Source organism: Panthera uncia, assembly GCF_023721935.1.
Source record: "Panthera uncia isolate 11264 chromosome A1 unlocalized genomic scaffold, Puncia_PCG_1.0 HiC_scaffold_16, whole genome shotgun sequence".
Classification (NCBI taxonomy): Eukaryota; Metazoa; Chordata; class Mammalia; order Carnivora; family Felidae; genus Panthera; species Panthera uncia.
Window position 1 is genome coordinate 21,419,262 of NW_026057576.1, and position 72,089 is coordinate 21,491,350.

A 72,089-nucleotide genomic window follows, 5' to 3' on the forward strand; every position below is an offset into this window, starting at 1 on the left:
TCCCCAGGCGCCTTCTGCAGGGGTGGGGGTGGGGGTCACGCCAGCCAGAGGGATCAACGCTTCAGCATTGAGGCGGAAGTTTCCTCTGTCCGCCCTGCCCGAGTCCTCCCTCCTGACCCACTGCTCTCTCCCTGTCCAGTGCCACCTCTGCATTTAGCCCCTTCCTCTTCCCTCCCCTCTTCTCCATGCATTGCAATAGAACACCTTCATGTGCTGGGGCCATGCTGGGCTCTCTTGCATGTAATTCAGATCCAATCTACAAAGTAAATAGCATTTGTACTCACTTTCCCAGATGAGAAATAATAAGATACAAAAGAATTAAGTGGCTTACCCAGGTTCCCATAGCTAGTTACTGCTCAAATCAGAGAGCGACCCTGTGGCTGCCTGGCTTTCCATCTCATCATTGATGAATTTTTAAAGTAGCTTCTTCATTTGAAGCTGTCTGTGTTGGCTGTCTTTCTCACGTGCCACTTTTGCTACATCTCACCACACACACCCCTACAATGTGCCCTCTGGATGCGTCTTCAAATAAACTACAAATTCACCGGGTACCTGTGATGTACCGGGAGCTGCTCTAGTCTGCAGGGAGAGGGCAGTGAGCGGGCCTTATCTCAGGCACTTTCACTCTCTTCCTTTCTGCACCGACAGTTGGGCCTGTTGAGGTTTTTTTTGCTTCTTCTGTCTTTAGCCCAGAAACACTTTTATATTGGGCACAAAATTTTGCTTTGTGCTTTGTCTTTGGCAAACCCCTCCCAACTTTTCTTCTTGCAAGGTCACTGTCATGCAATTTCCCATTTTGTTTCCAGCCTTGAAGATGTTAGCTGGCCCTGAGCCACTCTTCTCTTCCTCACCCATGCCCTCCATACCATTTCAGGGTAGATGTCTTTTCTGGAACCTCTCATGTACTCATGGCAGCCTCCCCCCCCCCCCCCCGCCCCACCACTGTCTGCTGAAAGCTGGCATGGCTATAGAAGCTGCAGGGTTGATGGCACCTTGGGGTCCACTGAGACACCAGTACCCATGAGGTCAAGGGCAGGACAAAGATCCCTGAGGGCCGGGCCTGAGAAAGGAAGAGCCAAGTTGGGAAGCAGTGCTCATTCAAGTCATTCATTCAAAATCTGTATTGAGTCACTTCTTTGTTTCAGGGACTGATCTTGGCATGAGCTGTAGAAATGAATGAAACTAATGAACCTACCCCAGTGGAGTTTGCAATACACCGGGAAAGACAAGCCACAAACAGATAAATATATACAATAATGTCAGACGGTAATAAATATTACAAAGAGGAATAAAGTAGGATCTAGGGATAGACCTGATGGAAGAGAGGAGTGGGGGCCGTTTCAGATAGTATGATCAGAGAAGAACTTTCTGGGAGGGGCAGCATTTAAGTAAAGTAATAAATGAAGTAAGAGAATGGGCCAAGTGAATACCTGAGGGAGACATTTCCAGGCTGAGGAAACGGCTGTTGCAAAGGCCCTGAGGTAGGAAGCATGCTTGTTGGTTTTGAGCAGAAGCAGGAAGCCAGCATTGCTGGAGGGAGTAAGAGAGAAGGGGATAAGGGGTGAGTGGGGAGAGCCAGAGCTTCAATCATGAGGGAGCGTATAGGCCATGATAAGCTGTTGGGATTTGAACCCAGGACTTCTGATTCCAGCTATAGCGCCCTTTATGTTGCACCACACTGCCTCTTGAAGGGTTTTCCTAAGAGATAGTCTAGTTTTAAAGGTCAGCAAAAGTGATGGTTTGGACTCTGTTGCCATTTACTTTCCTTCGGTTTACTCACAAGCCAGCTAACAATCAGAGGCAAGGTCATGTACAAGATCAAGAATACAAAGGTCAAATCTTCCTAACACCTCTCTTATTTTCCTCAGAGGTGTACCCTAAGTTCTGAGTTCATATAGCCTGTGAGGAGAGAAGAATCTGCCATGAGGAGGAGGCCAGAAGCATTGGGCCGAGGAGGGTCATGTTGTCTCAGGTGCATTGTATTCTTCTATGAACCCAACTGTGTCACCCCCAAAATTTATGTTGAGGCCCTAACGCCCAATGTGACTATATTTGGAGATGGGGCCTTTAGGAAGGTAATTAAGGTGATAAGGGTAGGGTCCTAATCTGATAGGACTGGTGCCTTATAAGAAGAGGCACCAAAGAGAGTTCTCTGTCTCTGTTTCTGTCTCTTTGTCTCTCTCTTTGTGCACACAGAGAAAAGGCCATGTGAGGGCACAGTGAGATGGTAGCTCTCTCTACAAGTCTGGAAGGGACCTCATTAGTAACCAACCCTGATGGCACCTTGATCTTGGACTTGTAGCCTCCAAAACTGTAAGAAAATAAATATCTTTGTTTTAAGCCGCACAGTCTGTGGTATTGTGTTATGGCAGTCTGAGCAGACTAATATACACTCTAATGAGTTCCTTCTGTTTTCTGTTCTTTATTGCATCACTGGGCCTCTAGCAGGCCTGACCAGGGCCTATGTCACCATCAAATTGGAGAGGAGCATTGCCTCTGACTTCTGGGAAGCACAGTTTTGCTTACAGAAGGGCCAGGAAGGGATAATTCAGAATCCAAGATGTCTTAACTTGTTTATGACTCTATTTCTTCATCTGTAAAATGGAGATCATCATATCATTGCTCCAGGGGAAGTCTTAGGTATAAAGTTCAATGTAATAAATAGTTGCTGACATTCGTTATGCATAAGGTGTTGTACTGGCAAGGATATAAGGGCTGTTGTACTGGCAAGGATATAAGGGCACATGTGTATGACCCTTATGGGAAATTTTTCTTCATAATAATGTACATGTATAAATCAGTTGTGAAAGCATTTTGGGAGTGTCACATTTTTATTATTATTTTTTAATTTAATGCTTATTTATTTTTGAGAGAGAGAGAGAGAGAGAAAGACAGAGCATGAGCAGGGGAGGGGCAGAGAGAAAGGGAGACACAGAATCCAAAGCAGGCTCCAGGCACTGAGCCATCAGCACAGAGCCCAATGTGGGGCTCGAACCCACGTGACATCATCACCTGAGCTGAAATCGAAGGCTTAAACCAACTGAGCCACCCAGTGTCACATTTTTACGTAAGGAGGGGTTTTTTCTTATCATGTTAATAATCTTGTTACTTGTTTAATGTAAGTGCACTGATTTTTGTAATCATTATAATCTTCTAAGTATTATCTCTTAAGGTATTAAAATATTTATAAGATTAATGTATTTGTGAATTTAATTAAACATTTAGAAGTAGTGGATTAGGTTTGCAATATTTAAATATTTAGAAAAAAATTACTTTATTAAATGTATATATTTTGATTTATTATATACCTAGTCTAAGAATATTTGGAGGGTCATTGACTATTTAATGTTCAAAGAATTGCTAATTATTTAATAAATGTATACATAAGATTACAGCATTATGCACCCCTCCAAGGTAACAAAAAAATGGAGGGAAGTAGGGGCTGTTAAGAATGCAGAGCAGGGTGATGTAGAAAGACTCGGGAGCTGCTGCCAGATGTTTGAGAGATACAAAGAGAAGGAGAAAGATTGAAGGTGGGGATGGGGTGGGATGGGTTTCTGTATGCTAAGAAAACAAATCCTCTTGGGCATTTTCTTGAAGGGATGTATTAAAGATTCTAATTGCTTAATTACTCCTTAGTTGCCAGGCTGTGTTTCTTTGAATGTACCTCCATGCTATAACTGGACCACACAACTACCTGACTTCACACAGGTTACAGGAGCAAACGTGCAAGGTAAATGCACAGAATTATTAAAACGAAGCAGTTTTCTCTGCAGTATCATTCAAATAGAGCCAAAGCCTTCCCTCCTGGGAAGTCCAAACAGCCTATGCTTAAACTTTCTGCAAAGTGACTTGTCCAAGTTGGCTTACAGATGAAGGATGGTGTGTTTTCGGTGAAAGCATCTTGGAGAGGTCTACTCTGTACCCAGTACTTTGCTAGTTGCTTTTACATATGTTGTCTTATGTAATTTTCACAACACTATGAGATAGATCTTAATAGTTTCAGGTTTACTGATTAGAAAATTGAAATTTTGAGAGATTGCTTCCCTTGCCTGGGAACTCCAGAGCCAGAGTTCACACAGGACTCCCAGACTGTGAACCCACAGCCTCCCTGTTGCACTGAACTGCTTCCCAGGACCTTAGTCTTGAGTCTTGTATGTTACCCATAGTCCAGTCCTCACCGATCTGTGATTTTCTCTTTCTTGTAGCCTTGCGGCAAAATGAAAACAAACCAACACAAAATAAAACCCCTAACTTTTAGTTTAAGCTTGTGAATTTCAACCATCCCTAAAACACAGGTGGTCAGGACTGAGCTCAACCAGATTTGGGATATTCTTGATTTCTAGTACACATTTTTGATGGTCTAACATTTAACTTTTGAGATTGTGGCTTTGTTCCCATATTTCTGGATATAACGAAATTTATTTATGTAAAAAGCTTTTTATAGATGTCTGCATTTGAGAGGTTAAGGAGACCCAGAGTTGCTTTGAGTCATGATGAATTTGCCTTCCATGACATCACTTCTTAAGCAGAGGATTAAAGTCCTTTGTTCCAACAGCCCCTGGGGGTGTCACCTTGGAGCAGTTCCCAGATGCTTGCTTCTCCCTCATCTCAAGGGTGAATTCTGACTTCTGGCAGAAGTGCTACGTTATGCTCAGCATAATCACTGCAATCTTTTAATTTTTTAAATGTTTATTTATTTTTGAAAGGGAGAGAGAAAAAGAGAGAGAGTGCTTGCGCGCGAGCGAGTTGGGGAGGGGCATGGAGAGAGGGAGACACAGAATCTGAAGCAGACTCCAGGCTCTGAGCTGGCAGCACAGAGCCCATCGTGGGCTTGAACCCATGGACAACGAGATCATGACCTGAGCTGAAGTGGGGCCCTCAACCTACTGAGCCACCCAGGTGCCCCACTGCATTCTTATAAGTAGGAATAGGAGTATACCATTTTCAGAACACTCAAAATAACAAAATCCAAACGTGAAGAACAAATTAGGGACCAACTCATAATTAATTAAAACTAAATAATTAATAAAAACTCAATTGAGACAAAATATCTAGTAGCACATGATAGTTTGCATTTCTGTAGAGTTTTATAGATTCCAAAAGGATTGGCATATGTTTTCATATTTTTTTTTGTCCTCATGACTACTTTGCAAGATGGGGCAAGTATGTCAATTCTCATGTTACCGAGAAGAAAAACCAGGGCAAAGACAGCCAAGTCCTTTGCCCAAGGTCACATAGCTGGAAAGTGTTAAGAGCTGAGGCTAGGTCTCAGCTCATTTGACTCAGTGTTAAAACACTCTTTCCTTTATAAGCGTGCTTTTTCAGATTTATATTTTCCCTTGCAATAGAACTCAGATACTCAGAGCTATTTTGACATGTATTCAAATTTGAAATGGAGAACAGTTTGTAAAAAATGACCTGACTTTTTCCAAAGAGGGTAGTGGGAGGTCTGAAATATTCTGAAAAGAGTCTCTGAAGATATATACCATCAAGAAGCACTAGCAAATCTTTTAAAAAACACAGATAATCAGGTCTGACTACAAATATATTCAATAAAAATTTCCAGGTCTGGGTTTGTTTGTTTGTTTGCTTGTTTGTTTTAAAAGCTAAAGAGTTGATTCAGCCCTAATTAAAAAGCACAAACTCAAATGTGGCCCACACGAGGCAATCTGAGGACTGGTGAAAAGGGTCATCAATTTTCAAAGTGAATGGCTCCTGTGCTCAAAGACTTACGCCATTTCCTTGCAGGCAAACCTAATAAAATTAATTTGTACTTATCTCCTCAAGCAGAGAAGAATATAGAATGAATCAAGTACAGTTGAAGATAATCAAGAGTAAATTCCGTTTGGCTGCAGGACATTGTTCTATATTTATACTGAAGATCTACTCTTCATGTTCCTTCTAGAGTAATGTTCCTCAGATACGAATGACTCCAGTCATTATGTAGTCTTCCTCAGAAGTCTCCCATGACTTCCCAGTGCCTCTTGAATCATGTTCACAATCCTCCATGATCCCACCCAACCTGCTTCCCCAGCCTTTATGGACTACCATTGCCTACCAGTCCACATCAGAGTGTCACAATTTTCAAAAAGCACTAGATTTGTTTGGGTCTTTAAGTCCCTCAACTGCAATACCCTTCCCTTCTTCCTTCCTCATTGTCTGTCTGCTAAACTCTGCTCTTTCTTAAGCTCTGGACCATTTTCCATAAAACCGTCATTTGAACTAGAATTCTTTATACTCTGTGTTCTGTTGGTGGTTCATCTGTCTGTTCCTTGTTTGTAACATCCATCAGTTTCTGACTTATGTCTTCGTGTTATGTGGCATAAAAAAAAAATCAAGTAGTAAATTTAATTTAATGTAGTCCCAGGGTTGGAATTCATCCAAGAACCTGGCAGAAATAAACATAAAACCTCTCTGGAGGAGAACCAACATAAGCTTCAAAATATTCCCACTGATAAAGTTCCAAAGAACAGGGGCCCGGAGTCAAAAATCACAAAACATACCAAATCACCATGGATGAGAGGCAGCAAAGATGATATAAATCATAGTAATATTTCAGAATACAAAAGATAGGAGATCTCAAGACCAACCAGGAAAAAGTCAACTCACTTATGAAGCAGTATCACACTCCAGTTTAGTGTATAGTACACAAGAAAATAAGGTATAAGTGGCAAGTGTAGTAGCTAAGAGCATGAGCTCTGAAAACACATTGACTGGTGGTTCTATCATTTGTAAGTACATTTTGGCAAGTGACTTTACCTCTCTGTGACTTAACTTTTTTTTTTTTTTTTTCAACGTTTATTTTATTTTTGGGACAGAGAGAGACAGAGCATGAATGGGGGAGGGACAGAGAGAGAGGGAGACACAGAATCGGAAACAGGGTCCAGGCTCCGAGCCATCAGCCCAGAGCCCGACGCGGGGCTCGAACTCACGGACCGTGAGATCGTGACCTGGCTGAAGTCGGACGCTTAACCGACTGCGCCACCCAGGCGCCCCTTAACTTTTTCATCTGTAAAATATGATTAATAACATTTTCAGTTTCTTGTATTTCATGAAAAAATGCACACATATTTCCTAGAAGAGTATCTAGCATTAATAAATTTTTTTAAGTTTATTTATTTTGATAGTACAAGTGGGAGAGGGGCAGAGAGAGAGAGAGGGAGAGAGAGAATCTCAAGCAGGCTCTGTCCTATTAGTGCAGAGCCTGATTCGGGGCTCAAACTCACGAACTGTGAGATCATGACCTGAGCCAAAACCAAGAGTCAGACACTTAAATGACTGAGCCACCCTGGTGCCCCTGCTAACTGTTATTAAAGGAATTGGACAGCTGACTTCTCATTAGAAACAACAAAAAGCAGAGGATAGTCAACCTAGCTATCAGCCAAGAACTCCTGATTTACCCATATATTTATCTACATCTTTACTATTCCTTCTTGCATTTCAGAGTGTCCATCTGTTATCATTTTTCTTTTGCCAAAAGTAAAATCTTTAGGTTTCCTTTTGTGAGGGCTTATTGCTTGTTAACTCCTTAAGGGTAAATAATATATGAAAACCACAGTGAAATATGAACACCACAGTGGAAGTCACTTGAAACTCACCAGGTTTCAACAGGTTAAAAGTCTCACTATCTCAAATGCTTCCAAGGAGGTAGATGTATGGAGGTTCTCATACACTGCTGTCAGGGGGTTGAACTAGTAAAGCCAATTTGGAAGAGAGTTGGGTATTACGTAGAATGGTTGATCATGAACACATTCCTAAGTATATTATCAGACAAGCTTTGACATGTGTGTACTGAAAGGCACAATGAGAATATCTGTAGAAGCGTTGTTCCAAATAGCCAAAATCTGACATTAATCTAACTCTTCATTAACAGAAGTATGGATAATTAAATGTTACATTCATATGAGCAGCAGTATCATGACTGAAGTTCAAAAAGATAAAGCTAAATGGAAAAAAAATAGTTACTAGATTATTCCATTTATAAAAAGTACAAAAACATGCAAAACTAAATACAGTTGACCCTTAAACAGTGTTGAGTATTGGGGGTGCTAACCTCTTACACTGCTGAAAATCTATGTATAATTTTTGACTCCCTCAGAACTTTACCAATAGCCTACTGTTGACCAGAAGTCTTACTGATAAAATTAAACAGTTGATTAATACATATTTTGTATGTTACATGTATTACATACTATATTCTCACAATAAAGTAAGGCAGAAAAAAGAAAATCTTATTAAGAAAATTGTAAGGAAGAGAAAATACATTTACGGTACTATACTGTAGATAGAAAAAAAATCTACATATAAGTGGACCCACGGGATTCAAACCTGTGTTGTTCAAGAGTTGACTATAATATTTTGCTTGGAGATATATTTATATGGTAAAAAGAGTTACTAACACAAAATTCAGAATAATGGTTACCTTCAACATCAGGGGTACATAAATATGTGTGGTGGTACTAATAAGATTCTATTTCTTAGGCTGATTAGGGAGTAAGAACAGAGGCAACAGTTTTACTCTTTAATTCAGACATTTTTATTTGTATGAAAGTCTTGTGAATAAAGAAAGTGTCATGCTTAGTTTTAAGAAAATTAATTTACATCAAACTCTAAGCATCCATCGCACAAGGCTAATAGGAAATTCAGTCTTGGCCATTATAAGAGTTATCCATTTTGAGAGTTATACAAGAGTTTGTTTTTCCCTAACTTGAGGGTTATGCAAAGGTCCTGATGTTCTACATGAGCCAACACATCAGGGAGGCCCTTCTGGTCCACTGACCCAGGCTGTAGCTTCCATTTATGTCACACGGGCCCTGCTATGTCCACTCTGCACTTGGAATGCAGGAATCTTTGGGGACAAGAGCAGGGGAGCAGGGAGGGGCCAGGGATCCCTGGGCTTATAATTTAGCCTCCTCAGGGGGTGCCTGGGTGACTCAATTGGTTATGCATCCAACTCTTGATTTTTGCTCAGGTCATGATCTCATCATTTGTGGGTTCAAGCCCCGTGTCAGATTCTGCACTATCTGCTTGGGATCCTCAATCTCTCTCTCTCTCTCTCTCTCTCTCTCTCTCTCTCTCTCTGCCCCTCCCCTTCTCCACTCATGCTCTCACTCTCTTTCAAAATTAAATAACCTTAAAAAAATAGCTTCCTCAGAACATCATACAGCTAACCCTGCTAAGACATTTCCAACTTCCATGTAAACTAGTCTCCATTCTAAGCTGTGTATCTTTGAACTCTGGATTCTTATGTCAGTGCCATACTCTTTATTTACTAGAGCTTTAAAATACACACTAATTTTTTTAGAACAAGTTCTATTTCATTATAATTCTCCTTGTGGCTTTTATTAGCACTAAATAGCTGCCTCTATGTACTTGGAGACAAAATGTTTCAGAGGAAGGATCTGTATCACCATATTCCCTGAATTACCCCCTCCCCACCTCACCCCCATTCTCCCTGGACAGGGCCTCTATTTTCAAGCTCTTTTCCAGGAATAAAAATGAATTCTCTATAGAAAGCTCCCCCCCCCCACCTGTTTTTGGCCAGTTTGACATAATCTCTGCTTCAGAATAAATTGTAAGTCATCCTAATTAAATTTAAAACATAGAATTGGTCATTTAAAATAGTTATGAAATATAATGGCATTTGTTCTTAGGTCTTTACTGAAATAGCATGATGTCCACTAAAGTTGACACAACAAAAATCCTTTCTCCCAGTTGAACAATTTATGCACTTGCTTGAGGGGATATCTAATCTCTCAAACAAAAAAAGAACTATATCTAAAACCTCAGGACCTTCTTGGCTTTAGCTTTGGTAAATAAAGACTTCCATTTTGTTTTCTTCCTGGAGGACAACATTCTTTACCAGATGAGATGTTTCATCCTGACTAGAGAAAGGAAAAGTCTTGGAAAAAGAAAAAGTCATTAAGCATGCTCTCTGTCTCTGTCTCTGTCTCTGTCTCTCTGTCTCTCTCTCTCTCATGCACACACATGCACACTCACCAGAGATTTAAAGACACAAAGAACTCACAACCCCTCCATGACCGTTCATCCCAAGGACCTTGGGTGCTCTCAGTTATCACAGCTTTATCTGGGCTAGCTTAACCTTGGAGAGTTGTTGAGATTTCTAATCACCCTTCAAAAATCCCTGTGACTTTACAACATAAAGTCCTATTTTAGCTTTGATCCTTCTTCCACCAGCACATCATTCCCTCACCCTCCTCAGCTGCTGGGGCTGCTGCCTAGGTGCTGGCCACGCTGAGCTTGGTTGGCTGTCTGGCTGGCAGTTCTTTTCCACTTCACTTGCAATGTAGAATATGTGGCCTCTGCAAATTCCATTTCAGTTTTCTCCCAGCTGAGGTTTCAGTGGGTTTAACCCTACTGCAGGTGTAGACTCTGATCATCCTCTTTCCATCAGAGCAATCCCTTCTTTGGTCTAGTAAACTAGAGCTAGTGTGTAATCTGAGTAGGTCTGATCAAAGGGAAGCCCTATAACTTTATTAAATGCTTTGAGCAGGAGATACCCTGTTTCTTCTCCTGGAAATAATAAGTAAGGAAACGTAGCCTCAGGCTGTTTGCAATCAGCTTATTCCCATGAGGGGATTCAGCCATGGGACCAAGCCGATAACTGGAGAATAAGGCTCACAGAAGCCCCAGGTGAATAGGTCTGAAGTTTAACTTTTCTTTGGATATTACAGTTATATGAGACAGTGACTGTTTAACTCACTTGGAGTTGGGTTTTCTGTTACATGTGACTAAAAAATATCCTGATGTACCTCTGACCCCAGGAAGTGACTCCATTCATCCCAAGAGGGGTCTCCCCTCCCGTGGCAGGGCTGGACAGGCCTCCCTCAGGGGCCCAAATCCAAGTCTAACCATTTCCTGCTTTCCTTTCTTTCCTTCTTTTTTAAATAAAGTTTATTTATGCATTTATTTAGAGAGAGAAAGAGAGAGTGCAAGCGGGGTAGGGGCAGAGAGAGACAGACAGACAGAATCCCAAGCAGACTCCTTGCTGACAGTGCAGAGACAGACATGGGACTCAAACTCACCAAATGTGAGATCATGACCTGAGCCAAGATCAAGAGATGGACACTTAACCAACTGAACCATCCAGGCACCCCGCCTGCTTTCCTTTCATCTGTCAGTGTTCATTTAGTGCCCATTTCTGGTGGCCTTTCTTTTCTGTCTTGTTTCTTTTTTAATATATATTTTTCAATTTTTTTAATGTTTATTTTTGAGAGAGAGAGAGAGCTCAAGCAGGGAAGGGGCAAAGACAGAGGGGGAGAGAGAGAATTCCAAGGAGGCTCCATGCTGTCAGCACAGAGCCAGATGTGGGGCTCGAACCCATGAATCTTGAGATCATGACCTGAGCCAAAGTCATTGCTCAACTGACTGAATTACCCAGGTGCCCCTGTCTTTTTTTTTTTTTAAACAAACAAACCAACAAACCAACAAAACCCGAAGAATTAATTTAAGTTTTTAAATTTAATTTTAACTTAATTTTTATTTCAGCAATACATATTTACAAGTTAGATGATTAGTTCTTAAAAGGGAAAGAGAAATCGCCACCCTTTTTCCCACTCCAAACTCCCCAGAGGCCAACCTTGTCCGTTCTTTTCATTGTTTCTTCTGGGCTGTAGCCCCTATTGCTAAATAACATTTTTATACAGCTTTTATCATTCTTTAGCTTTAGTTATTGTGCATTTTCTGTGATTGAAGATGGGGACCTAGATTTCTTATACCCCTCCCCCACATACATATCCTCTCCTCTCATTTCCCAAAAAAAGTTATATCACAGCATTTTGTTATTTACATTATATTGTGTAAACTTTAGTCACAGCTGAGCCATGTAGTGTACTATGATTATATTTCCTTTCTTAAACAACAGTTTCTTTTTGCTAGCATTCAATGATCACAGTGTCTTTTCCCTTGCTTACTTTTCTATGTACTTTCACTAGTTCATCCCAACTTCTTCAAGAAAAATATAAATCTCTCCAAATTGATTGTTCAAATCAGTTAGTTTCTTGTTTTTCTGCTACCACCAACATCCTGTGTTGTTCACCTTTCCCCTGTACTGGATTCCTTGTGTCCTAGATGTCATGTTTTCCTCTATCTTGGCTTAATCACTTATTTTGGAGGAGCACATCCTCACAGTAGGTTTCTGATAAAAAGTACATGGGTAATAAAAGTGTTGAGACCTTTCATATTGAAAATGTCTCTATCCTGATTTGTTTGTTGGTAGTTTTTATGTTTGGACCTTTCCCCCCTGCCCATGTGTAGTGGTCATTGACTATTCATAATTAATAATGAGGCTCTAACAGGTTGACTAGATGCTCTCTGAATAGATTAGTTGCAGTGTGGGCCTCCCTGTCAGTAGGTAATAAGGCAGATGCTGGCTTTTATGTTGGGGAATTCTCAACAGTCTGTATCTGTTAGTCTTTTTCTTGCATTTCCCCATAGGTGAATTCTCGTCTATTGTTTTGACAGGATATTCTGTCAGCATCCAGACAGAGGAGTAAGGGAAGGGTTCTGGGACTCTTGTTTACAATGAAAACATTCACTTCTTCCCTGACTTTAGAGCACTACCTCTCTCCCACACTCTACTCTGCCTGGATTCAACAACTCTAAAGAGGAAATCTCATGACAGTGAGGAGGGGTAGGTGCCTGGTGGGGGGAGGGAACTCTTATTCAGATTTTCAACCAATTTGCCTGAAGATTTGTAGGAAGAGCGGTAAAGTAAGCACCTGGCCAACCCTTCTGCATGGAGATTTTTTAAACTCTTACAAGCTGTGTGAACTTGAACAAGTTTCTTAATTTCTCTGAGCTTCCATTTCTTCATTCATAGAGTGAATGGCTTTAGTGTGAGGGTTAAATGGGGTTCCTGAATGTCAAATGCCTGGCACAAGTCTGCCCAGCGTGGAGAGGGCATTCAACTGTTGGTGGTACAATGTTCAGGGAGGTAGTAGTTGGTAGTCTCCCTAGCTTTTTTCAGTGGACAGAAAGGATCCCTTCCCACTATCCAGTTCTTTTCTATACTCCCTCAAAAGGAAAGCCACCCTACGCATGTTCTGCCAAGATATTAATAGAATTTCAGGGGTACAGCCACCTTTACAACTTACCCTCTACCCCACTCTCTCTTTCAGTGCCCAACCAAACCCTTAAAGCGACCTCCTCCTTTCTGGCTCCCATCCAAATGGATTAATGAGCAGGACTGAGAACTGCAGTGCAGTCCAAACCCAAATCCTAAGAGTAATATTGATCCCCTCTATTCTGCTATTTCACACATAATCCCTCCACCCCCTAGGGTAATGCCCCAGTTCCTCCTCCTAGTCTTCTTATCCTTTCTAACCCCCTGGAGAGAGAGACAAAGAGAACCTTCTTGCCTTCAGTGTGCTAGAGCCTCTCTCCCAGTGCAAAATAAAATTTGTCTTTCTCCCTACTTCTAACCAGCTCTTTCTTGCCCTAGTCCTTCTCTCCCTTTTTCTCTCACCGTTCTTTTTTGGGACCCTGACTGCCTTGTTAAAGGGCAGCCTTCTTCACAAAGTCTTTTCACTGATTCCTTAGGATACTTTTCTTATCTGCTCTGGAATCTCCTTTAGCTCTGGAACCTGGCTATATCTTAGGGGACTGAAGATGGAAGAGGAGCTGGAGAAGCTGGGGAAGTTGAAGTTGTCTTAAAGTTAATTTAGATTGGCTGGTAGAACAGAGATCTGGTACAGAATCTGAAGAAAATAAGCACCCAGTGTGCTCAGCATTTTTTCCCAGTCTAACATTTTAGGTTGCAAGACTAGTAGAGATTTTGCCTGCTACATTCTCATTTAGACTCAACCACTGAAAACACACCTAATAAAATGTTTGAAGTAGGACTTATTAACAGAAGTCATGGTCAATTTAAATGTTAGGAATTGATCTTTGTTGGAAATAATGTAAATACATGGTCATGTGACTGGGACTATGTGTGAATGAAGGTGGACACAAGTATACAAGAACAGGCCTCATTTAATAACCCCTTAAACTTGTGTTTCCTCTTTCAACCACATGCAGACAGGAATGCTGTACTTTGTCTTCCAGGGGTGATCTTTTCTGAGTGCAGACCTTAGTCTGTCCTTAAAATTTTCCCCAGCAAAATAATAGAGCAAAGGATTGAGGCAGCTATTGGTTGCTGCCAAGGTCAGTGTGATGACCACAGCTTTATGAAGATTGTCTTCGCATGTATCCACTTTCCACACGACCAGGTGGAGGGTTCTCAGTATGTGATAAGGCAGGAAACACAGAAGGAAGATGATCAAGGCAATGATGATGGTGATAAGTGCTTTCTTGTGAGAAACCCGCAGCCCAGATTCTGGGACCTTTACCTTTAACAGGACTCGAATGATTAGCAGATAACAGATGCTGAGCAAGCAGAATGGTAGCATGAAGCCTATCACCAAGGCAATGTAGTTCATCGTCTTCAGTTTAACAATTTTATTCATATTCAACTCTAAGCATAATGTGGTATTGCCATTCTGCTCAGAGCCATTGTTCAGAAGCACTACTGAGGAAGCCATGATAAGGACCCATATGACCACACACAGAATCCAGGCACTCCTGATACTAGCCACATGGAGGAGCCGGAAGGGATGAACAGTTGCCAGAAAACGCACAATGCTCAGCACAGTCAGGAAATAAATGCTGCTGTACATGTTGACATACATAGAATAAGACATAATCCTGCAGCTCAGGTCCCCAAATATCCAATTGGAGCCTCTGATGTAATAGTCAACTCTGAAGGGCAGTGTACTTGTGAACAAAAAATCTGAAATGGCCAGGTTTAGCATGAAAACATTCACAGACGTGGACTTCTTATAAGGCTGCAGGAAAACATATATGGAAAATCCATTTCCCAAGGTTCCCCAGACAAATATTATCAGGTACACGATGGGGTAAAATCCCCTTTTGAAGTTTTCGATTGAACAGTCCGTGTTGTTGTCATTACTGCTGAAGATGCCATTGGGTTCCATTTATGATGTGGAGATGTATAGAGGCAAGGGCATAAGTTTTCTCTCCACGCTGGATTAAAAAAAAAAAAAAACAAAACACAGACACAAAAAGTTACTTCCTGCTCACTACTTACATCTTTCCAGGTTTTAATGAAACAGGGAGAAATACTAGCTTTTCTTTGAAACTTGAGTCAAAAATATCAGCAAAGTTTTTACCATATGCTCCATTATATTTCATGATACATTTCTAGAATACAAAATAAACATTCATTTACTTTGTTGAAACAGAAGCCTCAAACTTGGGAGACCTTTGGTCCAGTGCTTATGTTCATACTGCAGTCCAAATCTACCAGACAGCAGATGTTACAACAAAATGTATGGAAGACAAAAGGAAGTGGCACAACATTTTCAAGTGCTGAAAGAGAAGTCTACCAACATTCTACTATGTTGAATAACAGTGGCAAGAGTGGACATCCCTATCTTGTTCCTGACTTTAGGGGGAAGGCTCTCAGTTTTTCCCCATTGATGATGTTGGCATGGGGCCTTTCATATATGGCTTTTATGATCTCGAGGTATGATCCTTCTATCCCTACTTTCTTAAGGGTTTTTATTGAGAAAGGATGCTGTATTTTGTCAAATGCTTTCTTTGCATCTATTGAGAGGATCATGTGGTTCTTGTCCTTTCTTTTATTGATGTGATGAATCACATTGATTGTTTTGTGGATACTGAACCAGCCCTGCATCCCAGGTATAAATCCCACTTGGTCATGGTGAATAATTTTTTTAATGTATTATTGGATCTGGTTGGCCAATATGTTGAGGAAGAAAAGTCTACAATTCAGAGTTCTATAGCCAGCAAAAATATCCTTCAAATATAAAGGAGAAGTCAAGGCATTCTCAAATGATGGAAAACTAAGAGAATTTGTTGGCAGCAGACCTACCCTAAAAGAATGACTAAAAGAAGTTCTCATATCAGAAAGGAATCAGTAAAAGAAGGAACCTAGGAACATCAGAAAGTAAGAACATGATAAGCAAAAATATGGGTAAGTACAATAGGATTTTCTTCTCTTTTTTGATTCTAAGTTATGTTTGATGATTGAAACATTGTCTGGTGTGATGAGCTTTAATGTAGGGGAATTTTTAAAGATAATTATAACTATATTATAAATGGGGAAAGGTAAAAGGATACAAAGGAGGTAAGATTTCCACACTTCACTTGAGTTGGTAACATGATGATGCCAATAGACTGTGGTAAGTGATGTATGTGTAATGTAACACCTAGAGCAGCCATTAAAAAGCTATACAAAGAGATAAGCTCAAAACACTAGAGATAAATCAAACCAGAATACTTAAGAGTGTTCAAATAGCCAACAAGAAGATAAGAAAAAGAAAATAGATAATACAAATAGAAAAATAAAATAAAATGGCACACTTATCCCTAAAAAATAAATAATTACAATAAATATAAATAGTGTAAATATACCAATTAAAATATAGATTGACAGACCGATATATCTATATCTGTCTATATATATATATATATATATATGTAAATTATATGCTGTATATAAGAAATTCACAGTATTGACATGTTGAAAGTAAAAGGGCGAAAAACATATATGTCATGCAAACATTAATGAAAGGAAATCAGGAGTGGCTCTTAAGACCAGATAAAGTAAACTTTAGAACAGAGAAAATTATGCAAGGGACAATATATAATGATAAAAGAGTTTATCTACCAAAAAGACACATCAATTCTAAATGTGTATACACCTAACAACAGTTACAAACTATGTGAAGCAAAAACCGATAGAACTGAAAGGAGAAATTGACAAGTTCATAGGTATAGTTGGTAATTTCAATACCCTCTCTCAGTAAGTGATAGAGCAGCTAGACAAAAATCCACAAGAATACAGAAAAACTCAAATATAACATCAACCAACAGGAACCAATTGACATTTATAAAAAAATCCATTCAACCAAAGCAGAATACACATTCTTTTCAAGTGCCCACAAAACATATACCCAAATAAACCACATCCTGGGCCATAAAAAGAAAACCTCAACAGATTAAAAAAAAATTTGAAACCGTACAGAGTGTGCTCTATAACTACAATGGAATCAAACTAGATATCAACAGCAGCAAGATAATAGGAAAATCTCCAAATGCTTGGGCACTAAACAACACTCTTCTAAATATTCCATGGGTCAAAGAGGAAGTCTCAAGGGAAACCAAATGATATATTGAACTCAATAAAAATGAAAATGTATCATATCAAAATTTGTGGGGTATATCAAAAGCATTGCTAAGAGAGAACTGTAAAACACTAAATGCATACATTACAAAATAGTTTTAAATCAATCATCTAAGCTCCAATCTCAAGAAACTAAAAATTTTTTAAATGAGATAAACCCAAATCAAGAAAAAGGGGGCAAGTAATAAAGGTAAAAGCAGAAATCAAGGAAATTGAAAACAAAACAAAACAAAAATCAAGGAGAATCGATGAAAGAAAGAACTGGTTATTTGGAAAGATCAATACAATTGACAAACCTCTAGCAAGACAGACAAAAGTAAAAATAGAGCAGACACAAATTACCATTATCAAGAATGTGAAACAGGGAACATCGTGATAGATACATCAAAAATATAATAAAGGAATACCATGATTACCTCTACAAGAATAAATTTGATAACCTAAAGGAAATGGATTAATTTCTTTAAAAAAAAAAACTACCCCAACTCACCAAATACAAAATGATAAGTTTAACTACTGAGAAAATTAAATTCTTAATTTAAAGCTGTAAAAGGAATCTCCAAGTCCAGGTGGTATCCCTGGAGACTTCTACCCAAATCTACCATATTTAAATAAGAATTAACACCAATTCCATGCAATCTCTTCCAGAAGACAGAAGAGGAGGATACATATCCCAGTTTATTTTACAAAGCTAGTATTACCTTGATATCAAAACCAGACACAGTATAAAACAAAAGACTACAGACCAATATTCCTTATGAACATAGACACAAAATCTCTTAGCAAAATATTAGCAAGTAAATTTTAGCAATATTACAAGAAGAATTATATATCATGACCAAGTATGGTTTATTTCATGCATTCAAGCCTGGTTCAATATTTAGAAAACAGTCAATGTAATTCATGTTAAGAGGCTAAATGACAAAAATCATGTGATCATATCAATGAATGCAGAAAAAGCATATGAACAAAATCCAATACCAACTCTTGATCAAAACTCTTAGAAACAGAGGCATACAGGGGAACTTCCTCAACTTGATAATTATCAACAAAAAACCCCCGCTCATAGCTAACATAGTTAAGGGTGAAAGACTGCATGCCTTCTGCTTAAAACTGGGACCAATGCAAGGATGTCTACTCTTACTACTCTTATTTAACATAATGCTGTAAATTCTAGCCAGTGAAATAAGGCAAGAAAGGAAATCAACATCTTACTGATCAGAAAGGAAGAAAGAAAACACTCCCCATTTGCAGATGACCTGACTGTTTACACAGAAAATCCCAAGGAATCTACACCAAAAAGTCATAGAAGTAACAAGTAAATTCAACCAAGTCACAGGACACAACACATAAAAATCAATTGTATTTTTATATACTAGCAATGAACATATGAACACATTGGAATAAGAAATACAGTACCATTTGCAATCATTCAAAAATAAAATGAAATACTTAAGTGTAAATCTAACAAGACATTCCAGAATTTATATGTTGAAAACTACAAGATGCTGATGAAAGAAATCGAAGTTCGAAGTAAATGGAGACACACACCATGTTCATGGATTGGAAGGCTCAACAGAATAAAGATGTCAATCTTTCCCAAATTGGTTTATAGGATTAATGAAATTCGTAATAAAATTCAGGCAATACTTTTTTTGTTGTTGAAATAGATAAGATTATTCTAAAATTTATGTGGAAAGGGAAAGGAATTGGAAGTGCTCAAGACTGTGTGATATTGAAGGGATAGACACATAAATTAGTGGAACAAAACAGAGTACCTAAAAAAAGAGTTACACAAATATGCTTAACTAATTTTTGACAAAGGGCAAAAGAGATTCAACAGAAGAAAGATGGTATTTTTGTAGTGCTGGAGCAAGTGGACATCCATAGGCAAAAGAATGAACCATGACTTAAACCTCGTACCTTATACAAAAATTAACAAAAATGGATCATAGACCAAATTAGTCAAATGTGAAACTATAACTTTTTTAGGAAAAAAGGCATATGATAAGATCTTTGGGATTTAAGGCTAGACAGAGAGTTCTTGGACATAACATCAAAAACATGATCCATGAAAAGAAAAATTGATAAATTGGAATTCATCAAGATGGAAAACTTTTGCACTGCAAAAAGTTCTGTTAAGAGGATGAAAAGATAAGCTACAGACTAAGAGACAATATTTGCAAAACACAGATTCAACAAAGGACCAGTGTCTACAGTATATAAAGAACTCTCAAAACTCAACAGTAAAAACCAAACCAACAAAACAAAACAAACAATCCGATTAGAAAATAGGCAAAAGACATGAAGAGATATTTCAGGTGTGTAGATGACATATAGGTACATAAAAGTTTGTCTAATAGCATTAGCCATTAAGGAGATGCCAACTATAACTACCATGGGATAGAACTACACATCTATTAGAATGGCTAAAAAAAAAAAAAATAGTGATAACCCCAAGACATTCTAGTTACCAATCAGACTTGTAAATGTAGTAAATTGTGATAATTGTTTCCTAAACTTCTAATACCCATTGTATAGTCTGTCTATTGTCCTGAGTGTTGTTTGCCTCTCAGAGGAAAAGTTTCTAAGGAAAAGACAAGGAAAGACCCCACTAGTCCATCTTCCAGCTGCCCCAGGGACTGAGTGTTCAGAAGGACTGGCATTCTTTGCACAAATTTTGTCCTTTGGATCAACTTGGTGTAAGGTCATCATTTCAAAAATTGGAATGACTTCCTCTGTCATATCTTTGTGACCCTGAGATCTGCTTTGTTGTTTATTCAGCCCTAACTTGAGACAGGTGACCTTTGCCCAAATTTCAGAGGCAGAAGTGCAGACAAGCACCATCCTTACACCACCGCAGGTCTCCTGGGGCCCACTCAACTTCAAACTGCACATCTCCCAGGGCCAAGAGGTTTCCTTCAGCTTTTCCTCCCTGTAAAGCACTCGTGCAACTGGCACAGTATCACCAGGGACAATTCAGAATTGTAATGGCCGCTTTGGGGAAGTTTTGACATAAACAAGATCGTTTACTTGAGAGCCACTCTAGAAACAAAGAGTTTCCTTCAAGAGGAAGTTGTCTAAAAGAAAGATTCTTTTATTTAATGTTGGTGATACCCCTTCCTTTACTTCCTTCTGTTGGGGACTAATAAATGGTGGGGTTTTTTTGTTTTTTGGTTTTTGTTCTTTTTAAATAAGTCATTGACAAAATTGGCGAGGATGTAAGCCAATTTTGATGTCACTCCTTTTCATGTATATATTTTGAAATATGTTGTTTGTTTGTTTTTTTAGATTTTATTTTTAAGTAATCTCTATACCCAATGTGGGGCTTGAACTCACAACCCTGAAGTCAAGAGTTGCATGCTCCTCCGACTGAGACAGCCAGGCACCCCCCAAAAATTGTTTTTCTATATACAACCTTTCTTCTCAGAGGGAACATAATTGTCTTTTTTTAGTGTTAATGTCATATTCATCTAAAGGAGTTTCCTCTTCCTTTTTGTTTTTCATTTCCTCTTTCTCATTTTCCTTCTCTTAAGAAATAATGATTACTTGATTAAGAGTCCTTCACTCTTTATGTGTACATTTGAGGAATGTATAGTCCAGATAAATAGGTGAAATGTATGAAATGTAAAAAAAGACAAAGTTATTAAGATGTATTTCATTTGTGGACCCTAAAAGTATATTTACATAATAGCTTTGTTATTACACTTGTGAGAAAAGAAAGGGCATTACTTCTAAGTTAAAAGAAGATAACATTTTTAGCATGATTCAGAGTCTTTAAAAATTAGTTTAATATATAAAAACTAGTGTCAGCACAATATTTTGGTTTGTACAAGGCCAGGATTAAATTTCTTTTGATTAAACTGAATTTCCTGCATTGTTTATGAATTAAGCAATATTCCACTACTTCCATAACTTGTTTAAAATTCAAAATTATACATATAAAATTGTATTTAACTAAAATGACCGATAACAATGAATGCCTTTTTAAAGGTTTAATTTTATGACATTCTAACTTTGGGACAAAGCATAAGAATTTAATATTTTAACTAAAATTATAATTTCCTAAAATTATGATTATAATTTATAATTATAATTATAAATCCTTAACTAACTTTAGGACCTCAGACAAATAATTAATAAATAATCTTTAGATGCCTAAACAGTTTCTAAATAAGAAACAGATACAAAACAGTGATCATTACATGTAATTTTTTCCTTCGTTTTTACAAGGGCAGTAGATGAACAAAATTTGTAAATGCCTTTGAATTATACTTTTTAATTATATTATACTTTAAAATTATTTAAATTGCATGACATAAATGCTAGTAGATAGAAAAATATCTGAATTATTCTTTATTTTCTCTCCTCTAAATTTTCTTATGCTTGATGAAAAAGAAGGTTGTTTATTTTGGTTAAAGATGATAATTAATATAAATAGTTAATACAGAGAAATACAAATATGCATAGAAGATATGATTTTCTGTTTGTTTATTAAGAAAACTAAAATAGTTTATTCAGAGGGTAAATTTAATTTGATACACCCTTTGTTTTATTTAATAGATTTAATTTTAAAGCTATAGTTCAATACTTTAAATTCATTACTATTTGTGTATTTATACATTTGTGAATGCCTAAATGCATACATATGAGGGCATATTAATAAATCCTTTATTATAGACTGTTTTAGGAATAATGTACAAAAAAGTAATATTAGAATTAGTCTTTTTAATATAAAATAATTAGGTTATTTTATACTCATTAATAAAGATTTTTGTAAATAAAATATTCTGTTAAATTTCAGTGCTTCTGATATAATTTTAAATCATTTTTAAAAAGATTCCTTGCTTTCAAAATAAAGTTTCTAATAATTATTGTTGAGTATTTTTATAATGTTGCCTATAGTTATTTCTTGACTCTGAGTTATATCTTCTCTTGTCAAACCGTTATTCCTGATTCTTTCCCAAATCCAGGCCCCCAATTTAGGATAAAGCTATTAATATGCCATTTGTGCCTAAACCATCTTTGGGTTTTACTACAATGGCCAAGGGGTAACACAAGATTTGTTCTTTCATCCTATGAAAGAAAGAAAAAATGAGAATAATTAGATTTCTAAAAATCCTTTGAATTTTGATTAATATAAAGCTATTATAAGAGTGTATTTATTAACCAAACTTAGTAATAAAAAAGCTCATAAATTACCATAAAAAAGGTTGAAGTCCCTAAGTTAATTACACTTAGGTAAAATATGCTAATATAAATATCTTTGAGGGATTGCATACTTTTTAAGTTAAAAGAAGCATGCTTATGTTTAAATACCAAGATTTCTATAGCTGAGTATAAAAAGATTTTTTCCAGGGTTCTAAGCTCACAAACACTTTTTCCTTTTTTGGCATGACAAATCTCAATAAGCACTAGACTTTCTGAGTCAATCACATGGGAATCATCAGAGACCAACTGTTGATTTCAGACTTTCATTAGATCTCATTAAGCCATCTTGTTTAAGACTGATAGCAACTCCAGCAGGCTTATAGAGGCCTTACATCCACTTAGTCAACTTAGTTCTATGGTCTCCACTAACCTTTTAACAGTCTCCCTGTCGGTGGTGTCTGGCTGACTCAGTCAGAAGAATATGTGACTCTTGATCTCTGGGTCATGAGTTCAAGCCCCACATTAGGTGTAGAGATTACTTAAAAGAAATAGTTTTCCTGTTATACAGACTCTCCTTTTGATAGAAATAACCTGGGACTTTTCAGTCAATCACATAACTTCCTATATAATTTTGCTGGTTTCCCTTAAAACATCATCATCTGTTGCTTTAACACTAAACTAGCTACCCTCCTTTCCTCATCTATTAAAAAAAAGCCCATGATTGGTTACCTCAGTAATGGAGTTATCCATACTTTGCATGGACCTTTTAGATTCTCCCTTGGATATCCCTGATTTAATTTTGTTTGTTGGTTGGTTCCTACTTTGGAAGAAAAACTAAAATTTCCAAGCAGGCTATGCTTGAATTTACCCTTGAAATAGGAGTTTTACCTTGAAATAAAATCAATTCAGATGACTAAATTAATTGCCTTTACTCAGACTTGCTGACAAAAGGATAAAAGAACCAATATTTATACTTATACATGGAATATGATTTTGGATCCATCCATGAATTCAAAATAGTTTAGAAATAGAGATTTCCTGACACTACAAGACTCCCTATAAAGTAGACAATGAATCAAAGAACCTTGAGATGTCTTGCTATTACCCAAAGAGAAAGCCATAATAAAAGTAGAGTTTAGCAAGCCCATTTCATGATTTACCTACAATGGCAGAGATAAACTGGCAATGATATTGAACCAACACTGGCAGGGAATTTGAAGGCTATTGCTAAGGACATTCTAATGCGTGCCCTACCTGCCTGCCATCAGCACAATTCTAGCAAGTCTGTAAAGGTAGAACATGGACAACAACAGCCCCAAGGCTCCTTTGAACATCCCCAGAAGATCTGTGAATGTGTTCTGGTTATTGTTTATTCTCAGAGTGTGTTAAGGCTTTTCTTTGCTAGAGAGCTCTGGCTGTATGGTAGAAAAAAAATTGCTTAGTTTGGGAATCCCAACCTGTCTCTTCAGTAAGAGACACACATTTCACTGACATAGTCATCAAAGAACTGTAAAGCTTTACCTTTTACTTAGAAACGATACTCCTTATCCACGGACAACAGGGAAAGTAACAACTAATGGAATTCTAAAATCCTCAAACTTCTAATGGTTGAAGTATTTCCATTGGCCTTGACTGCAGGCAATGAGATCAGTCCCCTCTAGAACCAACAAAGTATCTCCTCCTGAGTATATAACAAGCTGCCTTGCGCATTTGGGAATTACTTCCAATCTTTGATCCTATCCTATTGCCATCTAACATGATGACTATAGGAAAGCTGCATTTCCAAAGTATTCTCCAAAGCAGTCTCTGTCTGATCAGAAACCTAGATATTTGGTCTTCTGGAAAAGACCTCAGAGAAAAACTTCTCTTGATCCCAGATGGAAAATACCCTATTGCTATCTTTAATAACTGACATTGTATTAACATTCCAATATTTTAATTTTTGGACTCATGTCTCCCAACTAAAAAGACATTCAGAACTCCCCCCACCCAACTACTGGAAGTCCATTCCTTTGAAAGACCTCAAACTGAAGATTTTTAGAAATTCTCCAGAAGTTGTTGATTTACAGAAGTGGGAAACTTCTGCCCAAAGCAGTGAAACAAATATTGACTGCAGAAGCAGATGGCTTTCACACAAGACAGAACAAATTTTCTAATTCTTTAGCACCCTCTTCTTTCCCTTTACTAGTCATCTTGTTCATCATTGTACTTTTACCATATTAACTAATATAATCTCCCTTATCTTCATCCTGTGACCTATTATAGTCTTTACCACTTAAGAGAAAACAAAATTCTCTGGGTTGTTTTTTCTTAGACCATAGCCACTGTTCTGAATTTAACTGATTACTGGCAAAATTTAACAACTAAAAACTAGCAAACGGGTGGCTGGGTGGCTCAGTCCATTAGGCTTCTGACTCTTGGTGTTGGCTCAGGTCATGATCTCACAGTTCGTGAGATGGAGTCCCACGTCAGTGTCTGTGTTGACAATGGAGAACCTGCTTGGGATTCTCTCTCTCTCTCACTCTCACTCTCTCTCTCTCTCTCTCTCTCCCTCTCCCTCTCCCTCTCTCTCTGTCTCTCCTTGGCTAATGCGAGCTCTTGTGATGTGCACTTTCTCTTTCTCAAAATAAATAAATAAACTTAAAAAATAAAAAAACCAAGCAAACAAAAAACAAAAAACAAACAAAAAAAAAAACACTTCAAGAGGTAAATTTTCTTCTATATATCCCTTCTGATATTTAAATTTCCCTTGCATAATTAACCAATTTCAGGCTTATTAAATTGTACATTGGCCCCATATCAACAAAATACTTCTGCTGAATTCCTTACAACCCTATCAGCAAAAGCTGACACTTTGGGAGTAAGAACAAAGATTTGGTCTAACTTGGATAGAAATTGCTACTTTATTTTCTTTCACAACCTTCCAGCTTGCTGTGCAGGACCTGTTTGACTCCACTGAAGGAGAATCTGTCTGCCTCAAGTGACTTTCCACCACAGATTCTCAAATAAAGAAAAAGGCTCATTCCTGTTTTGATAAATGATTCTTAAATTCCCAGTACCACCAGGTTACTTCTTATGTGGACATCAGGCTTACACCCACCTGCCATATGTACCCACTGCCCTATGTATTCAAGATCATCGTTAGAGAACATCAGATGTTTAAAACTACCACCCCTCCAGGAATCATGTTTCCCTAAAAAGAATACACAGAGACATCTGAAAGAGGCAGGCACAGGCTTACGAGAGAACTGTCAGGAAAGATTACTAAGTCCCCGGCATGCATACTGTGCAAGCAACAACTACCAGAGTTGGAACAATCTAACTGGAAAGAATTACTCATAACTTATCTCTGACCTTGGCAAAAATCTTAAAGGGTCCAACTTCTTCTCTGGAAGCTGACAAAAACTCTCTCCTTGATCAAACTCTAGCCAGACTCCTCTGAGCCCTCTTCCTGACTGGGCTTCTACCTCGGTCTGTAAGGACTTGAATAAAGGTCTAACAGTTTTTTTTTTAACAGCTCAGGGTCATATCTCTAGGATGACCATAACCTTCCCTTATTATAGAGCCTGAAAAAACTCAAGGATGTCAAAAGAATTTACTATTTGTTCCAGCCAACCTGAAGATAGGTCTCCTGGCCCCCAGGCTCTGTGGGAGGGTAGAATCCTAAACTTCATAAGTGTCAGTTAGCAAATCCAGATGCAGTTTCCACTATTTGCAATTTTTTACTTCCCTGACTCTGCTGAGCTCCTGTTTACCGCCGCCCCCCCCCCATTCCTTCATTCTTCCTTAAAAACATCCAGTCATCTCTGTAAAAATTTAAGTTGAGTTCAGTTCATGTTGGAGTCTTTTCTCTACTGCAACAGTATAAAATCTGTCCTTATTTTAGTGTCTGGCTTTGCTTTATCTTTGACAAATCCTAGGTTTAAATGTAAATTCATGAGGCAGAGTTGTCACAGATAATAACATAGTCCTTAATTTCTTCTTAACTAGCCAAAGAGAAATTTATGCTAGAATAAACAAACACTTATTACTGCACCTGTAAATATTACATAACAACCTATGACTGGAGGTGTGTGTGGAGAGAAGCTTCCTGGAAGTCTAGAAAAGAACAGCTGGATTTGGGTAGGGGGGACATGTTTTCACTGTCTGAGTATGATGGTATGGGTTTCTGTTTTTCAGTCTTTTATAAGAACTAATAACCATTTTTGTTCCTACAAAGTCTGCTTCCTTGAATCTTACTCCCAAATTATCTGATGCAAGCATAAATCCTATTATAATTCCTAACATCTTCTTTCTGAGATTCCCCAGTTTCCCTTTATGTGCATTCTCCTTTAACACAACCAGTCAATAAACCCAACCTTGTTCAACTGTAGGTGTGTTCCCAATTGCCTTTGACTAGAAGACACTGACTCTGAGAATCCATATAATGATCTAAAGGTATGGCAAAATATTAGTTAAATTAACATATCCAAAGAGATGGTTTGTAAATATATTTCTGAAGCAACAAAGATGTTTTTCAATTCTCCTTCAGACACTTACATGAAAGTGTAACTCAGAAATCACATAAATGATTTCAAAAAACGAAAACCTTTTTTCTTTAATTCAGCACTTCCCAAAGTATCTTCCACAGAATATGAATTCCATGAGATGTTCTGTAAAAGACAAGGCTTCTATGTTTAAATCAGTTAGAGAAACACTGCAAGCTCTAGTATTCCTCTTTTGGAGATTCATAATGGAATTAAAGGCTCTATGGGGCTCTGAAGAAAGAAAGGAAAGAAAGAAAGAAAGAAAGAAAGAAAGAAAGAAAGAAAGAAAGGGAGAGAGAGAAAGGAAGGAAGGAAGGAAGGAAGGAAGGAAGGAAGGAAGGAGGGAAGAAAGAAGGAGCGAGGGAGGAAGGGAGGAATGACCTTTTTACAAGAACAAGTTATTTGGCTTAGGGCCCCTCTTAATCCAGTAGGACCTCATCTTAACTAATTACATCTACAAAGATTCTATTTCCAAATAAGGTCACATTCACAGGTACCTGGGGTTAGTACTTGGATATATTTTGGGGGGGGGCATAACATAATTCAACTCACAACAAGGATATATAACATCAATTTCATGGGGTTGTTGTAAACATTAAATTAGAGAGAGAGAGAGCGAGAGAGAGAAAGAGAAAGAGAGAGCTTCATAGAGTAGTTGGCACTGGGTAAGTGCTCCCCAGCTGCTTTACTGTCATGAATGAATGTAGGAATGACCTAGCTTCAACATCTGTCATCCCACTGACCATGAGGATGAGTTGATGACCTCAGTTCTCAAATTCATTTGAAGTGTAAAAAGTAGATTCCTGTTGGTATTTGCAAGAAAGGCATTCTGTACAGAAATACTGATAACCTTTATTCTGTTTACGATGAAAATCTCTTGATTCCACTTCACTCCTTTGCTTTCAGTCTATTCCTACCAGGGAACCTTCTAATAACCCATCTGCTTCATCAGTCCTCTCTGAAAGGATGGACTTTGAATGGTGAACTGGAAGATTACAATAAAGGGAAAGTATAGCCCCCCCATTATAAATGTCCAAACCAGAATAACCAGAATTCTGGGTTAAAAATGAATTCCCTGTGAGTTTGGCTTGTGTGAATTGATTTCTTGACAAGATGAGATTTCTTATACGCAGAGCTGAGGGCCACATCTTATTTCTGAGAGATGGTAGGGGCTTAGTTATGATTACACGGATAATGGCTCTCTGCTTTTGATCCATCTCAACAGCAAGTCTGAGGTTTCCAGCTCGGGTTATAGGGAGAATGGTGAGGCCATCAGCTAGGATGAGGAGCACACACTCTAGAGTTCAGGAGACAGGTCAAGGATGTACATATGGTTCAGAAAGATCATCCCTCAGAGGCTAGAAGTCTGTAAGCCTGACTTGGGAAAGGGAATACAGTAAAATGAGGAACTGGAGATAGTGTCTTAATTCAATGTTATAGAGAATTAAAGTATCTACTGGTTTGCAAGGCCAGGACAGAAGGATCGAACTTTGAATCAGGAAATGCTAGAGGTAGTACAGTCAACACAAATCAAGTCCATGAAGCAAGCATGAAGTTCGATTAGATGTCACAATTATGTCAGCTCTGGATGGGTGCAGCACTAGAACCAGGGTCAACAAACAGAGCCTTAGGGGACAAAGATACAAGACATGGTAAATAAGACTGATGTATGACCAGCTAGAGGAATTCCTATGGAAGGCTTCCATTACAAATGACATTTTTTTTTGGAAAGGATGGAATTCTACCCATATGACCGTACAGAACCTACTTTAGTCTTAAACACCCTGACTTTGGAGCCCAGATTCTGAGAGAATCTTAGGGAAATCTCATATCTAACAGACCAGGGAAGGATCTCAAAAAGGAAAAATGGACTTGAAAGCAATCAAGTCCTTAAACTTTTTGACCATGAAGACTACCACTTCTCCCATCTCAAGACTAACATGGCTTGTGAATTGCAATGAGAAGGGCAGCCTGGGAAGGTTAGGAAGCAGCCTGCACTCTTCCCTGACTAGGGTGTGGCAAGCCTTCAGGGACACTGTCAGCTATGGATGCTGAGAAAAGTCCCATCTCATAGGTAGAGCATGGAAGCCAGCAGGTACAACCACAGACAAGAGGTCTCAATAGATAGTAATAAATGTTCCATCAGGGACTTGAGATGTTTGGGGGGACCAAAACCAGACTCTAGCAACAGGGATTCCTTGAGCAACTGGGAAGCAAGGCAGAATTCATGGGGAAGTCCATCTGTAAGCTGCAAGACCCTTTACAGCCAAGCCACAGTGCAAGGAGAGGGTTTGGGGCCTGAGAGGAGGCCTGACCAGTGCAGGCAGGCCCTGAATCCTGGAGGCCCTGAGTCCTTGAGAGCCTTGGGTCCCAGAAGCCCTGGATTTTGGAGGCTTTGAGTCCTGGAGGCCCTAAGTCTGGAGGCCTTGCGTCATGGAGATCTTGGGTCTTAGAGAGCCCAAGGGCTGTACAAAGCCTTGGACACAGAGACTCAGGCCAGAGATGCCGAGGCAGGGGTCCATTTTCCCTAATGAGGTGGAGACAAAATTTCAGGACAGGAAAGATGCCCAACTTCAGAGTCATGGCACAAAGTCAGGATCAGATCAGCCTAAGGGTAAAGCCGAGTTCCAGAATTGCAGGTAACACCGAGTTCCAGAATTGCTTCCATTCCTCTGCCTGAGATTGGGATTGTTTCTGGGCCCTATAGGGGCCTGGAGGGGAGTGGGAGCGGTTGATGGCTGGCAAACAGCCTGTGCTTCAGGGAGACAATACCTACAGAAGCTGGAGCTTTGAGTCCAAGAGCATCTTAGTCCATGGAATGCTAAAGAAAGAGAATACACTAATACCCTTCCTAGAAGCCTCATTTACCTAACAGCCACAGGCTAAATGCAGGACCAGCTCAAATCCAAAATTCCATTTAGCTCAACACTTTCTCTTGAGAATCCTTTAAAACATTGATTGTTCTTTTCTGCCCACATAAAATATACCTGACCACATCACACTTCAACCTTTCACTAGAATGTAAAAAAAAAGGAAAACGAAAAAAAAAATTGCCTGCTATCTGTGGCTGTAAAATCAGCCAGACCAATTAAGTACGTGACAGGAAGCTGAGAAATACATGAAGAGGTAAATTCAAGGAAAATTAGGAAATAAACTGACAGCCTAATTTCCACCGCCTTGGCAGGAGAAGAGAAAGAGCATGTGTACAGCTTCCTGTACTGAGAGGGGGCTTGAAACAAGGAAAGAATTAGGGCTTTGTCTCCTGCAGCTTTACTGGTGATCCAACAACAAAGAAGAAACAGTGAGAAGCAGCAGCAGATGGGGATTCCATATTTTAGTTACGAAGAAAACCAAATGTGCTGCATGACCAGATAAATCTGACCAGGATGAATAGCTTCCATTGATGCTTAGAATGTTTTCATGGTTGTAGCAAAGCTACAACTGTCCAAAACATCACAGAAATTATTTTCATCTATACTTAGAAAAATACACATTTTTAAAGAAAAATACATTTGTGACACATTCACAGGTGATCGATCATTAGACCCTGTCACAGAGTGCCCCCCCCCCCACCCCAGTCAGCATTACTGTGTGTCACAGCTACACTCACCTTCAATTCTGGGACCTGTCTCAGAACCTGAAGCCTGAGGCACTCAGACACACTGACTGTAGGAATACCCGGCAGAGCAGCAAAGGGATGTGCATTACACAACGGGATGCTGTGAGATTGTGATAAACTTCTAAAGAACAGAGAATCTTCTGGAGAATAAACGCCGGTGCAGTCTGCTTGCATCATCTTTACAAGGAACTCATGATGGGATTTTCAGCAGCACCTAATCTGTCAGCGCCATGTCAGGAGAGCTAGACCGGCCTGCCGGCAGCCTCCCAGATTGCCACTAGGTGACGTTCTGGGTCCTCTGTTTGGCCACTGTCTCTGGAACTTCTAACTCCCACACTGAGAATGCTTCTGGCAAGTTAACATCAGGCCCTTGGCTGTCTGATTTCATCAGGCAACCTCACTGCCCTCACTTCAAGCTACCCACCTTGGCCAAACCTGCCTAAGGGCTCTGGGAAAGCACACATCCTCTGTTAGCCACCTCCACCTCAAGCCACAGATGTTTGTTCATTCAAAATAAGCAACAGCCAACCTGTATTGTGTTTACTCTGTGGTAGGCACCTTGCAAAGCTCCTTATGTATATTAACGCAATTAGTCCTCAAACAGCCCGAGGTACTCTGCATCAGCTATTGCACAGATGAGAACAACCAGAGGGCAAAGGCGTAGAATAGTGTGTGTGCCCAAGGTCACTTGTGATTTAGTGGTGGGATGGGGCTGAAACCCAGTTCCCAGCTCTCTGTTACAAAGCTGTTCTGTCTCTACTTGAGCCACAGATATTGGGTCCTGTGTATCTGACAAAGAAGAAAATACAGTCTCGGACCTACAGGAACCTCCATGGTGCTGACTAAATCAGATAAGTTAATAGATAAAGCAAGGTGAGAAGGGCCATCCAAATGAATGCCATAGGAACAGCCTTGGGGAACAAGGGAATTTTTAGGTTACTAAGGGGGAAAGATTGACTAGGGAAAGGGGACAGGGGTTCCAGACAGGGGAGCAGGATATATGAAGACTGGTTGCTAAGAGCACATGGCAAGTTTGGGGAACAGCAAGTGATACAGTATAGGAGAAGCATGAAAGGGAGAATGAGGTGAACAGAGGGTGATTTGCGAGTGACCTACATCCACACTAAGGAGTTTGGGTTTTACTCTGAGGGCAATGAGAGCCCTTGAATTATGGAAAGCAGATCTGTATTTTAGACAAGTGATTCTGGCAGCAGATGGGAGGGCAGTTTGGAAGGAGGCAAGCTTAAGTTCAGAGAGATTGCAAAGGACACTCCTGTGATTGTCCAGGGCAGAGGGGGTGGACATATTTGGATGGGACCAAGAGATATAAAGAAAAATGAGAGATGGCCAGAGTTGCAGATGGACCAGTTATAGAAGGGGGGACCAATCAAGGGAAGGGGGGATCTTCTCAGGTATTTGCAGGGAGAATGTTGCCTTACACTAATAAAAAGAATACAAGAGGAAGATGTTGTTTGGGGGAAAATGAGTTCAATTTGGGGCGTTCTGAGTTTGAAGCTTTTGTGACACATGTAAATGGAACTGTCCCCTTGCAGTCTAGAGCAGGGCCATCAGTGCTTAATGCTAACTGAAGCCAGAAAAGTGGATGACCTCACAGGGGTGTGAGAACAGAGAAGAAAAGAATGTCAAAGACGGGACCTTGCAGGGACATCCACAATTAAGGGGCAGGCAGAGAACAGGAGCTGGAAAGATGATTGACAAAGGCTGGCCAAACCGTAAGAGACCAATCAAAAATGCAACATCAAGGAGGCCAAGAGAAAGACTGGTTGAAAAACCAGGTAGTCAGTGGGGATAAAGTCTCAAGGTTATCAGTGACCAGAGGGGTGGGGTGGAAGTCCAAGGACAGGGAGCTGATAGAGGTGCAGCAGTCGAGAAAGTTACTGCTAAGATGGGAGAGGACACTCTTGAGCTCTGTAGTTATGAAGAGGTGCATTGCCGGAGGAAGATTTTGAGTCAGGGAGGGAAGATGCATGTCTTCTTTTCTTTGGAGACATCTTGATTGTTACTCTTAGCCAACCTCCCTCCAGTGACTTCAGTCTCTTCCTCTCTTCGTTTCATCCACCTGAACCTCTAGACTAGAATGTACACTGTGCCTGAAGTGTATCAGACCTGCTCTGACTCCCTACCCTCCCACATTCTAGTCGTAGAACACTTACCCTTTGAGCTTCAGCCTCCTCACCTTCAAAATGAGGCTAAGAAAGCCTGTAGGACTTGCCTGTAGTTGCAAGTGAAAGAATGTGTTCACTATGCCTAGCAGGTGGTCAACCAAATGCCAGTTCTCTCTTCTCCTACTAATTCTGTGACCTATTCAAGTTTTTGTTTTGCTTGTCCTGTTACACCTTAACTCTCTGTACTACTGAGCTCACTGCTGTCATTTTTTTCTCATCTTCCTCTTTTTAATTTACAACAAGAGCTGCCCTGCCCCATCTCCACCACCTCCTAAGAGCCCCCTCCGAATCATACATGACTAAGATAAGGTCATCTGCTCCTGCTCACCAGCGTGTACTACTGCTGCCTCTCAGACTTCCTTCTCAGTCACTCTAGAATTTGTTCCTCATGTCTTGTCTATGAAACATCCACTTCTCTAACTTCTGTGGTCCTGGGTACTTGTGGTTTTCCATTTCCTGATTGTTCAGTAATCCACTGTTAGTTCTTCTTTACCAATTGTGGACAACCACTGGAGCCCCACCAGCCATCCTCAGCTCACCTCTCTCTAATCCCCCAAGAACTCACCCACGATGAAGACTTTACTCCATCTCTCTGCCTCTGACTCCCAGATGTCTTTTTCATATGAAAATATCATATTTTTAACTTACAATTTGCAAAAAAAATTTCTCAGTTATGTCATTTGCTTCACTTGGCCTATCTTGTGTGATAGGCTGAGTTAGTATTAACTCAATTTTATAACTAAAGGAAAAAAACCTCTGAGAACTAGAAAATTTTTAAGTGTTTTTTCCTGACTTCTAATCTAAGCCATATTCCTACATTTCCAGTTGTCTACAGGATAGACTTATTTGGAGACTCTGTCTCTGCTCACATCTTCCTTGGGTTTCTCCTCCCTCTCAAACCAATCCCACTCAGCTGGTGTTATTGGGCTGAATGTTTGTGTGCCCCCAAAATTTTTATGTTGAAGCCCCAGCCTCAAATGTGACTGTATTGGAGACAGGGCTTTTATGGAGTTAATTGATGTTAAATAAGGTCACAGGGTAGGGCTCTGATCCAATAGGACTAGTGTCCTTAGGAGAAGAAACACTCTCTGCCATGGGAGGACATAGTCAGATGGTGGCCACCTACAAGCCAAGAAGAAAGGCCTCAGAATAAAACCTACCTTGTCAGCACCTTGATTTGGACTTCCAGCCCCTAGAACTGTGTGAAATAAGTTCTTGTTATTTAAACCTCCTGGTCTGTGGTTATTTTGTTATGGCAGCTTGAGCAGACCAATACAGCTGGTGGCCATTTGGGGGATGTTTTCTTTAATTTTTCTTTCTTGTATATCTTACATCCAATCAGTTGACAGAGTTAGCTCTACTACTTTTGTATGACGTGCCTTGAATTCTCTCCATGTCTTACTCTCCACGTACAAAGTCATCACGGTCCTTGGATTTTGTTCGCCGATGCTTAGAAACTGTTAGCATCTCCTGACCTGTATACCATCGTGAGATTAAACCATCACAGAACCGTGGGATTTGATGGCCCAGGTGAATTCACAGCCCCATCAGACCTCTCCCTTTCCTCCTCTCATACATGTACGTCCTCACACTATGTCGCCGTGGGTTTGTAGTTCTCCACCGCATGCAGCTTTAATAGCCACCCTGCGGTTCACTACTCCCCGACAATAATGCCCTTTGTTTCCTCTGTCAACTTTAGAGTATAATTTGGATTTTAGCTCCCAGAGCTACTGCATACTGTGGAATAGCAAATAGGACATTCTTTTTATAGTTCATGGAAATGTTCAGAGGAGGGAGTTGGTATAAGATCGTGGAGCCAAATCTGCCACTTACAAGCCTGGGGATCTTGTGCAAGTGATTTATCTTCTCTGGGCCTCGGTTTCCTCATCTGGAAATGGCACAGGGAGGGTGAAGTATCTCACACAGTGTGAGCACTCAACGATGTTGACTATTATGATTAAACTTCGAATTGGGGGCCCAGAGAAATGATTTAAAAGGTGAAAAGGCCCTGGGGGCATGAGTCACACTGGAAAAGCAAGGCTGAGAGATGATTTAAGGATAAAAAGAAATGGTGCCTCTGCAGGGAGGAAGCAGTGACTGAGCACTGGTTCTTTCACTCACTGGCTTTGTGAGTTACCCTGGGCAAGTAACTTCATCTCCCTGTGCCTCCATTCCTCCTTGGTAAAATGGGGGCAGTGATAGCACTAGTCATTCTGCCACGGGGCTGCTGTGAGGATGAAGTGGGGTGACGCACAAATGGCACCCAGGCCAGGGCTGGGACGAGAGAAAGCATGGCGTGGGAGCTGTTATTACTGCAAATGACCGCAGACTGAGCCCCCAGGTTGTGAAGAGAGGATGCAACCCTCTGGATTGGAAGAGTCTGCAAAATGTTTGTCCCTTGAAATCCCAGAGGCCCCAGAGTGCTGACCAGATACGTCTCCCTGACTCCCAAACAGGGAAGTATCATTGAGTGCCTGGTTCTTGATATCCAAGACTGCTAACTTAATAGTTGGAACTGGCCCCAAATGTCATGGAAGGCATGTAAAGCTTCGTATACTTTCTGGCCTCCTGGGAACAGTTTTGTACTTTCAGATTTTTTCCAAAGGGATAACATAAATTAAGTTCTTGGAGACCAAAACAGAAATACAGACAAAAAGAATGGAGGTGACAACATCTTTTGATTATTGAGCAGCTGGGCTTGTCCCCAGGTTTCCAGAATAAATGGGGTCAGGAATTCCCCTTTTCCTTGGAGTCAGCACTTTGGAGCATTCTGCTGCTCCAATCCCTCCCTTTCCCTGTCTCCCCGCAAAGTGCCTCAAGGTGCCCCAAAGTGCAAGTCACTTTGCAAACCACCAGGCTAATGCCCTTTTGCCTTCCAAATGCCATTTACCTCCCCAGGCCTCATAGCTGACAAGTCAGCACCTTGACCCAGATCTGCTGTAAAGCAGTAAATGTTGAATAGTATTTATGGCTCTGGAAGTACCCTGAGGAGGAAATTCTCTAACTGACTTTCTCTGTATTGTAGGGATTCTCCTTAACAGCTCTGGGGCCAGAGGGACTTTTCAGCCAGAGTCCCGGGGCCTGATAATTCACCCTGAAGGATAATTGGAGTTTCTGCCCCATGGCCTATGCAGAGTTTTATTGTCTAATTCTTGTCCTCTAGTTAGGACTCCACATTTGGAAGTTGCAAAGCTCACAGAGCCCTGTCTTCCCAGGTCCCACCAACCTGTGTCTGATTCACCCTGGAACTCAGCAGGCAGAAAATTCAGTGTGTTGTTCATAGGCTTGCTGTGGGTTTCTGGAGTAGCTTGAAACCTCTGAGGAAGGGTCTTTGGATCTGGCCTGTGTTCCATACAGAGAAGACCTGAGTGAGCCCTTGCAGCAAGGGCGGGGAGGCTTTCACAAGCAGTTGTCACAACAGACGGAGGACCTCTGTGGTGACCAAGTGCACTGAACACTTTCTCCCTTGTAATTGCCTAAACTAAGTGGTTTATTTTTATTTTTTTTATTTGAGAGAGAGAGAGAGAGCGCACGTGAGCAGGGGAGAGGGGCAGAGGCAAAGGGAGAAAGAATCCCAAGCAGGCTCCATGCCATCATGGAGTCTGATGCAGGGCTCAATCCCACGACCCTGGGATTATGATCTGAACCAAAATCAAGAGTTAGTCTCTCATCTGACTGAGCCACCCAGATGCCCCCTAAGTGGCTTCTTTTATAACCAAAATTTCCAGACCCCATCGCCATCTCTCCTCAGATTCTTCAGGAACCCACCGGGATACTGAAGGAGGATACTGCAAATTGGTCAGTCTCCCTGACCTGCCTGCTGACTAAATTCCAGAATGTTCAGAGAAAGTTCAGAAACCCCCAAAATAAATTTTGAATTTCATTAATTTGATTTCCTATTTTAGCTCTAAAGACTAAGCACCTTATGATATCAAGTTTCCTAATCAGAATATTTTCATAAAATCGTAGCAGTTGGATTGCCAACTTTTCAGTGATTTTTGTCCAGCCGCTGATCCACATGTGCCCTTCAGTTTGCATCGGCCTTCCTCTCCTTTTAGCACCTTCCCGACTCCTGTGAGCTTAAGGGAGCCGCCAGAGCTTTCCTGGCCCGGGCTCTTCCTAAAGCTGCTGGGCCCTCTTGAACTGTTGACTGTTAGGTCCAGTTTGGGAGTGAGGCTGGATATGTAGCACACACTGGCTGTGTTCCCACTGAAAGGGGAACTTTGCTCAGACCACAAAATGTGTGGTAAAATGACATCCACCGCCACAAATGCACAGGGACAGACGGAAGAAGCACCGTAAGAAAATGTGTATTGCTAGAGTTGCCACTAGGGCAAAGATCTGTATGGATGAAAAGTGACCATTTGGAAAGCGCTAGTGTGGCCAAAATGTCAGAGGTCAGATGTCAGCATCAGACTTAGAGGTGAACAACAGTTGCCTTTTTTTCTACCCCTTGCAGGTAAGCTTTTCTCCTCTGTTTGCTTGGTTGCTTTTCTCCTCGTTTATACATTCTCCTGTGACGTTCCTTTCTGGATAATTTTCCTGTGCAAAAAGGTGCCTATGAATTTTGGACACATTTGTGGATAATTGCCCCTTCAAATTGGACTTTCTTCACAATTTCATTCTTTATTGTGTATTTGGAGGGTACAAATGCTTCCAGAGAGCAAATTATCCCCAGAGGCATAGCAGGAGCTGAAGCCTAGCAGAAGGTCGGCATCCGAGCATGTGAAGGGGCCTCTCTCTGCCCCCAGGAGTGAGATGTGTGGCACTATCTCTGACGTCCTCCTTCTGCCTCTGTCTTTGCTTAATTTCCTTGTTTCATTCTCTACTATTCTCCCAAAGCTAGTTTTTCTTCCATGTTTTCCCTAACCAGTAACACTCAGCCGCTACAACAAACAAAGACAAATTGAACACAAAGAACCCCGAACACACAGGGACCACTCCGGGCTCCTTAAACATATAACTTCATTTTTTAAGCATTATTTTGACTACGTGCTATCTTTTCTCTGGCTCTTATAACTTTTCTCAGCTCTTTGTTAGTAATAATGTTAATAATGTAATAATCCTATGACACGGATTATGGATTTAATTTTATAAAAATACCTCGACAATTTTTTGTCCCCAAATGCCCTTCACCAGTGTATGCAGGAAGAATGGTGGTCTCTGTGATTTGCCCAGTTCCTGGTCTCAGGAAGGCCGCAGGGCCACTTTGCATCTGTCTCTGATTCTCCAGTCTTCGAGATGCAAAGACAGAAGAAAGACAGAAGCCAGCAAGTGTCATCTCAGAAGCCATTGCCCAACTCAGTCCAATAATTTCCTCATGACTGTGTCAGCATTAGGGATTTTCCTTGCCTGCAATGAAAGTGCCTAAGAGCCATGACTCAGAGGCTCCCTCAAAGCCCACTCATTCAAAATTAAAACTCCCTCTCTTTCTCTTCCCTCCTACCGAGCCATCTCATATTTCACCATCAAATTCACTTCTTAGAGCCAAGAAATCATTTACAAAGGGAGCTTGTTAAACGTTCTTTGTTTCCTGGAATGATATCGAGGCATTGTGATGTCATAGAAAAACTTTAAATTGCAACAGGATCCCAATCCCAGCTCTACCCCTTGCTAACTGTGTGAACATTAACGAGTACTCAACCTCTCAGAGTTATCCAGAAGACCAGGAGGCAACACAGGTGAAAGAAAGCCTCCGACACGAAGCTGCCCTGAGCCTGGCAGTCAATGCAGTGTCATGCCTAATGCAACTCTGCCTGTTGCCAAGGGAAGAAAAGCCTGAGAACTTTTTGGCATGCCGGATGTGGGATAATTGATAACAAATAGATAAGGAGGTGTGTTTTGATATGTATGGAAAAATGGAAAACCAAAGTAATGGCCCAGGAAGGTGCCCTAGGAAGCTGCCAGTGGCACGGGAGCAGTGGGCATCTGTAGCCTAATGAGGAGAGGGCATGGAACAAGAGCAAACCATGGGCTTTCCTCCTCCCCTGGCCTGTCCTGCTGTCCAGTGTCTTCTCCAAGGCAGGCCTGGCCTCATTACCCTCCTGTCTATGCTCTGGTATAGACGTTACAGAGGAGCTGATGGCAGTCCCAGTACAAGTTGTCATCTCTCACCTGCACAAAGGACACAGTCTCCTGAATGGCTCCCTGCCCCCACTCTTGCTGTTCTCAGTTCATTCTCTACACAGTGGCCAGAGTGACCTTTCCAAAAGGCATATCTGACCATATTACTCTTCTGTTTATCACCATCACATCAGAATCAAGTTCAACTCCAGGCACATCACAATATGGATCTTGTCATCTGGGATATTCTCTCCATTCCACTCCCCTCAGTAAAGTCCATTCCAGCCTCGTGAACCAACACACCTGGCTTTCTGTTGCCTATTTACTCTGAGCTCCAGCTCATCACCTGGCCATCTTTTACCCAATCTCAGGTTTCTTTATGACATCATTTCTTCCAGAAAAAGCCTTCTCTGCCCCCTGGAGCTCTTGGCTGGCTACTGCCCCACCTGGCCCTGCTGCCCCATGGGCTTTCTGTCCCAGCACCTACCCCATGGGCCAACCATAGCTCCTGTCTAACCCCACCCACCAGACTGGTCACCACTAACGGCAGGAGGAAGCCTCACTTGTCTACCACTGTATCCTCAGGCCCTAGCATGGCTTGTGGCACATAAACATGCTCAAATAAATGGCCACTGAATGAGCTAATGAAGGTATTATTCACCTCCCTCATTTTATGTCTCACAATAAATATTTTCTAAGGAAAAGAATCCCGATGGTCTTTTGTAACAAAATGACGTTTGCACATTTTTCCTCACCAACTTTCCACTTCTTAAATTCAATCTAGGCTCTGGGGACAGGCATACAGAAATCAGTGGCATGGGGGTAGAGGGGTATTGACAGAAAGAACCCAAATAGTGCTCTGTTCTAAACACTGTAGAAAGGGACACTGTATCTCTGAGGGCTGACAGTCGTTTTTCTCACTTTGTGCCAAGTTCCCCGTAGGGATTTGTGTCTGCCAGGAAAACGGACTTTAATCCTCTCAGAGAATTTATAAGAGAACAAAGTTATCGTTAAGGTAAAACTCAAAATACAATGAAACCAACATCCTTTAAAGAATCGGCAATGCCCCCACGTACTCTGTAGACCATCATGTGTTCTGTACTAAACATGAAAAGACGGGAAATTGTTTTTTTTTTTAATGATAAAAAAATTCTTGTTTTTATAATGTACAATAAAGGTATGTACACTGGATCCTTTTAAATTCTTCCAGCTTAATTAATCTTTAAACCCCTGGAGCAAAGAGGCTGTGCTCCCCGCTTTCCCTCCACTTAATTCTTCTGTCTATCCCCCACCCCCACCCCTGTCCTGTCCTCCCTCCCTTCCCCTCTCTTTTTCCTTCTAGTTCTCTTCAAATCTCCTTCCCCTTTTCCTTGAAACCTCTCTTCGAAACACCAGAGAAACAAAAAGTTTACTTTCCTGACCCTGGCTCTTCTCAAGGACGCTTCCAACTTTTGAGATGCTTTGGTTCCCACTCACTGCTCCAGCTTCTACTAGTTCCCTTGTCAAGGGCATCAGCCTACACTGCCACTAAGTCATCTATCCGATAGGAAGAAGTTTTGCTTTAAATACTCTCAAACCTTGTACCGTTTTCTCCATGGGTCAGTTAATGATATAAAGAGGTCAATAGGTTCAACAGAGATAAACATAAGCTATTAGCTAAACTCCACATTCATTAATGAATTAATATATTTATGCCTTCCCATCTAGTCTTTAATTTCATTTATTTTTGAGAGAGACAGAGAGCTTGAGTGGAGAGGGATAGAGAGAGGGAGACAGAATCAGAAGCAGGCCTGGCACTGTTAGAGCAAAGACCGATGTGGGACTGGAACTCACCAACTGTGAGATCATGACCCGAGCCGAAGTCAAATGCTCAACTGACTGAGCCACCCAGGCTCCCCTACCTTCTCATCTATTCTTAACAGAGCTCATGTACTAGGTTTTCTGCAAGGACTCCCATCTTCGGGCATTCTTGGTCAGTAGAAGGGTTGAGACCTGCACATAACTAACTCCAATACAAAGAAGGCAGTGGTCAGTGCCCCCCAGAAAATCACAGATATGGTGCTGGAGGTTCTGACATAAATTTGATAAGGTGCAATGGCAAAGCTGAGAAATCCAGACAAGTGTTTGTCTTTCTCTCTTTGGCTGCTATGTTAAGGAGAGCCCACTGGGTAACTGTACAAGCTCTCGTTAGGCTTTTATCTTCCAGGCTTAGCCTTGGAGGACGAGTGTGCCTCCCAAGTCTGGTGTGTAAGACAAACTTGAAAAATGGGAGTCTCTGAGTCTGGAATACACATGAGATACCAAAAACGCCCAAGGTGATCCTGACACAGAGCAATGAGAACATTGCAAAAATATGTTATTTTTCTTCCAGAACAGGTGTTATTTATGTTGTCTTGTACCCTGATAACCCCAGGTGGGTAGGAAGGCAGAATGCTAACAGATGCTGGGCTTAATTTTGATTCATTTGGAACATTCTGGAGCCCCAACCTCCCTAACTTTTAACCAATGCACTGGAAACAAATCCATGTCTTTAAAGCATTAGTAAGTTGAAACTCATAAATAGATTCTCATCTCAAGAGTTTATGTGGGTGAGGTGGATGATAGAAATTTCTAGAGGTTTTGTTCATTTTATGTTTCCCACAAATTACTTCTGCATTATTAATATAGTATTAAAAGAAAGATCTGGGTGGCTTGCCTGAAATTGTACCTCTCCTTCCCTTAATACATATTGATCTCAGGCATGGGTCAGAGACAGGAAAATGTTTCAAATGACCTATGTCAGCTATTATTTTGGTGGCCACCCATTAGAACAATCTGGGAAATTTTTGAAAACCAAACCAAAACAAAACAAAAGACTACTACACATGACTGGCTTACCTCTAAAATCTAGGTTTTAGTTATTTTAGGGATACTTTTTAATTTCCTCAGAATCAGGTGATTTTGGCTGAATGTGCAGCTAAACCACTGAATCAGGTCCCAAAGAGGTAATAAACAGATTATACACATATGCTCTCAAACACACACACACACTCTCTCTCTTTCTACCTCCACGTAAAACCACTGACACCTACATTCTCAAATTTAACTTCCTCTCCCCCAATATATTGCCTCTCCCCTGAATGGGAAAAAGATACATTTTACATAATAAAATGACCCAGTTGCAGGGTGCCTAGGTGGCTCAGTTGGTTAAGCGTCTGACTTCAGCTCAGGTCATGATTTCATGGTTTGTGAGTTTAAGCCCCATGTGGGCTCTCTGCTGTCAGCGCAGAGCCCACTTCGGGTCCTCTGTCTCCCTCTCTCTCTGCCTCTTGCTCTCTCAAAAAATAAACATTAAATGTCCCAGTATATAAAAAATAAGAAAGATGCTCTATGGCCAAAAGCAAGGGAATGCTTGAGTGAGATGTAGCAAATCTCCTCAATGCAACAATATCCAGCAATTTAAAATTACCATTATGAAGAATTTACAGCAATGTAGAAACAATTTATGCTCTAACGGGAAAAAAATTATCATTAAGTAATCCACACTGTATGGACACAACAGTGGAGATCAAACTAAAACTATATGCAGACATGCAAAAAAAGAATGAAAAGAAATACCCCCCAAAATGTCAATAGAGACTAGCTCAGTAGTGGTTTTTACTTCCTTCTACTTTTCCGTACTTTCCCAACATCTTTTAAACTGCCATGTATATGGTAGGAAAAAAGTTTACACTAGAACAAAATTAACATACTTTTCAAAAGTCATTCTTCCGACTATGAAGTGATAAGCAAGGTCTAATTCTCAGTAATGAATTAACAAAGCAAAGATGAAAATGCTCACCCAAAGGTTTCTGTGTTTCAGCTGGCTTTGCTTCGGTCTTCTCTATTCCTCCCACCTTCCTCCTCCAAGTAATCCAGCTTTTTCAGAAGAAAAGTGAAAGAGCAAATTTAGTTTATAAACAGTTTCAGCTCACAGCAAGAAGATAAGGAACTTTGGTCAGCTGGTGTTTCTGTGCTTATAGGACTTGGTGTGGGTGTTGGTCTGGCTTCCTTCTCAGGAAGAAGGGGGAGATATTTCAGCTAGGGACTACCTCTAAAAGGAAGAAACCTTTTAGGGATTAGCCCTGTCTCTCTAACACTGTTTTTATCAGCATCTTTCCCAACAGATCCGGGGAATGTGATGAGTTAGAGTCACCCATATTAGGCAGCTATTGGTTCTCCTAAATGGTTTTTGTTCCCATGACAACACTAACATCAATGTCACCTCATATGCCTTATAGGTATAGCACTTTAGAGTTGTTTAGAGCATTTCCCATTACCCACTTGGTTTTCCGATTTATTTGCACATGGGTGGAGGCCTTCCCCATTCTTCTGCAAATACTGTGTTGGAGGTCACCAATGACACTCATGTAAAAGGTCCTTGCTCAGTCCTCATCTTCCTTCCCCAATTTGTTGCACAGTTAGCCAAAGCCATTTTCTTGCAACTTTCTCCTTTTTGTTTCTCTGACTCTCCTTGTTCTTTTTCTACCCCTTCAGTTGCTTCTTCATTGCTTTCCTTTCTGATTCCTTTTCTTCTCCTTTTCTAAATGTGAGCTTGCCCCAAAAGTCTGTCTTCTGACCTCTTCCTACCATATTCTCTTGCTTTTATGTATGTTGTCCACATCCATGGCCACATTTAATATGGCTTCTCCCAAGCATATACTCCCCCAACTACCCCATCTAATAAATGGCACCACAATGGTTCAACCAGTTATTACGTCTGTAAACCTAGAAGTCATTCTTAACTCCTCTCTTTCTCCCACAACCATATCCAAGCCAAAAAATTCTATTTGTTCTAGCAGCAAAATGTGTCCTCAATCCAACCATTTCTCACTTTCCCAGCCCCCATTAAAATTCTCATAGTTTTTTTGTATAGAATGTTGCAGTAACATTAGACAAGAAATAACAGACACCCAAATTGGAAAGAAATAAGTAAAACTATGTCTGTTTGCAGATAATATAAAATTATATGTAAAAAACCCTAAAGATGCTACATACAAAATAAAATCTGTTAGAATAAACAAATTCAGCAAAGTTGCAGGATACAAAGTTAACACACAAAAATCAGCTTGCATTTCTATATGTTAAAAATGAATAACCCAAAAGGAAATTAAAGAACAATTCCAATTACAGTAACATTGAAAAGAATAAATACGGGTGCCTGGGTGGCTCAGTTGGTTAAGAGTCTGACTTAAGCATCCTTGGCTCATGGGTTCGAACCCCACATCAGGTTCTGCACTGGAAGTGTATAAACTTTAAAAAAATAAACTTTTAAAAAAAAAGAATAAATAAATAAGGTATTTAGGTATTAATTAAGGAGACTTATACACTGAACACTACAAAACAGTGCTGAAAGAAATTAAAGAAGACATAAATAAATGGAAAGACATCCCATGTTCATGGGTTAAAAGACTTAATATTATTAAGACATCAATAACATCCAAATCAATCTACAGATTCAATACAATCCCTAATAAAATCCCAATGATATTTTTCTCAGATGTAGAAAAATCTATTCTAAAATTCATATGGAATCTAAAGGACTCCCAAATAACCAAAACAATCTTGAAAAAGAACAAAGTTGGAAGACCGATACTTCCTGATTTCAAAACTGACTACAGCACTACAGTAGTGAAAAACAGTATAGTCTTGGCATAAAGATAGATAATAGCCTAATGAAGTAGAATAGAGATCTCAGAAACAAACTCACATATAGGGTCTAGTAACTTTTAATAAGGGTGCCAAGACCATTTATAGGAAAAGACAGTGTTTTCAACAAGTAGTTCTGAGAAAATTGGATATTCATGTGTGAAAGAATGAAGTTGGACCCTTACCTAACACCATATACAAAAAATTAACTCAAAATGGTTCAAAGATCTAAGCAAAGGAGCTAAAACTGTAAAACTCTTAGAAGAAAACATAGAGGAAAGCTTCATGGATTTTACAATGATTTCTTGAATATAATACAGATTTTAAAAGAAAAAATAGACAAATTCGACTTTATCAAAATTAAAAACTTTTGTGCATCAAAGGACACATCAAAGGGTAATAAGTCAATCCACAAAATGGGAGAAAATATTTGCAAATCACATATCTGATAAAGGATTAATATCCAGAATAAAAATAGAACTATAACTCAACAGCAACAAAAACTAACAACCCAATTTAAAAATGGGCAAAGGACTTGAATATAAAGAATATAGAGGGGCGCCTGGGTGGCTCATTCAGTTAAGCCTCCGACTTCAGCTCAGGTCATGATCTCACGGTCCCTGTGTTCGAGCCCCATGTCGGGCTCTGGGCTGATGGCTCAGAGCCTGGAGCCTGTTTCGGATTCTGTGTCTCCCTCTCTCTCTGCCCCTCCCCCGTTCATGCTCTGTCTCTCTCCGTCTCAAAAATAAATAAACGTTAAAAAAAATTAAAAAAAAAAAAAGAATATAGAAATAGAAAATATACAAATGGCCAATGAGCACATGAAAAGATACTCAACATTACTAACCATTATAGAAATGCAACTCAAAACCACAATGAGGTGCTACTTCACACCCATTAAGATGACCGTTACCCAAAAAAGAAAAAAGAAAATAACAAGTGTGAAAAGGAAGTGAAGAAAACAGACTCTAGTGCATTGTTGGTAGGATGTGTGTGGTTTCTCCCAAAAAATTAAAAATAGAATTACCCTCCATATGATTTGGCAATTCTACTTCTGAGTATATGCCCCAAAGGATTGAAAGCAGCTATTGCACAACGAGGTACATTTTAAGAGCCATTTGTACACTCATGTTCATAGTAGTATTATTCACAATAACCAAAAGGTGGAAGCAACTAAAGTATCCATTGATGGATGAATGGATATGCAAAATATAATATGTACATACAATGAAATATTATTCAGCCTAAAAAAGGGGAGGGGGGAGTTCTGACACATGCTACAACATGGATGAACCTTGAGGATACTATGTTAAGTGAACTAAGCTAGTCACAAAAAGACAAATACTGTGTGATTGCACTTTTATGAGGTATCTAAAGTAATCAAATTCAGGAGCCTGGCCCAGCAAGTTGGCACCAGCTACATATTTGTGCCCCTTCTCCAAGCTGCTGGCTCTAGCCAAGTCTCCCAAGCAGCTCTGCAGTGCAATCAAAGTTGTACATTTGGGAGCCACCACATAACAGACCTGACTGGCTGCAAGTTGGACTGACCTTGGGCACCTCCATCTTCTTGTGAATCTATCTCATCAAACAACATAATGAAGGTGTTTTAGAGTATCAGAGAAGAAATGGGCTGGAATAAACTTCTGAAATACTAACACAGTATGCTCTATATAGTGATTATACCAGTTTCTTTGGATTCACCAATCTGTTGAGTTGTAAATATGAGAGAAAAAGTTATATGTGAGTGTATGTCAAATCAGCATTTGTGTTTTGCATCATTAAATGAAAAAACAAAAATACTTACGTATTCTTAAATAAAATAAAATAAGTCAAATTCATAAAGACAGAAAGTACAAGGGTGGTTGCCAGAGGCTGAAGGAAGGGGGAAATGAGGAATTATTGTTTAATGCATATAGATTTTTGGTCTTACAAGATGAGAAAAGTTTTGGAGGTGGATAGTGATTGCATAACAGTGTGAATGCACTTGATGTCACTGAACTGTAACTTAAAAATGGTCAATTTTATGTTACATAGATTTTACCACAATTTTTAAAAATAAGTAATTTTTAAAATAAATTAGAAAAAGTCCAAAAAAAAAAAAAAAAAAAAGAATGCTGTATAACATCCTACCTAGTTATCTTCCTGTTTCCACCCTTGTTATTCTACCCTTGTTTTTCAAGAGTAAATCAAATCACATCGTCTCCTGCCCAGAACTCTGCAATGGTTTCCCAATATTCTCAGAATAAACATCCTTATAGTCAAAAACAAAGCAAAACAAAACAAAACAAACAAAAAAGTCCTTATAGTCCACAACGGTCTGACCTATCAGCCCGTCTTATGTATCTGTGCAACTTCATCTCTATCCCTGAGGACTTTCCTACTGCTATTCCAGGCACCTGCCATAATGTCCCTCTCCCCTTACTTCCTCACTTCATTTGGGTCTCTGCTTAAATGCCACCATGACTTTCTTGACCTCCCTTTCTAAAAGGCCCCTCCCACACACACACATTCTACCCCCTTAACCTGCTTTATTTTGCTTTACAGTGTTCATCACCATCACTATTTCTTATAACATCATATATTTGTTTGTGAATCATTGGACTCCTGTAGTATGTTGTGTAGACATCTCTAACTCATTGGGGTTCTGGTCACCACAGACATCGGCAGCTGCCGGTGTTCTTGTCCCACCCTTGGCTCCCTCACACGTTATCAGGAGCCCCACACTTAGGCCTGTGGATATTCCAGCTTTCTTGTCCATTCCCTGCCCCTGAGAACAGCTGCCCTTGACCACCGCTAGGCAGAACAGCTCCACAAATTGTATGCTCTTACACATCTGAGGAGGCGGCCACAAAGGAGTCCCCGGGGACATCTGGGTGCTGAATTCTCAAGTATCCTAAACACACTATAGAAGTTGGAGGAGGTTAGTTCCACAGCCTCCCTGTGCGCTTGGGACAGGAAGTACTGGAGGAGGACCAGAGAGGGATCCTCCAAAGCATGGTGCCAAGGCCAGTGGTTCCTCATGCCCACATCCGTGAGCAGTCTGCCTTCATGGACCCATTTCAGCCTCCCTTTCAGGTCACGTTTCCTGTTGGTGGCTCTCTTTCTCCTTTCCCAGGCTCCGGTCAAACTGAACTGTTTGTTCATCTCCCAAAATAAAAGGCACTATTTTAGGGCCTAACAGTAGCACAAAACGGTAAGTTGTGTTGGATAGAAAACATCAGTTGCTTCTTTGAAGATAAACAAGGAAGGCTTTGTTTGTTTTGCCTGTTTAGAATTTGTTCACTGGACCTGGAACAGACCTTAAAAATCATCGTGATTCTTCCGAAGAAGTGCAGGCTCAGACGTGCAAAGGCTCTCAGTCCTGGCAGGCGGCTACGTGGCTGGTGCCACACCAGGCCTAGAACCTGGGACAGGGGTCTGAAAAGCTGCTAACAGTCCCCAGGGCCTGTGCACCTGACCCCACTCCACTAGGGTCCTCTGCCAGCCCAAATACCACAGGAAAGACATGCTGGGTCTGGACAGGTCTAGGTCTCCTACAACCCTGGAAACCACTGATTCTGCCCCTGCCCCAGCCCTTCCCAGCCTTGACTCTGGCCGGGTGATAGGAGCCAGAACCACAAATCCTTCCTTATCCCATCTGTAGTTTCCACAAGTGACAAAAGTCTTGAAACTTGGAGAAAAATAAAAAAGTATGTCTTCCTCAAAAGTTCTGGGCTGCTGCCGCTATGAAGATGAAGAGGAAAGGGGCTCCTGGAACTACTGTACAAATGTCCCACAGCTCTCCCACAATGACTGTGGCCAGGACAGTGTGGTGACGTGACCTTCACACCACAGAACCGGGGGTACGGCGGGTGGTTAGCTGTACTGGCTCTTCATGGGGCTGTGGAGAAGGGGCTGGAGCCAAAGCTGCTGCTCAGAGAACGAGGTTCTTGCTGGGCCTGGAACTCTGTTTCTAATATTGGATTGACCCAAGTGGAAATTAACAGTGGACAAATATCACAACATTACTATTCTTACCTTCAGAAAAGAAAAAAAAAAAAAACGCTTGAGAAACAAAGTCTACAGGCAATCATTATAGGTGTTCCTTCTCCTCCCCGAAAAGATCAGCAAACTGGCTAATGTCCAACTCATTAAAATAAAAGCAGTGGAAAAAATTTCACCCTGCACACCCAGAACTAAGTCTTGCCTATCAGGTTTTCAAGGAGCAGAATAAGACTCCTTTTGATGGTTAGAAAGATGAGTGAGGAGGAAAAATTCCCCTTTTTCCCCTCTACCTCTGAATCTGTAAACTCAGGGAGGGAGAGGAGAAATCTCTTAAGACTTTCTTTTATTTTTAGAACAGTCTGGAATTTCTAAGCATTCCAGAGGCAGGCAGTCATTCACTGAGAAGGATCCACTAAAAAGTCTCTTTTTTTGGTACAATTTGGCCTGATAACACAAAGAGATGAAATCTTACTATAATCCAACTTTCCAGGATGGCAAATGAAGGCATTTGTTTAGTGTAGAAACAGAAAAGATCCATGACTTTAAACAAAAATATAACCCTAAAAGAGCAGAGAAATAAATCAACACATTTTTCTAATTTGTTTTTCCTGACAACCTCGAGAAAAAAACAGGAATAATGTCAGCCTGTTTTATGTGTAGCATGTTTCAGGCCACAGAGATCTTCTCTGGAACTCATAGATTTTCTTTTTAAGTTTATTGATTTATTTTGAAGGTGGGGGGAGCGTGAGTGGGGGGGGGTGAGAGAGAGGGAGAGAGAGAGAAGCCCAAGTAGGCTCCATGCTGTCAGCACAGAGCCCCACATGAGGCTCAATCCCACGAACCATGAGAGGGTGAGGCATGACCTGAGCCAAAATCAAGACTCAAATACTCAACTGACTGAGCCACCCAGGTGGCCCAAGGACTTCTCTAAAACTCTTAAAGGCCTGCAGAATTCCTGGAAAGATGAGAATCAGCTCTGATTTTGAAGATCTCATTTGGTCCTGGATAACAAAGTGAATTAAGGAAAATCAGGGCCAATTTCTTGCTGATTTTATTGATACACCAGTCACAGAAGTTTTACTCAGACTTTTAGAGACATTGACTTGAATCTAGCAGGTATATTCTTGTAAACACAAACCTGGGATTCTTAAAAAGTCAGAACTAGTGTTAAGGGCATCAGGGAAAGTGTTTATTTTCATAATGCAAGATTAAACACCAAGGAAGAAGTCAGTATGAATCATGTTTCTATTTAGGTCATTAACAAAGGGAAGGAGTGGAAACAAAACTTGAAACCTTGAATTTAGAAAGCAGCAAAGTTTATGCATGGGAGGGCTCATTCTGTGATAAGACAAACAGATAAAAGAATTACCCAGTGTAGTGGGCTGAATGGTAGCATCAAATGTATGTCCACGTCCTAATCCCAGAGTCTGTGAATTTTTTAAGATGTTATGAATTTATTCTGAATCAGAGTAAATTGTGTTCACTGTGGCTCAATTCCTTACAAATCATAATCCTTGATAAACACAGTTAAGCAGTTTTAATGTTTATTCCTTACTTATAGTGGATACACAGCAGTTTATACACAAGGCAAAGCCAGCCTGGTTTACTGGGAGTGGAAGTGTGGTGAGGGGATCCTGCCACAGCCAGCTAGCAGGGGGTAAATCCACCTACACCCTCTAGGACCTCCTTCTTGCTGAGCCATCACTTGATGGTAAGGGGAGAATTTATAAACATGAAGTTTAACATGGCAGATGATGGAAAAGGACTCTTGAGAAAAATAGCAAATGAGCTACCAGAAAACCCTAAGGAATGTCCTGTTCTCAGCTTTCCCTGGGTCAAGTCTGAGTTTGAAGCTGGAGCTTTAAGAATTAACGTAGGGGGTAAGGGGCAGGGGACCCTCCTGATCTCCCAGCTCATGGCCAGGCTCTGTGCCAGAGCACCTGGGGCTCCCCGAGAGACCCTGTGAGCAATTTCCACCTAGTTCCAGGCAGAGCGGCAGAAGTGGTGGTGTTACCCTGATTTCCCTCTGCGCTTGGTCAGCCCAGGCACTGCTTGTGCCCAGGCATTTAAACAGCAATCAAAATGGCAACAGGCTGAAGGCCTGTGCCTCCTCCTTTCACATCTGTACACAGAAGGATGACCCATCTTGAGCAGAAAACCTCAGAGACATTTGGGAAATAGAGATGGGGAGGCTGGGGACAAGGACAAGACAGGGGGAGATAGTTGGAAATGGACTGTCACCCCAGATGAAGACCTCCGAGCAAGACCATTCATCTGGTTCCTCTACCAGTGAGGCAGGATCTGAGGCCCACCTGGCAGCCTGGGGCTTGGGCTTGCTTACCCTCAGTTCTACTCCTCACCACCACCCCACCTTCTCCTCTGCTCTCTCTGGGGTGGGGTGGCAGGTTCATCCCTAAAGGATGCATATCTCAGACCCCCAGGTCAGCCCAGCTTCTGGCTGGATTTGGAGTGTGGAAGAAGGCAGTGAGGAGCCAGGGTATTTCTTCTCATTCTCCCTTCCTTCTGATGGCAGCTATGTCTCCTCTGTGGCTCCAGTTCCTGCCTTCCTGGCCCACCATGGCCCCAGATCCTGCAAGGAGACCCCTGGGCTTGGGGAAGGCCATGTCCTCCCTTTGTCCCTGCAGCCACCATGGTAATCACCTCCCATTGTGGGTCATCTTTGTGTTACCTCATGCCTCTCTCAGTCAGCTCCTCCATCACAGCATAAACCTTCCCTGTTGTAAATACTCAGAGTGGGCTCTGTGTTCCCGATTGGACTCTGGCAACTACACCACCCCAGCCCATGTGAGCTGATGGATGGGCTTCTCTGATGAGCTCTTTACTCTATGAGGGGCATGTGTTGATCACACTCAGATGCTCCCACAATCAGTCACTAGGCATCCTCCGTGGGCCCAGCCCATGCAGGCACTGCCACACACACATGTGTCATGTACATTGCAATGACCCTTTGAGAGATTGTCAGATGACACATAGCCTAAATAATGAGGTGGGCACATTTCAGAGATGCTGAGTAATTATGCATCCTCCAACCATTAGCAATGTCTGGGATACAAACCATAGATCCCTTTGACATGATAAACCCATCTATCCATATTAAGTGATTTCTACTTACCAACAGAAATGATGGACTCTTCTTAGTATTACTGAGCTTTTCCACGGCACTCCCATTTATTTGGCACTGTAGTTTTCTTAGTTTCTCAGGCTTCTCTCCATTTCAACAGCCCTGAAAATGGGGGCAGAATGTTCTTCTTCAATTGGGCATGCTCAGTAGAATGAGCACAAGCTGATGGCCCAAGAAAACAGTAACACAAAATGCATCATGCATCCAAGTATCTAAAGAGTACTTTACAATTGCTTTAATAGCTGGAGACCTCAGAATTCCACATAGCCCAGGACATCTGAGTCATTAGGGAGGTCACACGCACCAAGCCACTGAGGAACTGTCCAAAAGAACCAATTCACTTTGCGTTTCACAGATGAGCCATGAGACTCCTGTTGATGACTTCCCAGGGCCCAATTAGCACTACTTTCTGCTCCAGTGGGGAGGGAAAGATGCCCCAGGAGGAAAGGAGCTTTGGCTGGCAGTCTAACCTGGGCTCTGTCCTGGTGGAGTAGAGAGAGGTGGGTTTGGCAAAGGAGTAGATGCTGTAGAAAAACAAACAGATGGGAAACATGCAGTGAAGAAGGCATTCTGACATCTGAATTTTCCACACTCCAGGAATGTCAGTGTTTATAAATTCCTTCCCCTGGTGTACATAAAAAGACTCTTCTGTTTTGAACATGTTAGGTAATTAGGAGCCTGGAAGGATGAAACCCCAGGAAACCTAGTAGGATACATTAAGGAACCAGCTTGCTGTATGGCTGTTGTTTTTCCTCTCTGTATAGAAGAGTAGAAAAGAATAAATGAATTTCTCCTATGGGCCAGAATTAGAAAAATCTCACATGTCTTTGTAGCACCACTGTCTATACGGCCACTGACACATAGTAGATACTTAGTAAATATATGTGTGTGGATGAAGAAAGAAATGAAATAATCTTGCCAACTTCAAAAAATACATCTTCATTTATTCTTTTTTTTTTTAAAATCCATTTGTCCAACAAACATTAAGCAGAGTTGGGAATGCAAGCTAGTGCAGCCACTCTGGAAAACAGTATGGAGGTTCCTCAAAAAACTAAAATAGAACTACTCTACGACCCAGCAATTGCACTACTAGGCATTTATCCAGGGGCTACAGGTGTGCTGTTTCGAAGAGACACATGCACCCCCATGTTTATAGCAGCACTATCAGCAATAGCCAAAGTATGGAAAGAGACCAAATGTCCATTGAGGGATGAATGGATAAAGAAGATGTGATATATATATATATATATATATATATATATATATATATATATACACACAGTGTGTATACACACACACACACACACACACACACACACACAATGGAGTATTACTCGGCAATCAAAAAGAATGAAATCTTGTCATTTGCAACTACGTGGATGGAATTGGAGGGTATTATGCTAAGTGAAATTTGTCAGTCAGAGAAAGACAAAAATCATATGACTTCATTCATATGAGGACTTCAAGAGACAAAACAGATGAACATAAGGGAATGGAAGCAAAAATAATATAAACACAGGGAGAGGGACAAAACATAAGAGACTTAAATATGGAAAACGAACAGTGGGTTACTGGAGGGGTTGTGGGAGGAGGGATGGGCTGAATGGGTAAGGGGCATTAAGGAATCTACTCCTGAAATCATTGTTGCACTCTATGCTAACTAATTTGGATGTAAATTTTAAAAATAAAAAATAAAATTAAAAAAATACATTGTTGCTAAAAAACAAACAAAAACATTAAGCAGAGCTGTGTCAGTCCACATAGGATGAAGATATACAATAACACCTAAGATGTGGGTCCTGCCCTCAAGAGGGTCACTGCCAGAAAACGAACATTTCTGAGTACTTGTGCCAGTGGGGGCCAGTCCTAGGGCTCAGCGAACACTACAGGTACCTCTTTTTTAAAAAATAAGTTTATTTATTTATTTTTGAAACAGAAAAAGAGAGAGCACAAGATGGGGTGTGGTTGCAGAGGGAGACACAAAATCCAAACCAGGCTCTGAGCTGTCAGCACAGAGCCCGAAGTGGGGTTTGAACTCACAAACTGTGAGATCACAACCTGAACCAAGGTCAGACACTTAACCGACTGAGCCACCCAGGTGCCCCTCTGCTATAGGTAGTTCTGTGTGAATGACAGCCATTCTGGCTTTGAAGATTAGGATAAGGTGTAGCTTCATCAGTTCCCTGCTGTGAGAACTCCCTGGTGTTCCCCCTGATGTCCTGGTGAAGTAGAGACCCTCTCAGCTGGCTCCCATCAGCTGGCTCCCATCAGCTCTTCTTCCTAAGGAAGAGCACAGCAGAAATGGCCTCTCAGAGGCTGTGGGGCAGGAGCTGGCTCTGGAGAGAAGTGGCTGCCCCAGATGGAAAGCAGGGCCTTCATGGCAGAGGGAATTTTGGAGAAACACCAGGTACTCTGCAGGGAACAATAGCCAGCCTTAGCTCCACTCGGCCTCACTACTTCCAGCTGTGTGTGTGTGTGTGTGTGTGTGTGTGTGCATGTAACTTACCCTCTCTGAGCCTCTTTGCTCCCTGTGAAATGATAACAATGATGTAGCAGTCCAATGGGGATTGTTCTGCAGAGTAACTAAGTTAATGCATGCAAAGCACTCAGCACAGGACTTGATAATACATCAATATACAATAGTGGCTAAGTTTGGGGAAATGATGGAAAGAGGAATGGAAAATAGTACCTATTAGCAAGAAGCTGAAAGAATAATAGCTCGGATAAGACTTTCACAAAAATTATATATTTGATAGACTATAAACATTCCAAAGAAAAAACCAGATGAATTAAATTCCTTTAGTATTGATTATCTTCTAGGCCAGTGCGATGGTCAATTTTATGTGTCACCTTGACTACGCTATGGTGGTTTGGTCAAACACCAATCTAGAGATTGCTGTAAAGTATTTTTTAGATGAGATTTACACCTAAATCAGTAGACTTTCAGTAAAGCACAGCGTTCTCTGTCATGTAGGTTGGCCTCATCCAGTCAGATGAAGGCCTTAAGAGAAAAACTAAGGTTTCCCAAAGCAGAAGAAATTGTCAAAACTGCAAAATAGAAACCCTGCCTGAATTTCTGGCCTGCTGCCCTGTGGAATTTGGACTCCAGACATCATCACTTCTTAACAGGATTTCTAGCCTACCAGTCTGTCCCATGGGGTTCATTTGCAGGAGCCAATTGCTTAAAATAAATTTGTGTACGTGCATGTGTTTGTGTATCCTATTGGTTCTGTTTCTCTGGAAAACCCTACTATAGAGGGAAATAGGACAATTTTATGAGGAATCAGTAGGATTATACACAAGGGGAAAGACTTCATTCGTAAGAGTTCTGTTTCGGGAATAAAGATTGATGGCATTTGAGGAAAGGTGAAAACTACCAAACAAAGCATGTATCTATTTGCAAGTTGTCTGTTTTGGGGCCCTTTCAGTCTCAGCTCCACAATGTATTACAGCAGGCTTTCCCGAGACCCTACAATTTCAAACAGACCTCTTAAGAAATTCCCTTCTCTGAAAAGAGGAGGCAAAGCAATGTATTCATTCACCGTTTGGCACTTAGCAGAAGCTGCCTGGCAGTTTAACGAATGGTTTATGCCCTCTCTCCAACTTGATTATAGCCTTTCCTAGGTACTCTCAGCACAGAGTCTGCCATTCTAAAGATATAAGGTTCTCGATAAACATTGCTCAGATTGAACTGAGTCAAATATGTCTTCCCATGGACCTCAGATTACTCCATTAGAATATATTAAACACCTATAAATGGCAGCATTCTAGGCAGAACCAAGGGGATAGGTGATCATGTAGAGGCTACTCTTACCGCTCTTACTTCCCCTCCCTCCATCCTGCTCCTTGTTCACTTGCACCTGGCCTCATGCCCAACATTTAGTCAACAATTACCATGGACCAATGAGACACAAAGCCTGTGCTTGATGTCTGATGGGAAAGGAGAGGAGAACTCTAGCCTCTGGTTTCTTGGCCTCTAACTCCAGTGGCCACTTTCTCCACCCCACCTCCACCATCTGCCCCCTCTGGCATACCTTGACTCTGTCTTCACCGTTAAGCACACCATCTCCAAATTCTCTATTTCAACACCCTGCCCATTCTTGGCCACCACCTCTTCACCTCCTGATTCACTCATTTGAGTTTCCCCACTCCAGCTACGCTTCAAAACCACGTGGCCCTCTAAATCCCCAGGACACGTGTGCATGCACTCACGCATGCATGCATACATGCACCATACACTTCCCTGGACTCAGAGCCCATGGTCCAGCACATCAGCCTCACTGCTACAAACACCCTGGGCCTCCTATCTCTCCCGCCATTTAATTAACCCGGCAAAACACCAACCCTCATTAAACCCAACTGTCTGCTTGCTACATGGCTGCATTCCAGCAGCAGAAACTGGGAGAAGAAAATCAAACAATCCTGCTGCATGTTTTTCTTTTTCTTAAACAATGTATAAGATAGTGAAAGGGCGGGCCTACGCCAGCTGACTCCATCTTGTTCTGTGTCCTTCACCTAGACCAGGCCTCCTCCCCTTGAGTAACCTCCCGCTCACCCGTTCAAACTTCCTGATCAAAACATGCCCAGCGACCTGCGTAACAGGACTCCGACCCTTCCCCAGCCAATCAGCTGAGGCCACAGCCATTACCTCACCAACTGCCCCTAGACCCCTATAAAACTTTTGTGCTTTTGAAACTTGCTCTCTCTCCCCGGTATCTCACCGCTGCGTCGGTGCAGGTAGGGGATTGAGCTCGTAGGGGATTGAGCTCGAGCTAGCTCGAATAAAGGCTCTTTTGCTTTTGCATCGGCTCCCTGGTGGTCTTTGGGGATCACGAATTCTGGGCATAACAATAGCTTTTAAATGGTCACATTTCCCTGGTAAATCAAGTCCCCTCTTCTCAAGGAGACTTAGTGGCAACTTCTCCTCCCTCCTCAAACCTACAGGAAACTTTTTTCTTCACTTTCAGCTTGCGACCTCATTTTATACTTCACTGAGAAAATACATACAATTAGATGAGAACTACCTCATCTTCCCACCACTGAATTCAGAACCTGTGTGAAAACCCACAGCTGATAGTTTGCCTTCTCAACCTGCTCTTCTCCAAAGCCAGACCCTCTCTTGTGCTCTCCAGCCAATCATCTGTCCCTACTCAAGCTCTTGCCTCCTATGGCATAAATTTCTTCCTCGCTGGATCATTCCAATTAACATATTGATTTGCCTCAATATGACCCATTTAAATAGATTCCTCAGTTCCATGCCCCTCTAGCTGTTTTTCCATTTCTTTGTTTTCCTTTAGAGCAAAGAAATTGTCTTTTTCATTCTATTCCCTCATCCTCCATTCTCTGCACAACTTCTCCTCCCAGCCAGGCTCTCGTCTTCATCAACCCACTGAATGACTCTTTGTTTTTAAGTTTATTTATTTTAAAAAGAGAGTGAGAGTGAGTGGGGGAGGGGCAGAGAGAGAGAGAGAATCCCAAGCAGGCTTCACGCTGCCAGGGTGGGGCTCGAACTCATGTATCATGAGATCATGACCTGAGTTGAAATCAAGAGTTGGACGTTTGGGGCACGTGGGTGGCTCTGTCGGTGGAAAATCCAACTTTGGCTCAGGTCATGATCTTGTGGTTCATGGGTTCGAGCCCCGCATCAGGCTCTGTGCTGACAGCTTCAGATTCTGTGTCTCCCTCTCTCTCTATTCCTCCCCCAATTGCACTCTGTCTCTCTCTCTCTCTCTCAAAAATAAATGAAAAGATTTTTAAAAATTAAAAAAAAAAGAGTTGGATGTTTAACTGACTGAGCCACCGAGAAGCCCCACCCACTGAATGATTCTTAATGAGACCCCCGCAACAGCTATTTTGTCAGCTCGAGGGGTCAGCTCTCTGTCCACATCTTCTCCATCCTCAGAAGCACTGGCCATTGCCCACTATTTTCATGAAGGATGTTTTTTCCTAGGTTTCTTGACACCATGATATCTTGGTTGTCGTCCTACTTGAGTGGCCATTCCTTTTTTTTTTTTTTCTTTCCTAATATGGAAAGTTTTAAATATGTCCAAAAGTCAACAGGATAATATAATGAATTCCCATGCTCTTATCACTCAGTGTCAATTCATGACCCGTCTGGTTTCATTTATCTCCTACGTACTTCCTGCTCCCAAATTATTTGCAAGGCCCAGACATATTATTTCATCTGTAAATATTTCTGTATGTTTTTCTAAATAAGGACTCTTTTTATAAAAAACATAACCACTCCATCATTGTCACACCTAAAAAAATTAACTATCCTTGATATCATCAAATATCAATAGCTCCTTCCTTTTAGCTTCCTTTACTGGCTTCCCTTCTCTACCTGACCTCTAAATGTTTGAGTCTCAGGCTGTGTCCCCTGTTCTCTTCTCTTTTTATTCCACTTCCCTCATCCAATCTCAATCCCCACAATCTCTTTTATTCCACTTCCCTAGACAATCTCATCCAACCATAGACCTTTGAATGTCATCTATATGTTTATGACTCCCCTGAGTTCCAGTTTTCTGCAGTCAATGGTTTAACTTAAATTTCTAATGAGAACATCAATTTTGGTGTGACAAAACAACATCTTTGATTCTTTCTCTATCCCACCCCTGGCCCCAAGTCTTCTCAACTTCCAGCTTTACCCATCCTAATAAGTGGCACTACCATCTATATTTTGTTCAGTCAGAAATCTGGCAGTTATCCTTGATTTCTTGATTTTACTTCTAATTCATGTAGTAGGGACTGCTCTGTGGTTCCAGTGTTTTCTGTTCTTCCATAGTAAGAGAACTTTTACCAGGCACATGTGCCCCCAGAATAAAGATGGCATTTCTCAGGTTTCCTTGTACCTAGTTGTGGCCCTATGACTTGGTTCTGGCCAATTGGATGTTAATGGAAGTACCAAAGGACCACTTTTTGTCTCCCTTATCACTTTCTCTATCTTGACATCTTGAATGCAGAGGCTACCTTGAACCATGAGGATGAGGGTCACACCCCAAGATGCCCTAATAGTGAGCTGTTAGTATGTCTATCATTCAGGGTCTAGTCTGGAAATAGAACTTAAACAGGCAAAGTTTAATATAAAGAATTACTATTTATAGGGGACTGGGTACTAAAAGGGGATAAAAGAAAACTCTAAAGGACTGATGGCTGAGAAAGAGTAGGCAAAGAAGAAACAAATTTGAAGGGGGTAAAGGCTCAAAACTTGTTGAAAAGGGTATGGCTGCAGCCCACCAGAGGTGGAGAAGTTTGCTGGGTTCCCTTAGGCCAGTTACCTTAGAGGAAATTCACAGTCAGTGGACTAAAGGTGGTGGGTGGGAAAATGGGCCAAAGCTGGACGGTGATGGCCATGGGATGCCCCATATGCATGCCATTGGAAGTAACCTCATGGGAGCAAGTGGAAGAGAAAGAGAACCATAACCAAGAAGAGAATCTCCTTCTTCCTGCCATATCCATATAGTACCATCTACTGACAAAGCTAACATCATGACAACCAGCAAAGGAAAAATGTTTACAGATTCCAGCTCCAGTGCCAAAACAACACAATGAAGAATGGATTTGGAGTTAAGAAGCAAAGCCTGTATTAGTTTGATAGGCTGCCATAACACAGACCAGGAGGCTTAAACAACATTAATTCTCTCACAACACTGAAGGCTAGAATTCCAAGATCAAGGAATTAGCAGATTGGTTTCTCCTGAGGCCTCTCTGTGGCTTGCAGACGGTCCCCTTCTTGCTGTGTGTCTTCATGCGGCCCTTTTTCTCTGCATGTGCACATGTATTCCCTGGTGTCTCCTCTTTTCTAAGTGCACCAGTCTTATTGTATTAGAGCTCCACACTTATGACCCCATTTAACCATAATTACCTCTTTAGAAGTCTTGTCTCCAAATACAGTCATACAGCCTCCAAATAGAGCTTTGACATGTGAATCTGGGAAGAACACAGTTCAGTCCAAATGACTCCACCCTTTGGGCCCCCAAATTTATGTCTTTCTCTCAATCAGAATACATTATTCCCATCCTAACAGCCCCAAAAGTCTTAATGCATTTCAGCACCGACTCCAAATCCACAGTCTGTTCTAAACGGCATCTAAATCAGGCATAAGTGAGACCCAAGGTATGATCTGTTCTGAGACAAAATTCCTCTCCATTACAAACCTGTAAAACCAGGGAAGTTATGTGTTTCCAAAATACAGTGATGGGACAGGCACAGGATGTACATTTCCATTCTAAAAGGGAGAGATTGGAGAGAAGGAAGGCTTCCTTTCCTTGGTAACAGGCACAGTGTGTGGTGCACTGGCCCTGGATTTCCTATGCAGACTTTGATTTCAGAGAAAAATAAACTTCTGTCCTATTATTTTGGATACAGCAGACCCTAATCCTAACTAAGCTGAAACACACATACAGTTCAGCAGCAAATCTTGTTGGCTGTGCATCTGAAATATAGCTCACCATCACCATTGCTCTAACCCTGGTCTGAGACACCACCATACCTTAATCCTCTGCCATGCTGTGCTCTGGAGATGCTTGCCTAAACTGCTGTTTGTCTGTTCATTTTGCTATAACCCATTGCTATAAGGCACGACATGGGATACCTGATTTAGGGCTGAAGATTAGGATGTGCACTTGGCATCTAAGCACACCTCCCCATATCCTGGCTGGAATGAAGAATGTATTGCTCTCAGGTGGCCTGTGAGGACCAGAGCAGCCCACAGCCCCACATTCTGCTTGGATATAATAGGACGAGAAACAGAGAAAACCTCATCACTCTGCTTCTGATGGGAAAGCGATGAAGCATAGGTGAGTAAAAAAAGAAAAAAAATCCAGATGAAGAGCATGTAAGCCAGAAAACCAGGTCAATCACTCAAAATCTTTGTGACTATACTAGTCAAACATCTTGGTTGCAAAGAGTGAAAACCAGCTTTAGCAAGCTGGGCAGAAAAGGAATGTGTCAGAAAGCCACTGTCCCCAGTGGGGGGACAGCTGGGGGTGTGGGCGCAGTGAATGCCTGGAAGGCTAGAGAACCAGGTTTGGAAGAAGGCAAAGAACGAAGGGAACCAGGCCACTGACCCTGCCAGTGTCATGCCTCAGGACAGCCTGGGTGGGATGCTGCTTCTGGGACCGCACTGCCCTGCACAGCCAGCACTGCCCTGGCACCCCAGCCGTGGCCTCATCACTGCTGGACACGGGCCTCCTCCACTGCCAGCACGTCCGTGGAGCCCCGGGACAAAGAGAGCCAGTACTGCCACTAGAGAAGATTCTGAGGAGCCCTTGCTTGTTTTCACACCTCACGCCAAATCTGAAGTCCTTGGAAGAGCCCACAATGGGCCACACACCGCTTTGAAGGCTGTTTAGGGCCAGGAAAAACAACCACCGGTCTTTCCAGCTTGCCTGGTGAAAGGTGGAGCTCTGGCCCCCAGCAAAGTCACCCAAATGGTGGGAGGTTTCACGAGAAAGGTTTCAGATAATGGGTACCCTCTATGCTAGTTTTCTTGGGCTGCTACAGCAAAATACCACAGATGGGGAGGGTTAAGCTACAGAAATTTATTTTCTCAGAGTTCCAGAAGTTGGAAGTCTAAGATCAAAAAGTCAGCAGGCTTGGTTTCTTCTGAGGCCTCTCACCTTCTCACTATATCTTCACATGGCACCTCTTTCTTCTGTGAGGTGCCTCCCCGGCTGTCTGTGTGTGTCCAGATCTCCTCCTTCATAGGGACAACAGTCAAACTGGATTAGGGTCCACTCTTCTGGCCTTGTTGTAACTTAATCATCTCTTCAAAGGTCCTTTCTCCAAATACATCACATTCTGAGGTCCTGAGGGTTAGAACTTCAACATAGGATGGGGGTGGGGTGGCACAATTTGGCCCATAACACTCTCTGAAATGGAGAACATCTACCCCAGTGAATAAAAACAGAGATAGTGAGTGGGGACTAAGTCAACTACGTGTTCAAATACAGAAGGATTAACTTGTTAGAAAAGTTCCAGCTGAAACCTGCAGTTAACAAGTGCAATCAAGAGTCAGGTGTCCTGGGCCCTTGCTTCTTAGTCTCATGGGCCAGCAGCAGAAGCATCACCTGGACCCTGCCCCTGAGTCAGTGCCTGCACAGTAGCTGCAGCCCAGGTGATCTTCTGCCATAACAGTTGGAGACGCTCTCCTGTATGCACTCCCTTAAGTAAGAAGATCTGCTTGCTGCTGATGAGAGAGGGTGGGTCCATGTGCCTCAGGGCTCTACCTGCATTCTGATACAGAAAAGGGACCGAGTGGCAATAGGCTCCTGCCTTAGAGCCTGGCCATTGGCTGGAGCAGGCTTGGGAAGCCCTCCTTCAGGGCCACCATCATAAAGGTAGCAGGGACTCTCTGAAGTCTGTTTCCTGACTTGGGAAGGTAAACTCGATAAGATTTTGACACTTACATTTAAAATTTGTGTAGTGGACTCAGAGGGGTAGGGGTGGGGTGGGGAGGTGGTTCAAGCTTTTCTGGCTCTATTTTCTCACCTAAAGGTAGGGATGATAGTATGTCTCCTGAGGCTGTGTGAAGATTGGATGGGTCGGTCTTCACAGAGTGTGAGAACAATGGCTGGCGCAAAGTAAGTTAGCTATTACTATTATTATTTTTTCAGGAAAGGTAAAAGAGGTCCTATGACCACCTGTTTGGCTTTATTTTATCCTTAGAAGGAGTTAACATTCAACCAGAGAATGTATTCCCTATTCTCCACTTGCATACCTAAATTTTTTGCCAGAATTTAAATTATTCACACAAGTGTTTTCAAACTACACATGCTTCTCCGGCTTTAGGGTCAGTTTCTGAAGCTGTTACAATCTGGCTGGTGAATAAATTTACATATAAAAAAAAAGTTGAGTTAATGGAATCAAATAGTCAACTCCTAGCCTGAGGAAAAGGAGACACAGAGCCTTAGTTCTTCCACAGAGGAGAGCACAAAAGGAGTCCACTCTGACCAGGGAAAACAATGCAGAGCATTTTATACTTCCCTTGCAGAGAGATGTTCTGTGTCTTCCTTAACAGGAAGACAGAATGAGAGACCCTAGAGCAGGAAACCAAAGAAAAAAGACACACATTTTTGCTACGTAAACATACCAAAGGCAAATAATTAGCCCACATTTGCTGGCGTGGAAGCCAGTCAGCCCTTCCCTGAGAAAGAAGAAACCTGAAGCCTACAAAATACAAAGTCGGGCCAGGAGAGACCGTCACACCCTGCCTACGGCCTAGAGAGTTTGCTGAGGAGAAGGCAGCAAGCCCTGGCACCTGGTCACCACCACATGGCAGAAAGAACCGTTCACATTCAAGTCCGAACTGCATGGTGCAGGAGAAATGTGTTGGTAGGGGTTTGGTTTGGTCTTGTGTTTCCCTGAACTCGACACCCCAATAAAATGGAGTAAGGCCAATCCATGGGCAGGGATGTCCCAAGCCAGAGGCTCTGGGAATCAAGGAGGTGGCAGCAAAGGCTAGGGTGAGCAGGATTGTCCTCTCTTGTCAAGGAAGGGTCTGGATCTGGGGACTCCTCACTGTGAGAATAGGCTCTACCTTTGTAAAAATAGGTCGGGGGGCGCCTGTGTGGCTCAGTCGGTTGAGCAACCGACTTCGGCTCAGGTCATGATCTCACAGTTTGTGAGTTCGAGCCCCGCGTCGGGCTGTGTGATGACAGCTCGGATCCTGGAGCCGGCTTCAGATTCTGTGTCTCCCTCTCTCTCTGCCCCTCCCCCACTCATGCTCTGTTTCTCTCTGTCTCAGAAATAAATAAACATTAAAAAAAATGTTTTTTTAAAAATAGGTTGGGTCCTTACATATCTCATATAATTTGTAATTATAGACTGCCAAGGAGATGATTAAGTGAATACTCAAGGTCTCAGTCCTCTTCTCTGGAACTTTTGCTGTGTGTCTTTTTTTTCCATTGCTTTCCTTAGAAACCTGCCTTGGTGTCCAACTTGGGAAGTGGACAAAATTCCCTATTTCAGAAACTAGCTGACTAGCTTTGGACTAGATAGAAGTAGCTTTGGCATATGATGCCACAACCTTGGTTCCAGCCATTATTCCTTTTTTTTTTTTTTTTTCTTATTTACTGACTTTGATGGCAGGTGATGGAAGACATATCACACTTTACAGAAGGTGACGCTGAGGCCAGTATCGTCTCCCTGGAATGTTCTTCTCACTGCACACTTGATTTTTTCTCCTCCTTTAGACCTCAGTTTAAATATCACCTGCCCAGATAGTCTTCCCAATCACCTATCTACTGTGGATACCCTCTGTGACAGTTAATGGCTAGGCCACGGTCCCCAGATGTGGACAAATGCTATTCTGGATGTTCTTGTGAGGGTGTTTTTGAATGAGATTTACGTTTAAGTTAGTAGGCTTTGAGTAAAGCACCTTGCCCTCCCTAATGTGGGTGGGCCTCATCCAATCTGTTAAAGGACTAAATAGAACAAAAAACTGACTTCCCTTGAGCAAGAGAGTATTCTGCCAGCAGATAGCCTTTAGATTTCACTTACGATATCAGCTCTTCTGGTTCTACAGAAGACTGCTTTTGAACTCAAACTGTGGTTCTTCCTTGAGTGACCAGCCTGCTGGCCTCTCCCATCAGATTTTGGACTCACCAAGCCTTCACAACTGTGTGAACCATTCCTTAAAATAAATCTGTCTATATAAATCTCTCTCTCTGGAGAACCCTAATACACCATGCACGTACACATCTTTATCCTTTTCCTCAGAATTTACTGAATGTAAATTCCATGACAGCCAGGCGGATGTACCTTGCTCTCTCTGTGTCATGTTCGCAGCACTTCCGAGAAGTTCTTGGCACATGGCGGATGCTAGCAGATCTTGGTTAAATGACAGAATGGCTAAGGTTCTCAAATAAACCGGGCTAGGGGAACTCATGTGTGCAAACCACAGTTCTAATGTGTGTGAGAATATTGTGTAGAAAATGCTCACAACCACAATAAGCCTCACTTCAACCCACTAGGAGGGCTAGACACACACACAAAAAAGACAATAACAACATTTGGCAAGCATGTCGAAAAAATAACTCTCATACTTTGCTGGCAGGAATGATGCAGCTGCTGTGAAAAATGATTGTATAGTTCCTCAGAAAATTAAATATGAATTACCCTGGGACTGCAGAATTCTGTTTTTAGATATATATCAAGAGAAATGAAAACATGTCCCTAGTAATACGTCTGCACAAATCTTCATAGCAACGTTGTTCTTTTTTATTTTTATCTTTTAATGTTTATTTTTGAGAGAAAGAGAGAGTGTGAGTGAGGTGGGGACAGAGAGAGAGGGAGACACAGAATCCGAAGCAGGTTCTGAGCTTGTCAGCACAAAGTCGGCGTAGGGCTTGAACCCATGAACTGTGAGATCATGATCTGAGCCAAAGTCGGGCACTTAACCAACTGAGCCACCCAGGCGCCCCATAGCATCATTGTTCTAAATAGTCAAAAGCCAGAAATCACCCAAATGTCCATCAGCTGATGAATGGACAAGCAAGATGTCATATGCCCATACAATAGAATATTATCCGGCAACTAAAAGGGATAATAATGAAGCACTAATACATGCTGTGATGTGGACGAACCTCGAAAATACTGTGCAAGTGAAGGAAGCCAGACACACGAGGCCACGTACTGTATGCTCTGTGTATATGAAACGCCCATAACAGGTAAATCCATAGTGACAGGAAGTAGATTAGTGGTTGCCAGGGGCCTGGGGGCTGGGGGAACTTGGGAGTGACTGCTAATGAGTATGGGGGTTCTCTGGGGGTGATAAAAGTGTTGTGGAATCAGTGATGATAGTGGCACAACCTTGCACACATACTAAAGGTCACTGCATTGTACACTTCGAAGTGGTGAGCTTTATGGTGTGTAAATTATATACATTTATTGTTTTTAATGCCAAAAAAGATGCTCTCAAGAGATGAGCCGTCATGGGCTAGCAGAGGTGCAGAATGCAGCCTCAAACTGAGAGGAACAGACAGCATCTCAACCACTCCCCTGCAAAACCTGCACCATGCAAGCAAGGACATCTCCAAATGAGGGTTATATTTATAATCATGAGGATAGTAATATTAATACTGTTCTCTTTTTCATGTTTTTATTTTATTTTATTTTATTTTATTTTATTTTATTTTATTGAGAGAGAGACACACACACAGTGAGAGTGGGTGAGGGGCAGAGAGAGAGGGAGACATAGAATCTGAAGCAGACTCCAAGCTCCGAGTTGTCAGGACAGAGCCCGACATGGGGCTTGAACTCACAGACTGCGAGATCATGACCTGAGCCGAAGTCGGACGCCCAACTGACTTGAGTCACCCAGGAGCCCCTCTATTTTTTTTTTTTTGTGGCATACAAATATGCTTGTAGGTTATTTATCATTCTTAAAACTCACTTAGCCATTATTTAAGAACCTGGAGGCATAGCCCCCTTCAAAACCATGTGTCAAAAACACTGGTCAAGTGCCTGCAGTGTCAAATGTGGCTCGTATGAAATGATACTTCTGGCTGCCACAAAAAAATAAAACTCCCCACATGTCAGCTTCCTGGAGGAACACTGTGGATGGTCATTCATCACGAGTCCAAGCTCAACCACAAAAGCCAGATCCCCTTCTTGTCACCACCCTCTTAGCCATGTGCTCTGGCTACTTCTGGTTTCACTTCCTGTTGCTGACACCTGCTCCATGGCAGCCTGTCTGTTGTTGAGGATACACTGAGTGGGAGGCACTCTCCCCCACAGAAGACCCACAGCCAGCGACAACTCACAAAAGAAGCCAGCAGCATCTCGCACCCCACAGTCAACTGTCTGGTCTCGGGGAGAGCCTGGTGAAGGAAGAGAGGGTTACTCTGCAGAGATGTGCTAGAACACATCTCCCACCTACACAGAAGGCCTCATATGCTTAATGTATCTGCTCATGTCACTGAGAATTTCAGAAGAAAGTGCAGTGGAGCACATTGGCACCCCTTCCTCCCCTGGGAAAGCCAAGTACACAGGAATTAGGAAAGTATTTTCCAAGTATTAGGAAAAATTCATCTGAAGAAAAGCAAGGGATAGCCTGGAAAGACCACAGCCGACTTGTGAGCACATGCTCATTAAATCTGTTTTTGCCAGATCTAGGACAAAGAGCACCTGGCCAGAAAGCACCTACGTTCTTTAAAAAATAAAAATCAACCGATCAGTTCTGTAGCTTTTCACTCCCTAAAAATGATAGGTAGGCACTAAAATCCCATTTTGAGGGGCATCTGGCTGGCTCAGTCGATTAAGCGTCCAACTCTTGATTTCAGCTCAGGTCACGATCCGAGTTCATGGGGTCAAGTCCCACATCGGACGCTGCACTAACAGCCCAGAGCCTGCTTGGGAATCTGTGTCCCCCTCTCTTTCTGCCTCTTCCTCACTCACAGGCGTGTGCTCTCTCTTTCAAAAATAAATACATAAGCTTTAAAAATAAATAAAATAAAATCCCATTTTGAATGCTATTCGGGAACAATCACTGGAAGCCTGAGGTTTTTCAAGCAAACTAATTTTGGGTAATCTTCTGAACTTTGAGTAGGGCTGTGGGTACCAGGAATAGTGCATGGAGGGCCAAGCATATTTGCAGGAAGTTTCTACCCAAATTAAATGAGAAGAAATAGATCTGGTTCTACTAGATAAGTCCCTAGAATTAGTCCTCTGATGATGATCAACAGCTTGTTGCATTAAGGGAATGGGAGGGAAAGGACCTTCAGTGTAGTCAGTACAAAAGCAGGAATATGTGGAATTCTGAGTGTGGTAACAAAGTAGCAGACATAACCGGCCAGTAAGTCAGTAATGTTCATGTTAGAATTCTCTGCCCAATGGGGCTCATCAACATGTGCCTCCTGAAGTGAAGTACCAAGAACTGAGCATCATTGCTGAGTGGTGTGCATAACCTGACTGATCACCAGGAAACATCAGCCAAACTCAGACTGGGGACAGTCTACAAACTCATTGACCTGTACTCATGAAATACAAAGACAAATTCAGGAATAGTTACAGATTAAAAACAGACTCAAGAGACAAGACAAATGCCTTGGATTTTCTTTTGCTGTAAAGTATATTATTGAGCCAACTGACCAAAAATGCACCTGGGTGGCTCTGTTGGTGATTCTTGATTTCAGCTCAGGTCATGATCTCCAGGTTGTGAGATCGAGCCCCGTGTTGGGGCTCTGTGCTGTGTGTGGAGCCTGCTTGGAATTCTCTCTCTCCCTTTCCCTCTGCCCCTCCCCCATTTGCTCACATACTCTCTCTCAAAAAAAAAAAAAAAAAGACTTAAAAAAAAAAAAGAAAATATACACTGAAATATTTAAGAATGAAGAGATGCCATGTCTGTGTCTTGCTCTTAAACGATCCAGAAAAATAATGAGAGAGAAGAAAGAGGAGACTTTCTTCATGAGCAAAATCATGATTCTGCTAGCAAGGAGGATGGGAAGAATGGATGTTTTATCTCACAATAAGCACACAGATCTTAATAAGGTGGCTTTTGTTGCTGAAAAACAACTTGGGTAAATTCTACCCTAAACTATTAAAACATGCAATTATATGTAACAGACCATCAAGTGAAATTTTTCCCATAGCCCTAGAATTAACCAGATGTATTAAGCACCCCACATTCAGAGAGTTGCTATCAGTTGGGGGCATCTATACACCTCAGGTTCAGAGCCAATCCTACTTTCCTACCACACCCCCACTCAGTGACTATAAGAAAAAGTTTAAGAGGTAAAGGTGTCCTCAGGTTTTTGACTAATATAGTGTTTATGAAAAGAAGCTATTTCCTTCCATTCTCTAAAACCCAGGGTAAGACCCCAAGAGAATCAGCTATAAATGTTTGGGAAAACTACAAGGAGGGGAGAATTGTATTTTATTCCTTGGTTGAACATCAGTCTATCTAGTAGAGGTCAAATCTGCCCCTGTTAGTTGAGCACGAAGAAGAGAAACTTCAGGATGATTGCAAGATGGAGAGAGGTCTCCACAATGGAACAGCTTATACACTCAACATTTGACAAGACAAAGATTCATATTCTTCCACTATGTCAAAGAGACTCCAGTGAAAATCACTAGGTTTAGGTCACATTGCGGATGCCAGATCAAAGACAGTTAACCTGAAGGAAAGGATAATCCCCAGGTCAAGAGGTATGGGAAGGACAGGGGAAGTGAGAAGGGGGAAAAGAGAAGCCAGTACAATTACAGAGCCATGTGGTCTGGAATGTTGCCTATTAAATCAAATCTGATCCTGTCAAGGGAATCAAACCTGCTCTCAACCACACTTGTACAAACCACATTTAACCTCATAAACTCCGATAACTAAGACAGGTCTAGTTAGTCCTAGGAAGACAAGGAAAAATAGCTTGGAATGACTTTTGAGGTGGAAGTTTGGAAATGAACAGGAATGGGTCTTAAATATCGAAGTGAGACTGTTCTAAAACAAGAATGCCTAAAGAATTATAAAATTTGGAAAAGATATTAATAAAGAATGACAGACCCATTGGTAAATTTTGGCAAGCCTGGTCGGACAAAATTACTAGAAAAAAAACATTAAACATTTTTTTTCTTTTTAAAGTTTATTTATTTATTTTGAGAGAGAGAGAGAGAGAGAGCACACAAGCAGGGGAGGGGCAGAGAGAAGGAGAGAGAAAGAATCCCAAGCAGGTTCCTCACCATCAGTGTGGAGCCCGTGCAAGGGCTGGAACTCATGAATTGTGAGATCATGGCCTGAGCCAAAAGCAAGGGTCAGACACTCAACCAACCGAGCCACCCAGGCACCCATGGACATTTTTGTTTTAAACACATGAGTTTAGACTCCTAAATAACCTGGTTATTTATAGAAACTAAAATAGGATAAAACATTGGTCTTGAGTCATAATCCTTCCCGATGTAACTCACACCCCTCCCTTTCATCAGCCCTGTCCTTGTGGTTGACCAAGCAGCAGAGAAATGGCAAGAAACCCTTCTAGGTGCTGTGGCAAGAGAAGGAGAGCCAACTTTTCCTAGGACATGTCAAGGGAGTGAAGTCAGAAAATCCACATCAAGTAGCCTCTGAGGGTGTGTTCTCCAGGGTCTGCCACTGCTAAGTCACCCTGATCGATAGTTGGTCAGTGAGCTGATGCCAAAGCTGACCTTCTGTCCCCTATGTGACATGATCCCTGTGACCCCACTTTCATGGGGCCACCACCTTGTTCCAAATCTATTACTGGCAAAAAAAGAAAGGTAGGAAGAAAGAGGTAAACTAACTGTAGCAACAGTCAGAATAAGATTTTATTTACCTTAGGCTTCCTTATCTAAATTTGAGTGGGGTATTGACACAAGTATTGATGTATTTTCTGGTTGCAATTCTAATTACCATTATACCTATTGCTTCCAAAGAAGACACTGCATGGGACAGGGTATAGAGGGAGAGTGCCTGGGTTCAAATGCCAGCTATCCCATCCATCAGCGTTATGACCATGGGAAATTATTTTATCTTTCCATGCTTCAATTTCCTTATCATAAAAGGTCATTTGTACCCCCACTGAATTATTGTGAAGGTTAGAAAAGTTATTATATGTGAAGCCCTGAGCACAGTGTTTGGCACATCATGAACACTTACTAAATGGCTATTTGGGTCCTAGCAGCCATAGTCATCATCAGCTGAAAGGTGATGGGTCTTGAGGCGACAGCTTAGTAAACATTCCTTTCTGAACACAAAAGTGTTTAACCTTGCCCACGGGAACTTCAGACACACTCTCAAAAATGAGGGGTTGAGGGGTGCCATGATGATTCTGTCAGTAGTGCATGCACGTCTCAATCTCAGGGTCATGAGTTCAAGCCCCATGTTGGGCATGAAGCCTACTTTAAAAAAAAAATAGAAATGAGGTGTTAAGGGTAATCAAAAGTTAAGAATAGGAAATTAGAGGTACTTTGAGAAATTGAGAAATGCTTTCCTAAGAGAGCTCTACACAATGCGTACAGACACTTGTAAGGTTAAATAGCACAGTGTTCAACATCTCCAATTCCACTCTCAGACAAACGTGTGTTTGAATCTCCACTGTGCCACTCAGAAGATGGATATCTCTGAATGAGTTACCTAACCGCCTTAAACTTAGGTTTTCTCCTTTGCAGTTGAGACTAGCGACAATACCAATCCATCTCAAGTGGTTATTGTAAGTATTGAATGAAAAAGCTTACAAAATAAATTCGGCATGTAATAGGAGCTCAATAAATGTTACCTATTGTCTTAAGTAACCAAGTTTCTTTGTCATATTCCTTTCCTACAGAAGGATAAGTGACTTTGAGGGTTTTGTTAAGAAACCTGGCAAATGCTTTACTATTTCACAGCCTTTCTCTTTTTTTTTTCTAATGTTTATTTACTTACTTTTCACAGAGAGAGAGAGAGAGAGGGAGGGAGAGGAAGAGGGAGAGGGAGAGGGAGAGGGGGGAGGGAGAGGGAGAGAGAGAGAATCCCAAGGAGGCCCTATGTTCAGCACAAAGTCTGACATAGGCTTGATCCTACAACCCTGGGATCATGACCTAAACTGAAATCAAAAGCCAGATGCTTAATAAACTGAACCACCCAGGCTCCCCAATTTCACAGCCCTTTTTGACATCAGAATAACTTCCAGATATCCAGCTATAGCTTTCATGCAAATATTTTCCTGATATGGTATCTATAGAATGGCCAAGATAAGGAGCTCATTGCCTATATGCCCACAATTCCCAATTACATCTCTAGCTCGGGCCTCTCCCCGAACTACTACAGACTTGATTATTTAATTTCCTACTCAACATTTTTCCTGGATGTCTGAAAGACATCTTAAATGAAACATGTTGAAAATAGAACACCTGATCTTCATACCCCAAGTCTGCTCTCCCCACAGCCTTCCCCGTTTCAATCAATGATATCTCTAATCTTCCAAGTGCTCACATGAAAAACCTTGAGACGTCCTTGATGCCTCTCTTTTGACTTCCAATGTGTCAGGAAATACTTTTTGCTCAGATTTCAAAATATATCCGGAGTCAGACCACTTCTCATTACTCTTCTACTACAACTTAGATCCAAACTAACAATCTCTCTCTTACCTGGGTTGCTGACATTGCTTCTTAGCTGGGCTTCCTGCTTCCACCCTTGATTCGTTCTGTGGGTTGCACTGTGTCTGAGGTAAAGATATATTGAAGTCCTAACGTCAGTATCTTTGAATATGACCTTATTTGGATATAAGGTCTTTGCAAACATAATCAAGTTAAGATGAAGTTGGATTAGGATGGGCCCTAATCTAATGACTGGTGTCCTTATGAGTGAGAGAGTTAGAGATACATAGATACAGGAAAGAAGGCCATGTGGAGGGCGCCTGGGTGGCTCAGTCATGCTGATGTCAGCTCAGGCCATGATCTCATGGTTTGTGAGTTTGCGCCCCCTTCAGGTGAGCACTACTCCCACTTTGGGTAGAAACACCAGCCCAGCCTCAGGTGAGCCCTGCTTCTCTCTCCCTCCCTCTCTCTCTCTCTCTCTCTCTGCTGCTCCTTGGAT

General features: G+C 41.5%; 1 protein-coding gene and 1 pseudogene across 5 annotated transcripts; one reads left to right on the top strand and one right to left on the bottom strand.

Moving 5' to 3' along the window:
- Nucleotides 1–9,548: 9,548 nt before the first annotated feature.
- CYSLTR2 (cysteinyl leukotriene receptor 2) lies at nucleotides 9,549–51,647 on the bottom strand. Of its 5 annotated transcripts, none has more exons than XM_049646919.1 (3): nucleotides 51,563–51,647; nucleotides 42,599–42,675; nucleotides 9,549–15,048 (listed from the first exon to the last, which is right to left on the bottom strand). In XM_049646919.1, exon 3 carries the CDS (start codon nucleotides 14,997–14,999, stop codon nucleotides 14,010–14,012), a length of 990 nt encoding a protein of 329 aa, XP_049502876.1. In that variant the 5' UTR covers nucleotides 15,000–15,048; nucleotides 42,599–42,675; nucleotides 51,563–51,647; the 3' UTR covers nucleotides 9,549–14,009. The 5 variants fall into 5 exon arrangements, with proteins under 5 accessions (XP_049502876.1, XP_049502875.1, XP_049502874.1 ...); XM_049646918.1 differs by lacking the exon at nucleotides 51,563–51,647 and adding an exon at nucleotides 50,771–51,250; XM_049646917.1 differs by lacking the exons at nucleotides 42,599–42,675; nucleotides 51,563–51,647 and adding exons at nucleotides 26,924–27,036; nucleotides 38,830–39,894.
- On the top strand, nucleotides 29,344–46,158 carry LOC125934006 (NADH dehydrogenase [ubiquinone] 1 subunit C1, mitochondrial-like; annotated as a pseudogene).
- Nucleotides 51,648–72,089: the final 20,442 nt, after the last annotated feature.

Excerpts from the sequence above, each read along its gene's own strand:
- CYSLTR2 (XM_049646919.1), bottom strand. The coding sequence starts at position 14,999 with ATGGAACCCAATGGCATCTTCAGCAGTAATGACAACAACACGGACTGT.